The following is a 72,089-nucleotide window of genomic DNA, read 5'->3' as shown; positions in this document are numbered from 1 at the left end:
TAACTAAATTCATGACTATTCAACACAGCATTTTGCAAAATACTTTGTAAGAAGATTAATGCTCCTGTTTAAAAATGAACACCTGTATTTTTTTTTAACCTTATATTTGCAATAATTTATTTAGACTTTAAGATTTCCAGTGAAACATCCCAAATCTAGGTAAGTTTTCACTCTAAACTTTACAGACAGATCACTTTGTACCATGCTGGACTTAGACATATCCATGTAAAAGGAATAAATATGTTGTCTGGGTCAATGAATATTTGCAGCGTCAAGAAAGGTGTTTGGGAGATTGCTTTCTCCTGAACGTGATGTCCTGAGCTTTGTGTTCCTTAGAGTATATTTTGTTGAACTAGGTCCCTCTCAGAAATTGGTATGGAAACCATACTGAGTGGTCATAAAGGAAAAGCACATAGTTATTGATGCAGCTTCTCAGTCTTGGACAGATTGGTGTCACGATTTACTTTTAAATGCAAAAGATCTTGAGTGTTTTTTTTTCTGATGTTCTCTAGAGACTACATCAAGCGTTAGAGTTAGATGTGTGATGGATGCTCTTCTCTAAGCTAAATGTACAGCAGTTTTAAATTCTGCTGTTTATGTTAAATTTGGTTTAAAGTTCTTGATCAAATGCCTCAAAGGTAATGATAGTATGGAACACGTTTCTTTGCTCTCTCCACTGAATATTCTTTTCTCATTCAGGCAGTCATCACACTTGTATTTGTGTGTGTGTGAAAGGGTATGATATATATGTGTATGGGATGACATCTGTGCAAAGGCAGGAGCATAAAGCCTGACAATATTGGTAAGAGACAAGCAAGAGGCTTCTCAAAGCACTTTTGAATACCTCAAGACACAATGGCAAGCCTTCTCTGCTATTTCAACTCTTGGGATAATAGGGCCATGCTAAATCACTGCAGTGTGACAGATTCATTGGTAGCAGACTGAAAAGTGGGTGGATACTCACTGGAGATGTGGTTTGTGGTGCAGGATTATCTTACTCAGAAGTGCAGCAGTGTTTGAACCCCCACTGTCTGTTCTTGGCCCTGCTGGCATCAGTGAGACTTTGTAGACTTCAGCAGAACTAGGGTTTCACCTCAGGTCTCCAGATGTGAAAGGTTAATGCATTAACCCAGTGCAGCATTTAGCTGCCTGGGCTTGATACCTATTTCAATATACTTTAGTGCAAGTCAGTAAATATGACATTCAGAGGTGGGTCCCAAGAGAACAGGGTACATCAGAAATGGTGCTAGCCTGAATAATGCATATCAGAAGGATTTGTGAGACTGTCAAAAGGGAGATGGGACTTACCAAGAGCTTGTGTTTGAGGCGATACCCTAGGAATCATAGATTGACAGAGCCTTTGCAAATTTCTATATGCATAAATATATTTGTATGATGGTGGTATCCAGACTCCCAAGTAGATTATCTGGCTCCCATTGTGCCAGGCGCTACATGAATACACAGAGCCTTTCTCCACAGAACTTATGATGTAAGCATGCAAGATGTATAAAGTGTTGCATAACTAAGTGTTGTTATTTTTACTTTACAAAATGGGAACAGGGGCATAGAAAGGTTAAGTGATTTGCCCAGAAGCACATAGGATGTCTGTGGTAGAGCTATAGTTTGAATCCAGATTATAAACTTCCTCAATCCAAATTCCTTAATAAGTGCTTAATAAAGCATAATCAAAGCTGTCCTTACTTAAAACCCTACACAGATACCACAAAGAAAAATAAACCCGACGGTTCTTCCAACAGCATCATGAGATTTAACACATCCAAGTGTCAGGTTCTGCACATCGGCCACAACAACCCCATGCAGTGCTACAGGCTGGGGTCAGAGTGGCTGGAGAGCAGCCAGGCAGAGAGGGACCTGGGGGTGCTGGTCAATGGTAAGCTGAACATGAGCCTGCAGTGTGCCCAGGCAGCCAAGACGGCAAATGGCATCCTGGCCTGCATCAAGAACAGTGTGGCCAGCAGAAGCAGGGAGGTCATTCTGCCCCTGTATACTGCACTGGTTAGGCTGCACCTCGAGTACTGTGTCCAGTTCTGGGCCCCTCAGTTTAGGAAGGATGTTGTCTTGCTGGAATGAGTCCAGAGAAGGGCAATGAAGTCGGTGAGTGGTTTGGAACACAAGCCCTATGAGGAGAGACTGAGGGAGCTGGGGTTGCTTAACCTGGAGAAGAGGAGACTCAGGGGTGACCTTATCACTCTCTACAACTACCTGAAGGGAGATTGTAGACAGGCAGATATTGGTCTCTTCTCCCAGGCAGCCAGCACCAGAACAAGAGGACACAGTCTCAGGCTGTGCCAGGGGAGGTTCAGGTTGGATGTTAGGAAGAAGTTCTATACAGAGAGAGTGATTGCCCATTGGAATGGGCTGCCCGGGGAGGTGGTGGAGTCGCCGTCATTGGAGGTGTTCAGGAGGAGACTTGATGGGGTGCTTGGTGCCATGGGTTAGCTGTTTAGGTGGGTTGGATTGGTTGATGTGTTGGATGCGATGATCTTGAAGGTCTCTTCCAACCTGGTTTATTCTATGTAATCCTATGTAATCATGATTATCCCTTCCAAGTGTTGATACATCTGCAATATGTAGCAATAAACTTGCCCTAATTTTGTAGCTTTAAGTTCTTCCAGGAAAAAAAATAAAATTAGTTTGTTTATTTCTTTTTTCCATGAAGTTGAACAGAAAGTTATAATGCTCACAGATTCATTGACTGGTTAGCCTACAAATATTGATGTTTTATAGGACACAAAGATGCATGTAAATGTAGCAAGAAGGTGTAAATTGTGTGTGTTAAGCAAGACATGTCTCCCATAACATCCTCATAGGTAAAATCAAGAGCAGTGAGTTAGATGATCGGCCTGTGAGCTGGGTTGGTAACTGGCTCAACAGCAGGGTCCAGAGAGTTGTGATCAGTGGTGCAGAGCACAGCTGGTAGCTTGTGGCCAGTGGTGCTCCCCAGGGCTCAGTACTGGGTCCAGTTTTGTTGAGTATTCTTCATCAATGACCTGGATGAGGGGATTGAGTGTACCCTCAGCAAGTCCACTGGTGTGAAACCAGGGCAGTGGCTGACACCCCATCAGGCTGTGCTGCCATCCAGTGAGATCTGGACATGCTGAGGGCCGGGTGAAGGAGAACCTCCTGAAGTTCAGTAAGGACAAATGCAGAGTCCTGCATCTGGGGAAGGGTAACACGAGACACCAGCACAGACTAGAGGCTGTCCTTCTGGAAAGCAGCTCTGTGGAGAAGGACCTTGGAATCCTGGTGGACAGCAATACATGGGACAGCCATGTGTCTTTGTGGCCAACACAGTCAATGACATTCTGGGGTGCAAAAATCAAAGTGTATCCAGCAGGTCAAGGGAGGTTCTCTTCCCTCTCTACTCTGCCCTGGTGAGATAACTGGAATACTGTGTCCAGCTGTGGGCTCCCCAATTCAAGAGAGACAGGGACCTACTGGAGAGAGCTGTGGGGGTGATCGCAGGACTTGAACATCTCTCCTATGAAGAAAGACTGAGAGACTTGGGGCTGTTTAGTCTGAAGAGAAAGCCAAGAGGGAATTTGATCAATCTATAAATATCTGAGGGGTGGGTGTCAGGATGAAGGTGCCAGTGATAGGACAAAGAACAACAAGCTAGAACAAAGGAGGTTCCACCTCAACACAAGAAGACACTTCTTTACTGTGAAGGTGATGGAGCAGGGTGCCCAGAAAGGCTGTGGAATCTCCTTTTCTGGAGATTTTCAAAACCTAGCTGGGTGTGTTCCTCTGAGGCCTGTCCAGGGTCATCCTTCCTTTGCAGGGGGTTGAACTCGATAATATCTTGAGGTGCCTTCCAAGCCCTAACATTCTGTGATTCTCTGCTTTTTATGTGGTCAAGTGCATATTCTTTGAACATCATCTTGTGATCCTATGATCATCTGTTTCTGTGGCCCAGGAGCCACTGAATGTCACTCATTTTCAGAGCCTGAGGAATTGCAGTGATTCAAGGCTAGAACTTTTCAAGGATGTTAAAACCTGGGATCTAGTTTGTAACTTCACCAGGGTCCTGTTTCTCCCTATTTTCCAAGGTGCAGGAATAAAAAATCAAGGAATTACTAACCTGCCACTGCCTTCTGTCAGTGTAAGTTGTGGAAACAGGTGCACGTTTGCTCTTACTCACCTTGCATACCTACTGTCAAGATGACAAAAAATTATATTTTCCTGTGAAATTTTTATTATCCATTATTGTTTCAATAACATCAGAAGTTTCTAGGGAGGTCTTTGAAGCCAGGAGAATGTGAATTTGTTTCTTACATCATTGACTTTGCTTACTTTAAAGCTTTTTCTATTTCCAAATAATTTCACTTCCAACTTTCCTTCTTTCTTTTTCTTTTTTCCCCTGTGAAAAAGGCCATATGAAGGAAGAACTTTTGAAAATAGGAAAAAGTTGGCTGTGAAATTATGCAGAGCACCTGGGCCCTCTTTAAAGTCTGCAACTACTTCTTTTTTCTCCATGTTTCACTGAACTGTCTAGATCTCGGATTGGCAAGTCTCTGCGAAAGTATCACTGACAGCTGCTTGTTGCTAGAGAAATAACTAAACCCAGTGAAAGCTGAGAGGCTGAACACATTGTGCTAGCTCTCACATCACAACATTCAGAACAGGTAACAAAAAAATAGAAACAAGTTTAAAGCTTTTTCAGACTTTTCCATTTGCTTTTAACCTCACCCCAGCAAAGCTAATGACTTATGACTAATATCACAGTATCACCAAGGTTGGAAGAGACCTCAAAGATCGAGTCCAACCTGTCACCACAGACCACATGACTAGACCATGGCACCAAGTGCCACGTCCAATCTCCTCTTGAACATCTCCAGGGATGGTGACTCCTCCACCTCCCCGGGCAGCACATTCCAATGACAAATGACTCGCTCGGTGAAGAACTTTCTCCTCACCTCGAGTCTAAACTTCCCCTGGCACAGCTTGAGACTGTGTCCCCTTGTTCTGGTGCTGGTTGCCTGGGAGCAGAGACTAATGGAAAGCCAGAAAAAGGCAATTGGCATTCCAATAGTGGAACAGCAACTAAAAAGAGAGCTTTAAAATACACTTAAAAGTCAGAGTAGGCATTTAAATGCTTTAAGAAGTTCAAAAGCTAGGAATACAACATACTGCATCTTTGCTAACCTGCTAAGTGTGGTTGGAAAAGCTCTTATTTTAATCACTTCCAACGTAGCTGGTTGTGTGATGGTAATGTTGAAGGAAGAACTTTGACTTTCAAGTGACTATAAAAACTGTTTTATAAATTTCAGTATGAAACTGATATAAAAACAATATGAAATTATTGATAATAAACTTAATATGCAATTAAGTGTATAATCATATAACTTTTTGTAGCCAGGAAGGGACTGGTCTCTTCTTCCAGGCAACCAGCACCAGAACAAGGGGACACAGTCTCAAGCTGCTCCAGGGAAGGTTTAGACTCAAGGTGAGGAGAAAGTTTTTCACCGAGCAAGTCGTTCGTCATTGGAATGGGCTGCCCAGGGACGTGGTGGAGTCACCATCCCTGGAGGTGTTCAAGAGGAGATGGGATGTGGCACTTGGAGCCATGGTCTAGTCATGAGGTCTGTGGTGACAGGTTGGACTCAATCCTTGAGGTCACTTCCAACCTTAGTTATACTGTGATACTGTGATCATGCCAGAATTTCAGCATCACAACTGTGAAAACCCTTTCCCCCCATAAAATTATGATGTTGCAAAGCTCAATTCATGTACTTAAAGACCACTTTAATAGTGTCTTGTGAAGGTATCTCACACATCAAACTTCCAACTTTCACCTGCCACCCTCTTTGTTCACTAGACAAAGACACAAAAGGCTCAGACATATAAGCAGTACTGGCTTGAAAAATCAAATCATTCTGCAAATTACATTCTCTTGCACCAGAAACCTGATTGCTCCATAGATAGCTATACCTGAGTTCGGTGAACAAACCAATTCCTGCTACCTTTTAATCCTGCTCACCCTGCAAAGGCATGACAGTGATTCAAAAGGGAGTTCATGCTTTCTGTGTCATCTGTGCAACAGTTCTCTCTGTCCATGCCATCCATGGGTGACAATAACATTATTGAGAGGGTAATTATGGCCTCATTCGGCTTCTTAAATACCAACTCGTAGTAGCAATAAAAAGAAATCACAAACATTCAGGGAAGTCTGCAGGACATTTTCTACTGGGGAGGCAAGTGCTTTAAAATGGTAATGAGACAGTGCACTGGGATGCTGCAATGTCGATTTTACAGAAGTGGGAGCAGAGCTCTGCTTTGTGAGCAGTTCAGAGAGAGGAAATATCTGGTAGTCCTGTCTCCAGCCATCCACTGAGGTAACTTTTAAGCTGTAGTTCCCAAATTGTACTTCTGTACTGAAGGGGGAGATTGGATCTTTACAGGGTGTCATTATTCGGTTCTCACAGAAAGGGCTGTGCCTGAATGTCTGTGTTCCTAAATGTCTTACTGAAGGCTTTCAGCTGCAGCTTCTTTCCAAATCCAACAAAGAAATTGTGGTAATTTGTTTCTCTTGCTTTGAGCCCAAGGTATGAATCATGCTTCAAGGAGTTCCTCGTGAGTGTTCAAATGAAAATGTGTATTAGTGATTCTGGATAGGAATTTGTTTTGAGGAATTTGCTGAGATGCTTTGCAAAATCCAGGTAGACAATTCAGGCTGAAACTTTTTCTCCATAAATAGTGAATCACACCTCTGAAAATGTGACACAAGGCCAAAGCAGAAGGAAGCCTTTTTTAGCCAGCTTACAGTTGCATAATGCATTATAGTTCTTTGACTTACTGCCTTGGAACTTGTAACTGTCTTAAGTGCAAAGCTGGTATTTAGTAATTAGGAAATCCAAGAGATAGCAGCACAGTTTGAAAATGATGTTCACAGTGCATTTACTACTGAACTACCAAAAATCCAAATGCATGGTTCTCTTCTCTCAGATGAAAAGAAAGTGCCTGGTTCTGTGCTGCCCGTGGAGGACTGTAGTTCTGCTGTGTGGTAATCACTGCTTTCAGAACCTGCTTTCAGAACCTGCTTTCTATCACCAGCAAGTCCCAAGTCTGCTGCAGTCTCTATCCCAGATATATACCATGGAGGGTCAATTGGAGCATTGCATAACACAAAATGGAAGTTAAACCAAGCTCTGAAAATACAGATGATTTACCAAACACTATTAGTCTTCTACTCTGTGAGAAAACTATCTCATTCTGAGAACTAAAGTGTTGAGACTGCCCCCAACTTGAAGTCATTAGACTCTGTTTTAGAATAGAATAGAATTAACCAGGTTGGAAGAGACCTTTGAGATCATCAAGTCCAACCTGTCATCCAACTCTATCTAATCAACAAAACCATGGCACCAAGCACCCCATCCATTCTCTTCCTAAACACCTCCAGTGATGGTGACTCCACCACCTCCCTGGGCAGCCCATTCCAATGGGTAATCACTCTTTCTGTGAAGAACTTTTTCCTAACATCCAGCCTACTAATACAGCCTATGTGATTCTGATCTCTATCACTTGTTTTCCTTAACTTACGTGCATGAAAGCCTTGCCCAGAGGCTTGGGGACATGTAGAGATTGCTTTCAAAAGTACAGAACATCAGTGCCTACCAATGAATGAAATACTTCACAGGAGCAGAGTTCATTCTTCACCTTAAATGGGCAACTGAAGTCTTCAAAGCATGTGATGGAAGCCACTCTCCAAATGCTATAAATGAGCTGGCAAAGAAGAAAGCGAGGTAGTAATGACTCTGAGGACTATGAACGAGGGAAGTGCCTGGGAAAGCCATTTAAAAATGTGAGGGAAATAGTGTAGTAATTAACAAATGAGGCACATATATATTTTCCTCTTTTCCTAAACAGATGTGCAGATTGGGGGTCTGAGGCAAAATTCAGTTATGGCCAGACATGTTCTAACACATCAGCTAACCTACTGTGGACCAATCTGTCCAGTTGCTCTAACTCTGCTGTGATGACAAGACCACACAAATTACTAAAAACTAAACCATATTATCTTGCAGCTGAGGTGGACACAGTGATTACACCTGACTTGCTACTGTAGGTCAGCTGCTGTTACCTGTTCCACTACTGCCACTTAGTCAAGCCCTAGGGGACAAATTGAGACAGAACTCATTGGGATGGATGAGAAAACCCATTCAGGAAATGAAGACTGGTTTTTCAGGTTTTCCTCTTCCTACATGGTTAATGCTGCTCATGGTTCTAATATTGCAAACTCCATTACAAATCTGAATCCTTCCTAGGCTAACATGCCTTATTCTGTGTTGTGTTACAAGTGTATTCTGTTTGTGCAACCTCCCTGTTTCTACTTCCCATTAGTAGTTGTTCTGCACAAACTGTTTGGGGCTGGGCTGGAGGGCAGCATTCTGGCTGGGAGTATTTTGCTCATCATGCCAGCATGCATGCTGGCAGCAGCCAACCAGTGTATCTAACAACAATATGACTAACCTAAGTATTTCAGTTCTCTCTTTTGGATAACTTTGGATTTTAGGGAGTGCTTAAGATTTGACAAATTTTGGCAACAGCTATAAATTGACTTTATTTAATACCCAGTATTTCCCTGCAGCATTTCTTTTCAAAGGCTCTTAGGCTCCTTTCTGTGCTCTTGGTAGGTTTCCAGCTTTTATGTCCTTGCAATAAAATGGAAATAACACAGTTGGGTCCATATAAATGGCCATATAATAATAACACATCAATAGAAACTTTGCTAGGAAAAGGACTCTGTAAAATGTAGTTGTAACAGTGTTCTCAGGCAGAATGTAGCAGACAGAAGAAACAACTAGACCAAGAGGATTCTTCATTTCAGATGTGAACATTGGCAACTGGATCCAGTCTACTTCTTCACAAACCAACTGAAGCAGATAAAAATTGTATACCCACAGCCCACATATCAAGGTAAACTCTGATGTATAGTATACTGTAGGTTAGAAAGACAGAGTGACTTATATGGCAGGAGGGAAGTGGAAATGCAGTAACACTAAAATATTTGATGTTTCCAGGAAGAATCTGAGGCTGGCTGTAGCAGGTAGTAAGTTGATTACCAGGCATCAGAGTACTGGCAGATGGCAATCCAAATCTCTTTGAACCAGTAGGTTTGCCTTTATAATCATAAGAAGAGTTCAGGTAAAACAAAATAGTAGATTCAGCACTCTCCCTTTTTTGGGATTTGAGTTAGTTAATTCTGAATTAAGAGGGCATTAGACAAGTATGAACACACTATAATTGATTCAGGTGTTTCCAATTGCCTTTGTCAGGAGCTTAAATATAAGTATACAGTTACCTTCAGGAAACATTGGTGGTGCTTCACCATAAATAAAATGCAGCAGCTTTTCACAGGATCCCAGAATGGTGGGTTTGGAATGGGCCTCTGGAGACCGAGTCCAACCCCACTGACAAAGCAGGTTGCACAAGAACATATATCCAGGAAGGTTTTGAATACCTTCCAAGAAGCTCTCCAAGCAGGCTGTTCCAGTGTACTGTCAGTCTCATAGCAAAGAAGTTTTCCATTTTTCTCTAACTCAAGTGTGAGAAAAAACAATCACTAACAGACACTTTTCTAGCACCTGATTAAAAAAAAAAAAATACTGACAGATGGTTTCCATTTACAAAATAATTCAAATACTAAATAACTGGATGGGTTTTGTTCCTAATCTAAACTGGAATTTATAATCACTGTAAGACTTTTGGACTGAATAAGGTAAGTGTCTCTGTGCATCAGCTTGTTTGCCTGGTTTAAGATGAATCATTGAGACTGAATTTTAGGGCAAAAATTCTTGTACATATGCTTTCAGATGGTATCTGTCTCACACAATTCCTTTTTCTGTAACTATTTTCACTGAAGGTAGAAAGCAGACTCCAATAATTCCTATGTAAGGTCATTTGAAGAACCAGCAGCAACTGCTCAGTACTGTCCCTGGTCACAGCCAGTTTAAAACTAATTTCCATTTAAACTGTAAGGATATCAGTTTTCTCAGACTAATTTTTGGGATAATTAATGTGCTGCCCAAATTACAGCAACAGATATCTTCAAAGGGCTTTTCTTACCATCAGTGTGATACATTCCTTCTGGCAATGGTTGGGAAGGAAACAAAACCTTTAGCTTCCTACAGTTCCTCTCCAAGAAGCGGATTTGAGCTAACAATGCATTTGCAAAATGAGTCTGCAGCATGATGGGGCATTTGTGTCCTCCTGGCACTGCAAGACATGGTGTGGAGTTAGACTGCACTCCGTTGTCCTGCTGTTTTCTCTAGGATGAATGTATGTAGGAAGGAAATGATACACACCACCTAGTCTTTGCGTGTGTCCCAGTACTGATTTTAAATGAGCCCGAGAAGGTATAGAATAGAATAGAATAAACCAGGTTGGAAGAGACCTTCAAGATCATCGCGTCCAACCTATCATCCAACACCACCCAATCAACTAACCCATGTAACCAAGCACCCTGTCAAGTCTCCTCCTGAACACCTCCAGTGACGGCGACTCCACCACCTCCCCAGGCAGTCCATTCCAATGGGCAATCACTCTTTCCGTGTAAAACTTCCTCCTGACCTCCAGCCTGAACTTCCCCTGGCGCAGCCTGAGACTGTGTCCTCTTGTTCTGGTGCTGGCTGCCTGGGAGAAGAGACCAACCTCTGCCTGTTTACAACCTCCCTTCAGGTAGTTGTAGAGAGCAATAAGGTCACCCCTGAGTCTCCTCCTCTCCAGGCTAAGCAGCCCCAGCTCCCTCAGTCTCTCCTCATAGGGCTTGTGTTCCAAGCCCCTCACTAACTTCGTTGCCCTTCTCTGGACTCGCTCCAGCAAGTCAACATCCTTCCTAAACTGAGGGGCCCAGAACTGGACACAGTACTCGAGGTGTGGCCTAACCAGTGCAGTGTACAGGGGCAGAATGACCTCCCTGCTCCTGCTGGCCACACTGTTCTTAATGCAGGCCAGGATGCCATTGGCCCTCTTGGCTGCCTGGGCACACTGCAGGCTCATGTTCATCCTACCATCAACCAGCACCCCCAGGTCCCTCTCTGCCTGGCTGGTTATGGGACTCACTTAAATATAGCAGTGTTTGTCTTCCCAGGGAGGTACATTCGGCTCTCTTGATGAGATAGTGTAATTGTGATATCCTGGGTTTCATCCAAAGCTTCATGGCCAGCAGGTTGAGGGAGAGTATTCTGCCACACTGTTCTATGTTGGTGAGATAGTAATTGGAGTACTGTGCTCAGCCCTGAAGCCCTCTGGCACAGGAAAGACACGGAACAGTTGAAGTGGGTCCAGAGGAGGCCACAAAAATGCACAGAAGGATGGTGCACCTCTGCTATGAGGAAAGGCTGAAAGAGTCAGGATTGCTCAGTCTGGAGATGACAAGGCTCTGGGGGGGAACCTTATTGAGGGATTTCAATGCTTAAAGGAAGCTTATAAGACTTTTTAGTAGGGTCTGTAGCAATAGGATGAGGTTAGTGGTTTAAAACTGAAAAAGGGTAGATTCAGATTAATAAAAGGAAGAAATTTGACATGATGAGGGTGGGAAGGTTTAGGTTGGACATGAGGAAAAATTTCTTCACCAAAAGAATTGTTGAGCATTGGAACAGGCTGCCTGAGGAAGTGGTGCAGTGGCCATTCCTCTAGGTATCTAAAACCCGTGCAGGTGTGGTGCTTGGGAACATATTTGGTGGACTTGGCAGTTAAGTTTAAGGTTGAACTCAAAAAAATAGTTCAGGTTTGGAAAAAGCTTAGCGGTTTCATGATTCTGATTCCTTATGTCAAATTATGGAAAATTATGATCTTGGTCTCTGACTTCTCTTCTACAGTTGTGGGGAAAAGGCAACTGAGACAGTAATTTTGGTCCTTCCCTGAGGCATGAATTAACTGAGATCTAAAGAATGACTTCTACATAAATCTTCAGGATAAAAGATGTTTGACCAAGACTTGGGAGATTTTTCTAATCCAAATAATTTCTGCTTTTGGAATTTCATGCTTGAGGTTCACCTATAGCCAAAATTACTGGCATCCTATCCTGCCCTCTCCCTTTGGCAATGGCAACCCTGGATGTAACTATCACAGTATCACAGTATAACTAAGGTTGGAAGAGACCTCATGGATCATCGAGTCCAACCTATAAACACAGACCCCATGACTAGACCATGGCACCAAGTGCCACGTCCAATCTCCTCTTGAACACCTCCAGGGACGGTGACTCCACCACCTCCCTGGGCAGCACATTCCAATGACAAACGACTCGCTTGGTGAAGAACTTTCTCCTCACCTGGAGTCTAAACCTCCCCTGGTGCAGCTTGAGACTGTGTCCTCTTGTTCTGGTGCTGGTTGCCTGGGAGAAGAGACCAACCCCTTCCTGGCTACAACCACCTTTCAGGTAGTTGTAGAGGGCAATGAGGTCACCCCTGAGCCTCCTCTTCTCCAGACTAAACAATCCCAGCTCCCTCAGCCTCTCCTCATAGGGCTTGTGTTCAAGGCCTCTCACCAGCCTTGTTGCCCTTCTCTGGACATGTTCAAGTGTTTCGATGTCCTTCTTAAACTGAGGGGCCCAGAACTGGACACAGTCTTTGAGCACCTTGGCTATGCTAACTATGCAGTGCCTCAGTTATTCGTTCTGCGCAGTGCAGCGTTCACTGTGGAAGGACAAAGTCACAAATGAAATTTGAATATGTTCCTACAAATACATCATCATAATGCTTTGCTGTCAAGGCTAAAAGCCAACTGATTTCATCATTTCCAGATGCAGTGACTTGAGGAGTGTTACATCAATGTTTGTGCAAGCAGAGCCTATCAACTTTGATTGTTAATTATTTTTTTTTAAAGCCAGATTCTTAGCACATTCTAAAATGAAATTCTGAAGAATAAAATAATCAGTGCATGTCTGCATTCTTTTGGTGCTTTAAATGGCAAGTCAAAAAATCATTAAAGCAGGTGTCCTTACTTAACAAGCCCATAAGTGCTTGTATTTTAATCCTATTTCTCTTGGAACTTAAAATCAAGGCTGGTTTTGTGGTTGCGTTTGTAACTTTTACTTTTCAGTTACTTCAACTGTTCCCATGACTAGGCCACTGGGTTTGGTGGGGTTTGGGGGGGGTTTTTTTGGCTGTTTGGTTTTGGCTTTGTTATTTATTTCTTGTACAATTCACTAAAGGCCTCCTTCACTAAAACGTACATATTATTCAAGCAATATCTGACAAATGCTGCACAAGTGTGGAATATATTTGGATGTGTCCAATTATGGTTTGTAGTTCATTTGACCACAGTTCACAGAATCACAGAATGGTAGGGGTTGGAAGGGACCATTGGGCATCAAGTCCACCTCCCATGCCAAGACAGGTTCATCTAAGGAAGGTCACACAGAAACACATCCTGACAGGTTTTGAATGCCTCCAGAGATGGAGACTCCACCACCACTCTGGCCAGCTTCTTCCAGTGCTCTGTCATCCTTGAAGAAGTTTCTCCTTATGGAACTTAGGCTGGATGTTGGGAAGAAGTTCTTCACAGAAAGAGTGATTCGCCATTGGAATGGGCTGCCCAGGAAGGTGGTGGAGTCACCATCACTGGAGGTGTTTATAAAGAGACTGAATGAGGCACTTTGGTGCCATAGTTTAGTTGATTAGATGGTATTGGGTGATGGGTTGGACTTGATGATCTCAAAGGTCTTTTTCCAACCTGGTTAATTCTATCATCTTCTATTTTATGTTCAAGTTTGTGCCTGTTACCCTTGTCCTGGGGGGGGGGGAAGGAAAAAAAAAAAGATTGTTCTCATCCTCCTGACACCCACCCTTTAAGTACTGACAAGCATTTATGAGATATCCACCCCCCCCCCAAGTCATCTTTCTTCCAGACTGAAAAGACCTAATTCTCTCAGTCTTTCCTCATAAGAGAGATGTTCTAGTCCCCTAATCATCTTTGAAGTTCCTTTAAGTAGAAGTGAGAAGCTCTTGGCTATTCAGAGAACGTATAATTCTAGTAGGAATCTGATAGAAAGAGGCACTGAAGTTCCAGACAGGCACACTTGATAAACAGTAAAGAGCTGCTTTTTTCTGCAAACTGAAAACCTAGCCTGGGAATAAACTGCACATAAGCAAATAGTATCATAGTATCATTCAGGGTTGGAAGGGACCACAAGGATCATCTAGTTCCAACCCCCCTGCCATGGGCAGGGACACCTCACACTAGATCAGGCTGGACAGAGCCTCATCCAGCCTGGGCTTAAACACCTCCAGGGATGGGGCCTCGACCACCTCCCTGGACAACCCATTCCAGGGTTTCACCACACTCATGGTGAAGAACCTCCTCCTCCCATCTAGCCTGAATCTCCCCACCTCCAGCTTCATTCCATTCCCCCTAGTCCTATCACTACCTGAGATCCTGAGAAGTCCTATAACTATATATAAACCTATAAATAACTATATAACCTATATATAACCTATAAATTATATAACCTATAAATAACTATATATATATAAACCTATAAATAACAAGATTCATTCATTAATTTTATTCAGCAACTGAAATAAAATCTATTACATTTGTCCTGATCTCACTTCAGCATGCTCTAGATGCTTTGGAAGAAATTAAAAGTTGACATAATGCCCCTCCAATTCCATAAGTCTGCTATATGCTGAGGAGGAACTCTGCCATTACAAGCAACCCCTGCAAGCAGTTGTGTGTCATGCTAAACCAGTGTAGGTAAACTAATTCAGTCTGTGAACATTGATATTCTCTTACATGGTGCAAGTCAGGGGGAATTGCACTGAAATAATCTTGTGCTAGTACAATTTCAATCAAGGTGGCATTGAGAATAATTAATTCCAGGATGAAAAAGATGTGAGAGCTGTTGGAACATTTAATAGAAAACGTGACTGATACTGCTCCTACCCTGTCCATGTCTGGATATAAGGCCTTAAAGTAACCCTTGTAAGAGCATAGGTTTTCCTCAGACTTGCTTATATGGTATCTGAAACTTGTCCATTTGATTCAGAGCCACCTCTAATTTAAGCACACAAAAGAATGATGGCTGCAGGTGTGAGATGCACAGAACCCACAAGGTCAGGGAGAATTCTTCACTCCTGTGCATCCTGGGGAGTAAAATACATTCCACCCACAGAAAGAAACCTTGGTCACATGTAATATTTGGCAATAATACGTTGCCAATAGTAAACTGTCTTCTTTAAATCATTAAAAATTTGTTTAACTTATGAGCTGTACCTTGGGTAAATTCTCTTGTATCTTAAAAGTTTTTCTTATTGAGTATGGCTAATGTCACATGTTAGCTCCATTCTCAGGCAACTGAAGTGGATTGTCTCCTCTTCATTAAAAATGCTTTGAGTTGAAGCTTCATGTCTCTAAATCATAGTCTTACAATGTTTAAATTCTGTATAAAAAAGCCTATTTTTGGATAAGAATTTGGCAGTCTTTAGATGCTAAGTGACACTGATGTAATCTAGGTGGTTCTGGTGTCGGCACATTTAAAATGAAAGACTGGAAAGAGCAGAGAGGACACAAAAATGAAGAAGAACAAAAGGAGAAAATATGCTGTGGTGAGGGAATTAAAAAGCTCTAGTTTACTGAAAGTAACACAGATGCCATTGAATTACAATGTTCAATGTCTTCATGGGGAAGAGAGTGATGGAGAGTAAAAGGGCTTCTCAATGTAGTAGAGAACTAGGACAAGAAATTATGTCCTTCTAGTTAAAAATAAACTGCAAAGGTTTGAGTGAGAATAATTAGCTTAAGAACCAAAACCCCATCATCCCTAGGAAAGAAGTCAAGTTTCTTCTACATTCTATATATTTAGGATGAAATACATGTATAGAACAAATCTTGTATTTAAATATGGACTTTTGACTGACACTTAATTTGCTTTTCTTGTATCTGCAGAAAGTGTGAGGGGAAAGAAAAAAAGTTTCCTAGGTCCTAAATGTTTTGTTGTTTGCTTTTTGTTTGTTTTGTTTTGTTTTGTTTAATTCATTAAATAAAGTTAACTACCAGGGTAAGTCTTAGCTGCATAATGGGTTTCAAGCTACCCCTAATACACCTTTTTTTTTGGGGGGGAGGGCTTCCTGGATCACATTACAATAATCTTGAGTAGTTTCAAAGGTTCTCCAAACTGTTCAAATAATTCATATTATCTCTTGATGTTGGCTATAGGTCCTGTTTTTTTAGAGTTACAATATAGCAGATGCCAGCTTTTTCTGTTCCATATTTCATGCAGAAAGAGATGATTAGGTGAAAAAGCAACAATAAAACCAAAACAAACAACAACAAAAACAACACCCAACCCTCTAATCTTAAACTAATAGATTCTTTAATTTGTCCTGAAATTACAGATTTTCCAATCTCTAGTGCTGTTCTCCCAGTCTGCCCAAAAGGCAGATGTAGATTAGGTGCATAGCTAACCAGAACTAGTGCTGAAATTGAGTGTTTTTGGCTGCCTTATGGCAGACTTTCCTCCTCTGAGCTGCTTTTGCTTACGCCTCACTGATTTCAGTGTGGTGTATCACCAGCAAAATCAGAGTATATCTGTACTTTTTTGCACTGTCTTTCCTAGACAGGGAGCCCAAAGCAGCACACAGGCTCATGTTAATAGTAGCTGTGATATGTCCTATCCTTACAGTACATAAGCCAGTATATTGGCACCAAAACTGTGTTATGATCCTAATGAACTGTTTGGATAACAGGAGAGCTGGAGCTGTGCATCATGCAAAGGAGAGCGGTCATTGGCTTGCATGTGTCTATGTCTTTGTAATCACTCCTGTCCCTGTAAGGGAAAGAATATCTGTCAGACTCTAATTTTTCCACACAACGTGATGCTGGGAGGAATTATCTGGCTTGTTTAAATCAGAAGATAAGATACAGCACTACTTTCTGGTTTTGTGGAGGTTATAGTTTACTCAACAGGGCTAATAACACAAATACAGGATGAGCTCTGGGGTCTAAAAGGGAGTGCTTCCTCCTTTATCTCCTCTTCTCCTTTTTCCCCAGCTGTTTGAGATCTGCTACTACAGTACAATCTCCACCTTGAACAAGATGACCAAGGTGAATGTGTCCCTTTTATGTTGTTTTCCTATTTTGCTGGAGTAGAGGATGGGAGAGAAGTTGTGTGTTCTGATTCCATAACTTTCCAACCTGCCTTACTAGAGCAAATGGCCAAGCAGAGGTACGAGCTTGCTAAGAGGCCAGGCAGGGTTTAGACAGGAAAATGCGAGCTTAGTGACTGAGGAAGAGGCACAGCAGGGAAAGGCTGGGCTGCACCAGCCACTACTGTAGACCTGGTCAGTAGTTATCGTGTCCTTTTGGCTTGTGTGTTTAGAAACTCAGTAATAACAATATCAGATAAAAAGCAAAGCAGCCAACAAACTGGGTCTCAGCAAAGTCTCTCTGCTATATAAGGACCTGCTTCCCTCAGTACATGAAAGATACTGAGGTGCTGGAGCAGGTACAGAGAAGTGTAATGAAGCTGGTGAAGGGTCTGGAGAACAGGTCTGGTGAGAAGAGGCTGAGGGAACTGGAGTTGTTCAGCCTGGAGAAAAAGAGGCTTAGAGGAGACATCCCTGCTCTCCACAACTGCCTGAAAGGAGGTTGGCACCAGCTGGGTGTTGGTCTCCTTGCCCAAGTAAGAAGTGATAGGAGGAGGGGAAACAGCCTCAAGCTCCCCCAGGGGAGGTTTAGGTTGGACATTAGAAGAAACTTCTTGACTGAAAGGATTCTCAGAGACGGGAATAGGCTCCCCAGGGAGCAGGTTGAATCCCCATCCCTAGAGGTGTTTCAAAGAGGCAGAGATGTAGTGCTGAGGGACATTGTTTAGTACCAGACTTGGGAGAGGTGGAGAACGGTTGAACTCAATGATTTTAAAGGTCTTTTCCAACCTAAAAACATTTTATGATTTTATCCAGTCCTGCTGTATCTGGCTACAGAATTCCTTTAGGGAATGTTGCAGTGTGAAGTATATACGAGAATAGGCTTAGACTGAGAAACAAGTGAAGCAAGAGTCATTGCAGCCTGAGAAAACAAAGGCTTTTCGAGGTTTGGGTGGCTTGTGTCACACTAGAAGCCCAGGTTTTCTTCTTCTTTTGGCCCAATTACTCTTCTTTACAAGTATGAGGCATATTGTCAGGGCTGTGTGTCAGCAATTAGTCTGTACATCTGTACTTACATTTTGGGAAAGTCTAGGGAATTGTAAAATTCTTTTTCACCTTTGCTTTCTTAACCTTGTAAAATTAATAGAAAACAATATTTTATACCATGTTTTTCTGCTGTGTGTGATAGAATAGAATAGAATTAACCAGGTTGGAAAAGACCTTTGAGATCATCGAGTCCAACCTATCATCCAACACTATCCAATCAACTAAACCACGGCACCAAGTGCCCCATCCAACCTCCTCTTAAACACCTCCAGTGATGGTGACTCCACCACCTCCCTGGGCAGCACATTCCAATGGCCAATCACTCTTTCTGGGAAGAACTTCTTCCTAATATCCAGCCTAAACCTCCCCTGGTGCAGCTTGAGACTGTGTCCTCTTGTTCTGGTGCTGGTTGCCTGGGAGAAGCGACCAACCTCCACCTGGTTACAACCTCCCTTCAGGTAGTTGTAGAGAGCAATAAGGTCTCCTCTGATCCTCCTCTTCTCCAGGCTAAGCAACCCCAGTTCCCTCAGCCTCTCCTCAAAGGGCTTGTGCTCCAAACCCCTCACCAGGTCTGTTGCCCTTCTCTGGGCACGTTCCAGCAAGTCAACATCTTTCCTAAACATCTTTCCTGTGAAGATAGTACTCGTGGTGTAACATTTGAGATGTTGCACTTTTTTTTACTTATTGAAATTTTTCAAAATGTGCAGTTATTGTATCAAGATTTTTTCTGTAAAAGACTAATTTTATATATATATATATTTGTTTTCTCTGAGGTTTAGTTTGAATCAAAATTTTTGGATCCAAATTTATGCAGAACTAATTACCTGCCCAAATGACACACCTTGCAGTCTGCATTTTGTGACAACGTTGTGCTTTTAACAAGCATCTTCAGGATTAAAATTGTTCTTGCACAAGTTCCATGAAGGGGGGGGGGGGGGGGGGGGGGGGGGGGCGGAAATCTTCTGAGCAATTTAGGCTCTAATGAAAAGAGCAATACCAATTAGGATACAGAAAAGCATGTACCCTTTTCCAATTATGTTTACATGCTTAGATATTCATTACCTCTTCAAAATGCTTGCAAAAAAAAATGCTCTGGCTGTTGCAATAGCCCTAGACTACTAACAACACTATTGATTAGTACAATTGCTGCAGCATAAAATCGGTCAGCAGTTGTGGGGGTTTTATTAAAAGGAGAGAAACCCACGTGTATAACTATATCTATCCATATCTGAGTTCAAGGTTGAATTCAATTTTTCCTGTTTGACTCATTAATCACTACTGAAAGCATACTGCACGCAGTCTCTGCTGCCACATAGATGCAAGACTGGTTGCCATTGGCACTGGGGACCGGAGGTAGAATGGGGGAGAGAGAGGGGCAAAGAATTACAATGCCTCATCTGCTCGGGTTATTCTGTGCCTTGCAGGTTTAATCAGGCTTTCTTCATCCTCCATTACACTCATTAGGTCCTGTTAGGATAGTGCTCAATGTTGATCTGTATCTTGGTCAAGACGATTGTTGCTGATTAACTATAATTACCAGTAATGGTCCCAACCTGCTTTCAAGCAGGCTGCTGCTGTCATCTTGTCCAGGCTTCTGCTCTGTGATGAGCAGTCCAAATCTGCTAACCGTTTGCTTTCTTGATGTTTGAAGCAACAAGTTGCTTCTTGTGTGGGCTCATTCTCTCACCCCTGTACTTGCCATCAATAAACATCCAAACTCTGCTTGAGGTATGTAAAAATGTAAAGGTAAAGAAAACAGGAATGACCGGTATGAGGAGGGGGAGGAAACAGCAGAAGCAAAGAATCAAAAATAAAAGCCAAAATAAGACAAATAACTAAAGCTTACAAAGGCTGGGAAGCTCAATACTAACAAAGAAATCTAATACTCTGCGCTTTGCAATCCAAAGTAACAAATGGCAAACTAGGGCTCAATCTCAAAATGTGTCCTTGTGTTAATAATCTTTGTTTTAGCCGACTGCTCTTTGTATTTCCATCAGATTATTTTGGGAATAGCCGTCCTTAGGATCAGAGGATCCGACCTTTTATATTGTGAATGTTGCTTCAGGCAATTTTAACTTGTGGATGGTTTTCTGGTTAGCTTTATGAAAGCCTCTATGTGCTTACCCTTCACAACAGACCATAAATAATCATGAGCAGAGTCAGAATTTATAGCTAATTGTTGTACGAATGCTAGGGTCGTGTAAATGTTTATGTTCTCAATTCATAGTTACATATGATTGCTGCTAAATTTCCAACTGACTTTAACTACAAATTATTTGGGGAATGAAACTGAAGCCTAGTTATTTATGCACCCCCTTTTTTTTTTTTTTTGGCATCAAAAGAATTATCTTAATTATACTAATGACAACAACAAGCATTAGCCAAGTTTGGACATAAGACTAGCGAGAAATGCTACCCAAAGCAGTGAGCATAATGGGTAAACTTTCAGAACTCTGACCGTGTAGCTCATAAAGCCCAGACTTTCAGCAGGCTCCTGATATTGCAGTTTGGAGGGCACATTCAGTAATTATACCTAGAGGGCAAATTCTCACACAGAATCCTTTGGGCTAACACTCTCTTATGTATTTGTAAACAAACATGTAATTGCACCTTCTGGTAGCAGTTCTGGAGATGAGTAGCGTGGAAAATATAACAGTGAGCTCCCTCAGCTGCTGCTTTAAGCTACAAACCACCTCCAGACTCAAAGCTGTAGTTAACATAGACTTGTGCTTGAAGCGGGTAACTTCAGAAAGCCCCGGGGTAGTGGTAGCACAAGCTAATGTGGTCATGTAAGTCCAGGGCCGAATGAAGCCTGTTCCCTTCCTGCCAGTGCAGTGTGAAGGCGGAATATGAGTGCATTAGCACGTGACAGCAGAGTATGAGTGCACTAGCCTATTACCCGGTGAATCTGACATAGACAAGAACTGGTGATACTGGATCAAAGCAGCTCCAATGTGTACTTTAAAATTATACTCAGGACTGTGGACTTAGTGATCTTCAAAAGAATAATTTAAGGCAATAAATCGATGAGGCAGGAGGATACAGTGAAGCAGTCCCAATATTTACATATTTAATCACTGTGTATCCTGGAAAAAAATTTTCCCTGATAATGAAAGAAAGACATTTTTGTTGTAAGGTGGAATGTTTTAGCATTGCATGTGTTCACTGACTCACAGATTCATTTGGGGTGGAAAGGACCTTTAAAATCAAGTCCAACCACCTAACTCTACCTTGTCCCTCATCTCTATGTATTCTAACACCTCCAGGGATGGGGATTCAAACAGCTCCCTGGAAAGCCCATTCCAGGCTTTGAGAACCCTTGCAGTCAAGAAGTTTCTTCTAATATCCAATCTAAACCTCCCCTGGTGCAACTGGAGATACTAGGGAGAAGACATCAACATCCTCCTAGTTCCAACCTCCTGTCAGGTAGTTGTGGAAAGCTAGAAGGTCCTTAACCTGCCCTTCTCCAGACTTAACAACTCCAAGGAGACCTTATTGTGGCCTTCCAGTATTTAAGGGGGGCTACAAGAAAACTGGTGAGGGACTTTTTAGGATGTCAGGTAGTGATAGGACTAAGGGGAATAGAGTCAAACTAGAAATGGGTAGATTCATATTGCATGTTAGGAAGATGTTCTTCACCATGAGGGTGGTGAGACACAGGAACAGGGTGGTGAGACACAGGGAGGTGGTAGAAGCCCCATCCCTGGAGGTTCTTAAGGCCAGGCTAGGTGTGGCTCTAGGCAACCTGATCTAGTGTGAGGTGTCCCTGTCCACGGCAGAGGGGTTGGAAGTAGGTGATCCTTGAGGTCCCTTCCAACCCTGCCAATTCTGTGATTAATTGCTTTAGTAGGTGGTCTCACTCAAAGCACTGAATAAGGCAAGGCAAATTAATATTTTTATGTAATTAAAGACTATATAGTAGTTTATATATATGAAAAATACTTCTTTAGTCGCTTCATAGTATATTTTATTTAGTAGTTTTATACATATATAAAGGATTAGAAGTAGGACTGGGAGTTCTAAATGTGACACTTACTCCAACTACTCGATTTTTATATTCCAAGTAATGATTTTGTAACGTATTCCTGCTACTTTCAAAGAAAGGAGAAAATAACCTCTCTCTGCTGCTTTAGCAGACCTAACAATGGGTACACTTTGAAGTTTCTAAGCTACCTGTGATTGTTACCACCATGCAACCAGAGGAGCTGCCATTTTTAAACATAACTCTGCTCCTGCCATGAGAATGCCTCTTGTATATTTCTTCTTTATGTGGCAAGATGTAAGAAGAATCAATGGTGGGTTTACAGCTGCTTTATGTCTCTGCAAGAGATGTGCGTCTTTCAATGCAGCAAAATGCAAGAAGTTTGTTTCCTTTTAAATAAACATCTGAGGAAAAAAAAATATCATTTTCCTTTAGCACATAGATGTATGCAATGGGTCTGACAAATTGGAACAGTGCCCATTTTCTGCTCAGTTCTTGGAGGATCTAGATGACTTTCCTCTATATAGATTTCTCCGAATCACATGCGTTGCAAAGTTCATCATAAAAACATCTTTTATACCACACTGAAGAACTTTCAATGTATAGCACACACATGGGTTACCCATATTTATGCATTGCAGTCACGTGTGTATAAACAAATGTAGTCTGCATAAGTGTATGTGTTCCCCTTCCAGGAGTATTTATGGTCCTAACGCATGTGGCCTTTCAGAATCCATGCACTTATACACACAGACAATTGGTATGATGGAGGTATGTTTTATAGATGTAGATATAAAATGTCCTACATAGTCTGTGTAGTTAATTTTTCTGTCAAGTGCCTTAATTCCTCATTTAAGGGAATGTTTGGCCTGTAAAATTAAGTCAGTTCCTACGCAAGAAACCATGACATTTTAGTACAAAGAAATTTAATGGACACAATAAATAGTGACATTGTGACTGTCAAATTACAGTTCATCAGGACTGGCCTGTATTTTGTAAACATTGGCTCTGTGTGTGTGTATATAAAAGATTTTAATTTTTTAATCCAAAAATCACTAAGTCTTTTTGCAGTTTATGGAAGGAAATGGAAACTGTTGGCCAGGAAATCACAACCCAGAAAGATCACGTTCGTGTGACAATTTATCATGGAACAAGCCGTGGCTTTCAATTGAGATGTAAAGCTGTGGTCTCACAGTTTGTGGTCAATGAAGATGCTTGGGGATTTTTTTGCTATCTCTTGCAAGAAAAGGGTTATTAGCCCCTGAAGTCTTGGTTACATTCCAGTTTTAATAACTGTATTTTGCCTACATAATTCCCACTGTAGCTTCAGGTGGATTGTGGAATTTTCTTCACTTCCTGCCATAAAATATTCTGTGATGTTGCTGTGGACTGTGTAACAGCAGCTGTGCTCCTCCTGCTACTGTTCAGTGCTTCTCCCCAAACTTCTGACCCTCTTTATTTAATCTTACATCATCTTTTTGTGGCGTTTGGACCAGTATTTTGAAGAGCACATGCTACAAATCATTACCAAATGGGAGTTAAGACAAAATTTTAATGTACTGTTTTCCAGTTACATCTTATATAGCTGCTTGACACACTACACTGGCCTATCAAGTACAGATTTTAGAACTCCTCATTTCCTCTGAGTCTCATCCATTAATGATAGATGGGGATGAAACAGCAATTAAAGCAATTTCAGACAAGGCTGCACTCATGTAGTGTCGTTAGCACTCTTCAACATGGAGCCTGTAAGACTCTTGCAGAGAAAGCTGTGGCAAAAGGGCAAGAAGAGGGTTTTAGCTGATAATTTTCTTATTGTGTGTGTTTGTTTGTTTTCTCCCTTCCTGCTTACCAAAGTAATTTTTCACTGGAAGTTTGATCAAAGGAGATTTAGAATTTTTGCTCTTTTCTAGTTTTGGAGACCTTGTTGAGAGACAATATGCTTAGTGTTCATTAGATGTACATTGTTTAATATTATTTATATTGCTCCAACAATTTAACTTTCTTGACCTGGGTTTTATACTTTTTGCAGTCTACTTTGCCTGATCTTTTTAGTTCCTATATGTTCCGCTAGAGCAATATCTTTTTCTGTTTAGGGTTGATTGACAGTGGAATATTCTGGCTAAGAGCTACAGAGTCAAACCACAGACTGAGACACTGAACAGACTGTACATCCTCAGAGTCTGCCAGCAGACCATTCCTTGCAAAATATTACCAAGTCTAACTAAGAATTCTGGAATAACACTTTCTTGGCTATTTGTAAAGGCAGTGTGGACCAGAGCTCAAAGGTTTACGTTTCTTGCCAGAAAACCACAATACAACGCTTCCATCAATGCATGAAAAACTTTTTGTGAAGATTAATTGTTAGCAGTTGTTGTGCATGTTAGAAGTGCTTGTTTTCATTCATCAGCACGCTCTGTGCTTGTACATCCTTTGGGTGTGCTTGTTCTCAGTTTGTCAAAGTAGAGAGGAAATCATGGTGCCTTCTAGCAATGTTTTCCTAACAGTGGCAGTGTAGGGGTGATGCTTTCTGGATGTTCACCTTCTTGGGGGTCCATCCCTTCTAAGAGGACCTGTGTGAGCCATACCTGCATGAGATTGGATTCCCATGATGATACTCTCGTGGACGGGCAATACTCTTGACATACCAAGTAGTCAAAAATTGGACTAAACCAAATTACAAACAAAAAGTACACATTCTGTACTTGAATTACTTGTTAAAAGCCCCAGTTCTCTGTTATTAACACAGAATCACAGAATGTTAGGAGTTGAAAGGGACCTCCAAAGATCTAGTTCAACCCCTGTGCTTAAAGCAGGGTCACCCAGAACAGGTTGCCCAGGATGACAATGTCAAGGTGGGTTTTGAAGGTTTCCAGAGATGACTCCACAACCTCTCTAGGCAGCCTGATCCAATATTCCAGCACCCTTAAAGGAAAAAAGTTTTCTTTGTGTTTCAATGAAACCTTCTGTGTTCCAGTTTGTACTTATTGCCCCTTGCCCTATCACTGAGCACCACAGAAAAGAGTCCAGTCCAATCCTCTTGACCCTCACCCTCTAGATATTGATAAGCATTGAGAAGATGTTCTCTCAGTCTGCTCCAGAGAAAAATTTATCCCTAAATAAGAACTAGAGACTTTAAAAAAAAAAAGGCTAAAAGCCATTAATTTGAAGGATTTATCACTGCTGCCATTAAACACTGTGCCTCAGTTGTAAATAAGTAATTTGCCTTTTAAAGAGAAAAGAACAAGACCAATATTACGCATACACAAACCCCACAACAACAAAACAAACCAAACAAATCAGCACCCCTTTTTGTATAAAGCAAAAATGCACAAAAGAAACACTGTGCAAAATGTATTGCTCCACCTCTTTGAACTCCAATCCTGCTGCTACTGAGGTCAATCCAAAAAAAAAAAAAGAAATACAATCCCATCTTCTTCCTAGGCAGTAGGCTATACTTAAATATTTATCTGCTTCTGCAATGGCAGAATGGCAATGGGCGTTAATTCTGTCAATTTCACTGTGGTGATTTGGTTTCCATTCTGAGCCCCACTATGTTTGGGGGTTGGAGTGTGCATGTGTGGCATTTTATTTTCATATTTTTAGTGTACCCCCAGGTATACTTGAGGACGTTGTTACCTGAGGACGTTGTTACCACCTCGCTTGGCTCTCAGCTTTATGTGCTGGAGATGAAGTTTACAACTTGTTTCTGCAGCCCTAGGAGTGCCCTGCCCGCGGCGGGCGCCATTTTCCCGCATTCCGCAAGCGGGTGCTGCCATCTAGTGCCATGCACGGGGCTGCGCCCCGCGGGCGACTGCGTTCTGCGGGCGACGGCGGTGAATCGCCGCCCGTACTGGGGCCGAGCGGGGATATTTAGGGAGCGGTGCGGCCTTCCGTGCCGGTGCACGACCGTCCGTAGATACACCCTAGGGAGACGGCAGACGCGCAGCTGGGGGCTGGCGGGATCCGAGGTGGATTTGCCCCACGCATACGACCCTTGACCGGGGCCAATAATGGTTTCCCGAGTCCCTCTGCTGCCCGCCCGCAGAAAAGTCTTCTCCGAGCGATTTACGACAGGGGAAACCGGCGTTTCGTCCGCCGCTTCAGCCGTGCGGTAGCAACGGCGAAGCTCGGTCACGGCAAGGGCTTGCTCGGGGCTGCCTGGGCGAGGAGCGTTGTCGTTCCGGAGCTGCCGGAAAGTACCCGGTAGAGGCTTGCTCTGTGCGGAGGGCGATGCCCCAAGGGTCTCTTAGTTATATTTGTGTTTTGGTATCGTGGTGTTGGTTTTGTCAGCGGGTTAGATTTTCATACTGCAGGGTGCTTTTGACTGTTAAAGCTTTTTGTCGAGTAGTGTCAGTATGATACTCGGGTGGTTTTGATAACGTAAAGGGCTTTGGGAAACGTGGCTGAAATAGACACGTTTTGTAATTTACCTTTTTTTAGGGCAGGGAAGTGGGGATTTAGTTTTAATTCGTTTTAGACACTTTGCTGCGTGTTTCTCAAGGCAAATCCCGAACCAGGATATTTTCAGCAATGACAATTGTAAACTTTAATCACAGAATTACAGAATCGTTTTGGTTGGAAAAGGATTTTCAAATCGTTAATCACAAAGAGAAATGTTTTCCCCATGGTCAAAGTGAATGATGCACAGGAAGGTAACTGCAAAAACTTAAGTAACATTAGCATTAGTTTAGTGTAACTTCAGAACGTGATCCTTAATGCATGAAATAAATACCTCACGCAGGTCTTTACACACATAAAATTAACATCATACTATCCACTGATGAAGCTACAAGCATGCTTAAGTTTGAGGTGTTGCATCTTAATCTTGCCTTAACACTTCTGTCTGGCTAAGGGCCTCTGATTGCCATGGACAGGCTTGGGGGCAGGAGGCGGAGGGGGGGGGAAGTATTTTCCTAGTTCTGTGCAGTACCGATTTTCTCTAGTATCTTGCTCTCCTGGATCTCCAATAGGAACAGAGAAGAATTTTGCCCCTGATATTTAAAGCAAAAAAACCCAAACCAAACCAACAACAACAACAAAAAATCCCAAGATTCTTTCCATCATAAACACTGAAGTACATTTTCTCCTTTTTATAAAATTGTATTTTGCAGGAGGGAAATACGTGACACTTTGTACCATGGCTTTTTGGGGGTTAAGAAAACAGTTTTGAGAGGCTTTTTTAAAGTATTCCTCTTTAAGTTTGAAATCTAGTGTGGGATGTTTTTGTGATATTTCAGGGACTATACTCTGATCTCGTTTTGATCTCTCCTTTTTCAGATCTTGTACTGGGGAGTGGATAGACAGAAAGCCAGTGAAAGGTCAAGGAGGAAGATTTTGGAGAGAAGCGGCATCACCTGGGGTAAGTGAGGGGCAATAGTGGGGGAAAGATGAAGTGAGTCAGCATGATACAGATGTGTCCACTTGGAAACCACAGCAAGATGTTCCCACTGCACTGTGTGAGCCTCTTAAAAGCAAAATCCAGACAGAGTCTGTCTCTCTATAAATCTTTTCCCTCTTTCCATTACTAGTTGGGTATTGTTGGCTCTAAGCCATCTGATTTTACTATGATTTATTAACTGCTATGCATTATATATGAGATTCAGGTTTACTGAAGAGTTACCCTTATGGTCAATGTTGCATACAAATCAGCTACTGTTAGAGAGGTTTATTGCATCTTTTTATGCGGCTAGGAGTTTTGTTAGGTAGTGTTAGAATTTTTGACTTGTAAAAGAATACCTGAAAAAAAAAAAATAATAATGCAATCCTCCTCTGTATTTCATGTGGTGCATATTATGTGGAGTGCATCATATAGCCCTGTGTGGGTTATGAGCATTACTGAAAACCAGAGTAATTGGGGGCTGGGGACTAGGATGGTCTGGTTTTTCACAAAGTTGCTAATAACCATATGAAGTTCGATAAATTAGCATTTTGTGTCAAAAGAGAAATGTGTGAATGCATGAAATAAGCAGTAAAAATGTTCTTTTATGTGGAAATACGACCTGCGAGAGCATCTGTGATTTAAGTGATAACATGACGCACTTGAGAGGTGCTGCTGCCTGAAAAAGTTACGCTGTTGTGCGTTACTTACCGCTGCTCTTTGCCACCTCAGTTGGGAGAAGCTCTGCAGGAGGGTTTTGCTTTTGGTCTTACCCTCATCTTTAATTATTACAGTGATGACCAGTGACTCTGTTTCAACACTGAGTATTGCTTTATGGCATCGTTGCTTTTCATTTTCTACAGGCAGATTAGATGTGCACTAAAGGTGAGTAAAGAAGTTTAGGGAGAGAAAAAAAAGAAGTTTCTTTTCGACACACTATAAAAATAGTTTTAAAGTGTGACCGTTTCCCAACAGCTTGGGAATTTTGTGCAAAGGATGAGGGGAAGGACAGAAAGTAAAGAGAGGTTATGCCTGTTGAAATAAAATAACGCAGCCAGTTAAAGAGGCAGGAATGACTGTAGGGATGTCAGAAGTACATGGGGAGGATAAAAGGTGGAATACAGGGGTTTGCCACGTCTGAAACGTTGCTGTTCTGTTCAAACCACAAGCATTGCAATCTGTTTCGTACCGGCATGTTATGAAGCATTTGTGAAGAAAGGAGTTATTGTTAGGCAAAAGCATTATATACTAAACTAGAGTTAAGCAAATATTTCTTACTGTGTTTCCTTGCGAAAGATGTTCCCAACAAATGACAGAAATGTTTATAGACATCATCCTTTTGTGGAAGTTTTCCTTATATTGTATTATTTTAAATGTAGTAGTAGTTATTATTTTAAATGTAGTAGTATTTTAATGTAGTAGTATTATTTTAAATGTAGTAGTGGGGGGGAAAAAAAAGGGAAGAATTAGTGACTTAACTTTTACCAAATTTTGTTGCAAATTGAAGCAGAGTTCCTAGAAGGTATTTATAGAGAGCCATGTTGCAAGTGTACAAAAGACAGGAAAATGATTTTTGCTTCTCAGCATACGAATATAGAATCATTTCCAGATATGGATAGCCTGAAAGCTTCAGGCGATGTACAACTGACTCTCCCACCGCTGTTTACTCAGCATTACACTGTCTCATTTTGGTTTGTTCATCTTCTTTCCAAGAAGTCTGTTGGAAGGGAAAACTTTGTGAGGGTTCTGCAGTGTTTGTTGTCCTGTTAAAGATATACTTAACCAGACAGAGATCACCCAGAAAATATTTCAGATTATCTTTCCAAACTTGCTTTGAGTTGTTTTATTTAGGATGTTGCATAGATACTACAAACTTTTACATTTGCAATACATTTGAGCATCTATCACCAGCAGAATTATTTTATATACAGATGAAAAAGAAGAGATTAAAGAAAAAAAAAAGGAGAGACAGATTGAGTTTGTCTAAATGCAGGGCTAAATTTGAAACTAATTTTGTTTCTCTCTCATTGACACTTGGAACTGGCCCAAAGTCCTCTATCCTTGGCAAAGCAGACACTGTTCTTCAGACAAAAAGCTAATTAAACTGAGTGCTACCTGTGGCAAGGACACTTAGAAATTCACAGAGTTCAAGCAACCAAAACAAAGCATTGGTTTTCAGCTTTCAGATCTGTTCTTGATAACTTGCTGCATAGGGTTTTTTGTCTGATGATGGTGGGGGGAAGGCGATTGTAATTTTTTTGGGGGGGGTGGGGGGGGTTCTTTTTTTTTTTTTTTAAGAACTGTTGTCTTAGAAGAAGCCAAAAGTGAGGCAGCCTTCAATGGTAGCAAATATCCCCATTATGTGTCGCTGTCTTTGTTTCTTTTCCAAGTGTCATGCAAATTAATACACTCTCCTGAGGGAAAATTGGTGCAGAAAAATCAGATAAACAAAACCGAAACGTTTATCAGATGACTAGAACGATGTTATTAGCTACTGGAATGATATGGCTTGGTGAAATCATAGCACTGAGGCAATGTTTTGACTGACTTTTTCAGTTTCCTGTGTGAGTGACACAGCAAAAATTTCATGGCTTCTTACGCTGGCATTTCAAACACTCCTTGTCAAAGTTAGCAGAAACACAACATTCTCTTGTGCCCTTGCCATCTGAGTATACAAATCAAAGCAACTGACTAGTTCATCTCTAATCTGCTTGCAATCCTCATCAACTCATTTGTATGTTTTTCTACTTTCTCAGTGCCAAAGAATAGAAAATGATCCCTACTGAAGTCTACCAAAAAGAATATTTTGAGGGCAGCTCTAACGTTACAAGAAACGTCCTAGCTGTGCTGTGAGGATTGAAATGTATATCTGTATTTCTTGAATGCATTTTACAGTTATTAGTGTGCTATTGACTGAAAAGGATGGGGGGAAAAAAAAGAAGGGGTGGGGGGGGAAAGGAATGAGTGAATATCATGCTACTGATGTGTATCTGATTGTACTTATATTGATGGTACAGTTTTCAGCTCAGAACATAATTGCTAAGTGTTCCAAGATAATGTGAAGACATGATGGCTTTTGTTAAGGTAAAGATACTGGTATCTGATATGGTGATCTTGGGCCATGTTGTCATGAGAGAGGTTACTATGTAGCAACAGTTCAATATCATCCTTTGGACTTTCCTGATAGACCACTTAACTATCTCAGCTTTTCCAGTGATCATCTCATTTATCTAGGATTATTGCAGTGAATTTACTGTTTGGTTTTCTTCCAGAACTGAAATGTCAAGTCCAGTGTCATGTATGCAGTAGCTTTGTGCTGTGAGAGCTCAACAGATCCACCAAAAGCTGCTAGTAGTTGATCTTTGGATAGAGCTAGAAATAAATAAATCCTCTTTAGCAGATCAATATTCATCCCATTTAATGCTTGATGTGAAACTTGTGGATTTGAAGTAGTAATGCTGATGTACAGCTAATCGTTGAAATGGGCATTAGGGCTTTTATAGCATGGCAACATGTTGTCAGACAGGAAGGAGGAAAGTGAGTGCATCCTAAAGGGAGGGGGGAAACTCTGTAACAATATGTAATTTGACACACATTTGTAATCCACACAGGCTCCTACATCACAGTGATTTGCTAGGTTACAGGCTAATACTGTACATCCAGTGTTTATTCCAGGGTTTTACTTAGTAAAGCAGATGATTCCCCCTTCAGTGGGTCTTTCAGAGTCTACATATAACAACCCAGTCAGATTTCAAGACATTATTTTCCTCTTGAGTGCTTTACTCTCAACTAGTTGCTCATCTATCCAGCTGTACAGCAAGTACATGGATGGTGTGCTTCACAAGACATAGAATATCTACGTATGTGTATCTAGTACTGAACAAGTGTATCCATTTCTGTTGGTGTGTATTGCCTGCTTATGACATTGCTGTCTACAATTTGTATTGTACATATAAAAAACCAAACAACAGAAGGAGAATTTCCACAGAAAAGATAAAATATGAGTAAGTTAGTTCTGGGACAGTTTAAGAGCACATTTAGAAAACCTTTCTGTGTGTCTTTTTAGGTTTTTGTTTTCTTTAGGATGTGATTTAAGGATTATTTTTATCTCTTCAGTCTGCTGTAAGAATTAAATACTTAAGGTAATTTTTTTTTCCTCCTTAAAATGAATGATTGAAATCTGTTAAGTGAATAAATATACTAGACCAGATAAAGATAGCATTTGGAAAACATGAAGAAAATTCAGGGATTAATTTATTTTCTGTGCTAAAGCTATGCTCAGATCTTTATTGTTGTAGCATCACTGTAAACAACTTTGTCATATTTTGCTACAGTGGGCTCTGGCTTTCAAGTTCAGCTGCAAAGTTCCCAGATGCTATACAAAACAGCATATACCTTAGTGGACTATTAGTGTTAGGTGATGCAAGCAAAATGAGTCTCTGGCAGTCCTTGGGCAATTTCAGGAAATATCCCATTTCTTTTTCATCAGGCAGAAAGACCTCAGTAAAATTGAAAAGTCTCATTATCTTTCAAGGTAAAGTAAAACCCACACTTGTGTCATACCTCATGTAAGAGATACTGGTGTGAAGCACACATTTATGCCTACTATGTAACAACACAATGCATCTGTATCATACTCTTGCTATTATCATTAACTCTTTTGCTAAGGAGTACTTTAATCTTAAAACTAGAAGAATCATATAGAAAAATACCTGCTCACGCAATGTCTAGTGAACTTCTACCCCTATGAAGACGAAGTAAGGGGCAGTAGAGCTGCTGTCTTCCTTAATAGTAACAAATCTATATTCATTTAGTAAGTCTCTCCTGCATGACTTTAGTGTGTAGTGGGTCCAGGTTTTTGCATTAAAGGATGTGGGAGATGTGGTGTGGGCAATAGCTCTTTCCTGTAGTGCAAGGACCAAATGCTGATTACATTTTCTCTTGGTCACCAGCTTGTTTTTTTATGCTACCTCCTTGCATTACCTGCAGCCATATTACATGTTCTTAAAAAATTGTAATCAAAACTAGAAGCATTCCCAGTAGACTTGGGGGTATTGATTGACAGACAGCTGTATATGAAACAGCATGGGCCCAAGTAGCCAAGAAGGTCAACAGCATCCTGACCTGGATCAGCAACAGTATGACCAGCAGGACCAGGGAAGTGATCGGTGATCGTACCCCTGTACTCAGCACTGGTGAGGCCACACCTTGAGTACTGAATTCTTGAAAAAAGACATTGAGGTTCTGGAGCAGGTCCAGAGAAGGGCAACAAAGCTGGTAAAGGGTCTGGAGAACAGGTCTGGTGAGGAGCAGCTGAGGGAACTAGGGTTATTTAGTATGAAGAAAAAGAGGATGAGGGGGAGACGTTCCCACTTACTACAACTCCCTGAAAGCAGCTTGAAGCAAAGTGCGTGTCAGTATCTTCTTCCTAGTAACAAGTTACAATGCAATAAGAAATGGCCTCAAGGTGCCCTAGCAGGGGAGGTTCAGGGTTAGAGTTAGACTAACAGGGTTCTCAAAGACTGGAACAGGCTTCCAAGGAGGTGCTTGAAGGTGTCTAAAAAATGCAGAGAGATGGTGCTGAGGGATGTGGTTTAGCACCAGACTTCGTAGAGTCAAGTAATGGTTTGACTCCATGATCTTAAAGGTCTTTTCCAACTAAATCAGGTCTATGATTATATAAATATTTCTGTAAGCTTAAAAAACTTTAGAGCATGACAAGAATAACTGTTTTGCTCCCTATCATGAAAAACAAAACAGGTCAAGCAAACTTACAGCTTCTTTTTCCAAAGAATAGTGAAGGAAGAGCTTTATCACCATGGGAGCTCAACAGAGTGTTCCAGGTTTCAAAAGTCCCATTTAGGAAGCAGAGGTATATCTTGGCATAGTATTCTAAACAAAACAAACCCCATAATAATAATAATAACTATTATTACTATTGTTATTGTCCCTAAACAAACAGAAGTACCCCACTTTTATTGTTGACCCACAATGTATTGATATAAACAGAAGATACACAACTTAATACTGGTTGTTTCTGGACATGTATGGTCTCTTCAATGTCCTACTGCCATGTTTCCTTTCTGTACCAGGAGTGAAGAGCTTATATTGATGTCCCATGGGCATTAATGATTCGTGAGACACTGTGGTGCTTTTATTAGGAGTGGGAAGAAAGTCATGTTGCAGCAAGGCTTGCCAGAGCAGTGGCACGATTAGATCATAAATTCACAGGAAAAGGAAGATCTGCTGGCCTCTCTATCATAAGGGAGAGCTTTTGGGAGTGCTCCAAAAGTGACATTCATCTGATGGTTTCTCTGTAAAGCCTGCTTACTGAAACACAGTTTGTTGTGACCTATGGGGTAATAATCTGCTGAACACCTTGAGGACTTTGCATTTGTCAGTTACCACAGAATGAAGTTAAAACAGAGGATCAGGTAAAAGTCTAGGTTCACACATCCTTATTCTGCTGCCCTTGTGCACAGATGGTGAGTCCTCTAAATCAGCTGGAATGCACAAATATGAAGTCTTCCATTTAGTGTAAGGGGTGGTCATTCTGGTCCTAGCTCTGGAGTTGTTCTTAATTAGGTGTGTTCTTGCTAAATGCGGTATTCAAATCTGTTAGTCACTACTTCTATATTTAAATTGTGAAGGGTCATGTTTTCAAAATAACTTTAGGATGGATTTAACTGAGAAATAATTTATTTTTTCAGTGGATTTTTAAATCAGCTTTTGTGCATAAGGAAAAATACACCCCCAACTTTGCTTCAGGGGAGCTCTTTTAGCTCTGATGATGCAAACCCTTCAGTTTCTTCCCAAGTTTGTGGGGAGGTTGGATTTTCCCCACTATGAAGGGCTCAAACTTGATCCTAGAAGAGACCCTTATGCTGTATGATGAAGCCAAGGAATAACCAGGATTCTGCACTGTTGTGGGGTTTTGTTTTGTAATAGATTCTTTGAAGTCCAACCTGCATAGCAAATGTTTTGGGGTTTGTATTTTACTTTTTTTAAATGGCTCTTTGCCAAATTTTGAGTTCTTTTCATTCAGCTTCCAGAGCGCATAGGCGGGTTCGGGCAGGAAGTGCAGCCTGAAAGGCTAGGCCAAATCCAGAGGGATTAGCTGCAGCAAAAGGCTGCTCTGTGATCCTGAGGTACTTTCTTAGTAGTATGGCAGGAAAAGAAAACACACACATTCTTCCATGTGTCCAGATCTTTATGCAAAACAAATCCAGCAGGCAGGTGGAAAAGAAAACCACCCTGATAAGGCATTTAGGAACATTCTTGTCAATGCCGAGATGGAGTTGTCCTTGTCTTTGGGGTTTTAAAAAGCAGGTGATTTGTATGAAACAAAGTCAAAGTCTCTATAAGCCAATGACAGCAGAGCAATACTTTTTTTTTCCTGATACAGCTTTTGGAAAAGCTTTATGCTTAAAGGGGAAATCAGGGCTTTTTGCTTAAGGTAGAAGTTCAAGGGTAAGTTTTCATCTACTTGAAGGTGTGTTGAAAATAATAGGACATACTGCTCTCTGCTTTGTTTGTTTGGTTTTGTTCACTTGGGGGTTTTCTTTGGTTTGGGGTTTGGTTGTTTTTTCCTTTTCCTTTTTATTCATTTTGCCTAACAGCCAGTGAAAGAAATTTGTTGTAATTACAAAGACCTTAAACTTTTCTATCCAGCTACTTATGTGAAAAGAGGAAGTCCTGACCCTTTCTTCACATTGACACTGTTTATTTAGTGTTTTGTATCTCCTTGTAATGAGTGTAGAGAAGTCTTTCACATTAACTTTATATAACTCCCTATATGGACTAAAGATTTAGAAAGATTGTACATTGAATGTATTACATGCAGGTGTTTCCCACATAATTTATCTGAAACTTTATGAATAGAAGTACCAAGGAAAGACAAAAAATTTTAGAAAGAAGCTTTATTTAGATGGCTGCCTTCAAGCAGAAGTAGGGAAAAAGCTTTGGTTGTTTTGTTTTTTGGGGTGAGCAGGGGGAGGAAGTATTGCTGCTGATATGGTGGAGATTTTTTCCATTGCTAAAAAATAGAGGAGCGTTTATTTGTTTTGGTCTTTCAGCGTGAGTTGTGGCATCTTGGTACTATGCAAGATGTGGAGGTGTGAAATGAGCACACAGAGAGGTTTCACAATGACCATTGACTGTAAAACTTTTCATGTCAAGGTTCCTGAATTAAGCTGCTCAAGTGTCATTCCTAGTAATACCTGTAGGAATGGTTTGAAAACACCAGCTCAGATGCTGGCATATCAGCTAACTGCCATTTTCTATTAATGAAGATCTCCTTTTAACCTCTTTTAGTGTAGCCATGTAATTTTATGTCATTTTTTCACAACCGTGACAATGTCTGCTATGTAAATACTTGTATATAAAATATATATCGTTGTCTTAAAGACTGAGTTGGCACAGAGAAGAATAAAAGAGAATTTGTGGTGTACTGGAAGCATACCGAAAGCCTCTCTCCCTTCCTTCTCAAAAAGGTAAATGACAACGGAGTGCATATTCCGTCCCTTTTCTAGGTCTCAAAACCGAAAGAACAGCAGAGGGAGCCCCTGCCTGGCTTAAATCTTTGGGCTTAGCGAAAACGGAGCTAGCGCTTGCACAGGGTGACAAATCTTTGCCGCCCTCTCTTGAACCTTTGGCGTAAAGCAGCAGATGTTGAAGGCACCTTCGGGAGTGACCATCACAACACCTCCCTTCTCTGCACGCAGAAGCTTCAGGGTTGGGGCGTGCTGCTGCTGGCAGTCGGCAGGGACACCCAGCAGTGGGATTGCCGTGTAGGGCTCGATGTTACCTGCAAAGTGCCCTTTATGGATTACTAGTCTATTTGTTTAATTAGTCTTCTAATTAGATTTGAGTGTGTGGTATACTAAGCAAGCATTTAGCACACAGATGGATATATTCATATACATAATGTGTTAAGAAAATATTTACCCTGTGTCTCTCTGTACATAGAATCCTGTCTTTTAGGCATCTGTCTTCTCTCTGCATTATTTGCAGTCACTGATTATTTCCCACCAATTTTTAAACCCAAATATGCTGTTAGCTTCACCTTTGGATGATTTTTGTAAGCATCTGATCGAACATGACAGAGAGGTCTAATGCCAACCCGAGAAACAGAGCAGGAACCAAAATATCCCAAAGTTTCAGTCTTTAAAGATGTGCTGGAAGAGCCTTAAGGCTTTTAAGCTAGTTCTTAGACAGAAAAAAAGTGTGCTGTTCAAGAGACTACAACACACTCTACTTGTAGCTGGCCAAATATCGGTTGACAAACCTTTTCTACTGCAGAATTGACTCGTCAATCTGTACATTCTCATCTGATTTGTTTGTTTGTTTGTTTTGAGATGGTTCATAATGGCCTTCTGCTCAGAATTAGAAACCTGGCACCAATAAATTACCTGGAGAGGTTCCCATTTATTTATAAGAGAAAATCCAAGTGTGCCAACCAATACTACTGGACTATTAGTTTGGTTTTCATTCTTTTCTCCTTCTAAAATGCTTGAAATGTTTATGCTTTGGGGGAAATTGGTACAGTATGAAAAACTGGCTAAAATGGGAAAGGTACTGGTTCTCCCAGTGAACATATGGTCACATGAAATGGTTTCACACACCCTGCTAAAGCAGAGGCACCCAGAACAGGCTGCCTAGGATCACATCCAGGCAGGTTGTATATCTCTCCAGAAAAGGACTCTGGGCAGCCTGGTCCAGTGCTCTGTCTGGCTGGAGCACTTTCTCAAAGGAAAGAAATTTTTCCTTATGATGAGGTGGAAATTCCTGTGTTGCAGTTTGTGACCATTGCCCCTTGTCCTGTCATTGTGCACCACTGAGAAAGGTCTGGTCCCATCCTCTTGACAATCCACCCTTTAGATTTTGACAAGCATTGAGAAAATACCCTCTCAGCCTGCTGTTCTCCAGGCTAAGTAGGCGTAGGTCTCTCAGCCTCTCCTTGTAATGCAGCTGTTCCTGTCCTCTTTATCATCTTGTAGTCTCCCTGCTAGACTGCCTCCAGTAGTTTCTTGTCTCTCTTGATCTGGGGAACCCAGAACTGGACACGATACTGCAGATGTGATCTCACCAGGGCAGAACAGAGGGAGAGAAGACCCTTTCTCTACCTGCTGGCCACATTTTTCTTTATGCATTCCAAGATATCATTGACTCCTTGGCCACAAGAGCACACTGCTAGCTCATGCTTAACTTGCTTACCAGTGCTCTAAGGTCCTTTCTCTGCAGAGCTGCTTTCCAGTAGGTGAGTGCCCTACCTCTACTGGTGCAGAGGGTTATTCCTCCCCAGGTGCAAGATACTACACTTCCCCTTGTTGAACTGCTTGAGGTTCACCTCTGCCCAACTCTCCAGGCTGTCCAGGTCTTGCTGAATGGCAGCACAGCCTGCTGGGGTGTCAGCCCCTCATCCTAGTTTTGTATCATCAGAGACTGCTGAAGGTCCACTCTGTGCCATCTTCCAGGTCATTGATTAACATGTTGTACAAAACTGGGCCTAGTCTTGACCTCTGGGTAGCACTAGCTACAGTCCTCCAGCTAGGCTCTCTGCTGCTGATCACAACCCTCCGTGCTCTGTCATTCAGCCAGTTCTCAATCCACATCACTGTCCATCAGCTAACCTATGCATCCTAAGCTTTCCTATGAGGATGTTATGGGAGACAGCGTCAAAAGCCCTGCTGAAATCGAGGTGGACAACATCCACTGCTCTCTCTTCATCTACCCATCCAGTAATGCCATCATAGAAGGCTGTCAGATTGATCAAGCATGGTTTCCCAATGATGATGACAAATCCTAGGCAACCAGCCATCTTATTACCTCCCTGTTTATCAGAGTGAACGTCCTGGGGGTCTCAAAGGCCATGAAAGAGCTGGGATCAGAGCATGATGCAGTTTGAACCTACATTTAGTACTTCCTTGGACAGAAACACAGGAGAAAGTTTTATGTGTACAGATAAGCTTGTTATTTATGCAGAGGTCTACATCTGCAGATCAACCTCCGGGCTGTTCCCTGCAGGCAGGTGGATTCCTCCACCAAGCCCCACAAGCATTGCTATATCTTTCCATTTGACAATTTTCATTGCTGTGTGAGCATGGGATTTGCCGGGATCAGAGGTTACTAGCACACTGCCTTTGCTGCTGTTTCACTGTGGCCTGTATGAGTGAGCTAGTCTTGAAATCTGTCTTATTTCTCCTTTGTGTTGTTGGTGGTGGGAGATTTATTTCTATCCTGTTCCTGCTCTTGTTAGTTGGTTGTGTTTTCATGTCCAGCCTCAGGTCAGTGTAACTCTTGTGGCTCTAAATCCTCCATACTTCAAGTGTAAGTGTTCATCTCTATGTCTGTCCTGAACCTGTAATTACATCAGACAAACTGTGTAATAAAGTGGTAAGTAGCAGTAGTTAGAGCTGTTTCTTCTGCTCACTGTAATTTTCTTGTAACATTACCAGCTTAATTTCCATGTTCTTCTCACCACTTTTAACTTTTCTTCTGTGAGGATCCAAAATTTCCTGCTAGGCATTACCTTTATGTGAGTCATTTGTCTGGTTTTCCTTCTAAACTTGCACATCTGATTTGTGTAAGGCATCTCATTTTGTTAATTTTGGCACCTCAGATATGTATCCAATTTTTGTCTCAGAATTTCTACTTTTCATTAAATAATGCAAATGGGATGCTGTAAATTGTTACATTTGTGATGTATTGAGAGTTGATTCCCAAGTGGTCTGTTTTGGAGTCTCATTTAATGTAAAGATGTGTACCTTCAGCAGATTTTGGAATGAACCAATCTCAGCTTGTTGCTGTGCTGTATAGGCACTTGGCAGGTCAAGGCAGTGTAACTCTCAACTCCACCACCTAAATTAGTCTCTGTGTTTCACTGCACCACACAGTGGTATCATAGAACCATAGAATCATCTTGGTTGGAAAAAGCTTTTAAGATCATTGAGTCTAACCATTCTCCAACTCTACCAAATCCCTTAGCACCACATCTCTGCCACAGTATCACAGTATCACTAAGGTTGGAAGAGACCTCTAAGATCATTGACCTCGTGGAGAGCCTATTCCAGTGTTTAATAACTGGAAGTGAAGAAGTTTCTTCTAATATCCAATCTAAACCTCCCTTTGTGCACCTTGAGGCCATTTCCTCTTCTCCCATCACTTCTTACTAGGGAAAGAGACCAACCTCCACCTTGCTCCCACCTACTTGTAGGGAGCTGTAGAGACTGAGGTCTCTTTTCTTCTCCAGTCTAAACAACACCATTTCACTCAGACAATCCTCACAAGGCCTGCTTTTCAGACTCTTCAGCAGCTTCATTGCCCTTTTCTGGACCTACTCCAGCCCCTCAATGTCTTGCTTGTAATGAAGGCCCCAAAACTGAACCCAGTATTCAAGGTGTGGCCTCAGCAGTGCTGAGTACAGGGGGACAGTCACTTCCCCTGGTCCTTCTGTTCGAAAATATTCCTGATACAGAAGCACAGAATGCAGTACAAGCCAGGACACCTTTGGCCTTGACCACCACAATACACTGCTGCCTTATCATCAGCCAGAACCCAAAAGCCTTCTCTGCTGGGCAGCTTTCCAGCCACTCTATCCCAAGCTTGGAGTGTTCTTGGGGTTGTTGTGACCCAAGTACAAAACCTGGCATTTGGTCCTGTTGAATCTCATACAATTGGTTTCAACTTATTGGTCCAGCCTGTCCAGGTACCACTGCAGAGCCTTATATGTCATGTAGAGAGTAAAAATAAAAGGTTTCTGTATGATAATAGTTTATTATCCAGTTCTGGTTCAGGTCTTGGATGCTTTTATTCATGCTAAATTTTTACTCTAATGAGCTATGTTTCCTCCTTCACTGAATACAGCATCAACTGGGAGCAAACCCACACAAAGATTTTGGGCTGGTTTTATGCAAGTGCAAGGTGATAGGGATTTGTGTGTGTGAATAGCTTTTGAGATATGAGTAGTCCCACTGAAGCCAGTGGAACTGTTCATGTGTTTAACTCTAAATATGTTTGAAAGATCAGATCCCTGGTGGCCAATTCTGTTCCCAGTGAACAAGCAGAAATAAAACCCACCCTCCACAGCAGGACTGCAGGACTAGTTAGAAGAAAAGGGAATAAATGTCTTTTTTCTCTCACTGGAGTAGGAGGTTTATGCACATGAGGTTTATCAGTAGGATTAAGTTAATTGCAGACTTAGTAGTAGAAATAATAGAGTTGCAAACTCTGAAAGAAACTTCTCAACCATCCATTGTAATTTCTTTGTCAGTCAACTCAATTCTGTCTTTGCAAGCAGTGAGGAGGCTAGGAAAACAAATAAACACACAAACAAAAATCAACCAGGAATTCATCAAATACATTTTCCACTTTCATAAGAGAGAAGTATAAGTTAATTTCCAGAAGTGCAATTCCTTACAGTCCCTTCCTTTTTGTTTGGTAAATTTTGATTACACTTTAGATGCACTTCATGGTGCTGAATGCCCTTGATTTCCTGGTGTCATTTGTTTAGAATCTCCAATTCAGTTTCTGTGTGAATCTGGCTCCCATCATCGATTCTTTGAACTTATTTGTAATATGTATATAGGAAGATCTCCTGCAAACTGTTGCATCCCTTCCAAATGTCATTTATAAGACTTGTCTCTTTCAGCAGCAGCTTCTCAGAAGGCACATTCAGACTTCACAATGACAATTGTGTAGGTTTGCAAGAGAAGCATATGAACTTTTAATACATTGTCACCTTCAGATTTCTTCTTTGTAGAGTTCCTAATACTTCTCACTTATTTTTCTGATGGGGAGAAAAAAAACAACCAACCAAAACCCCAAGGTTTTCTACCACAGTTTATATAGTATTGGGCAGGTTTATACTAACCCTCAGTTGAAAAAATATTTGCTGTTTGTCATTTCTCCTTGAACTGTGAGAAATTGTGCTCAGAATGCAGGAAAGTCAAGTGTTTGGATGTTATCTTGTCTTTGCTATTTGGTGCAGAATGGTGCAATGCAATGCACTGTGTACCATAAAACATCTCCAATGTTAAACCCAACATTTCTTTATTTCCTTAATTGGAAGCATTAGAATTTGCACATCTGTTTCATCTGACCGTGGAGACTAAGTGTACAAAATGCCAACACCTTAGCTCAAGGGTGACATGGAAATTGTTCGGTTACTGACCTGTTAGAGCATCCTGGGCTGCATCCAAAGCACTGGGGCCAGCAGATCAAGGGAGGTTGTTCTGCCACTCGACTCCACTCTGGTGAGACCTCCCCTGCAGTGCTGTGTCCAGCTCTGGAATCCTCAACACAGGAAAGCCATGGAACTGTTAGAGTGGGTCCAGAGGAGAGCCACAGATGATCAGAGGGATGGAGCACCTGAAGAAAGACTGAAGGAGTTGGAGTTGTTCAGTCTAGGAAGAACTTACTGAGGCCTTTCAATACTTGAAGATATCCTAGAGGATCCCCTAGAGGTGGGGATCTGGACAGGCTGAGGCCAGTTGTGTGAGGTTCAATAATGCAAAATGTCTTGTCCTGCACTTGCATCACAACATCATTATGAATGCTTGTGGAAATTTGTCTGTCAGAAAAAGACACTGCAGTGTTAGCTGACTGCAGCATCCTGATCTGTGTCAGGAAGAGCATGACCAGCAGGACCAGGGAAGTAATTGTTCCTCAGTCTTGGCAGTGGTGAGGCTGCACCTTGAATACTGTGTTCAGTTTCCGGATCCTTTCTACAAGAAAGACATTGAGGTGCTGGTTCAGAGAACAAGGAAGCTGGTGAAAGTTCTGGAGAACAGGTCTTGTGAAGAATGGCTGAGTGAACTGGGGTTGTTTAGTCTGGAGAAAAGAAGGCTGAGGGGACATCCTCTCATTCTCCAAAACCACCTGAAAGGAGGTTCTAGTGAGGTGGGTGTCAGTCTCTTCTTCCAAGTATCAAGTGATAGGGCAAGATGAAATGGCATCAAGTTGTACCAGGTGAGATTTTGATTGGTTATTAGGAAAAATTTTCTCACCAGAAAGGTTGTTATGCATTGGAACAGGCTGCCCAGGGGAGTGGTTGAATCATCATCCCTGGAAGTATTAAAAAAGATGTGTAGGTGTGGTGCTTAGGGTCATGGTTTAGGGTGAACTGGTCTAGGTTAACAGTCGGACTCGATGGTCTTAAAGATCTTTTTCCATCTATGTGATTCTATAATTAGATCTGTAGGGCATCACAATCATTGCAAAATAATTTCCAGTGATGAGATAAGGCAAACCAGCAGAAACTATCTGATTTATTCCTTCCATGCGCATAACAGAGTAGTTTTATTTGGTGTAGTTTGTCAAGCCAGACTATAACTCAAGCTCCAAAGTCTGTTTTACTTAGATATTGCCTTTTGCATTACTGGCTGCTGTAGCAGCATGTATCATCACCCCACTCTCCCTGCATGGCCAAGCTACTTGGACAGCGTAGCAAGGTGTCTATTGGCCTGAATCTGCATTTGCTTTGCCTCTTTGTATGCTGACAATGAAATACCCCTCTCTGAGTGGAGTTTATTCCCTTCTAAGTACATGCTGCTTCTTTGCAGGGTTGGTTGGTTGGTTTTTTTTTTCCATTGAAATGATTCTGTCCCTAATTCCTCACTGTAGGTGACATGCTTTCATTCAAATTCTTTAAGGTTTTAAAGTTTCCAGACTATATCTGCAGACTTGCAGTTGTCTTTTATAAAGCCACCCTTAGGGCAAGGGTGTGTTGTAGGCTTATTTTTCTCTCTTGAAGAAATGTTTCAAACATTTAGAACAGAAAGAGGACTTCATCCTCTAGAGTGGTGAAGCACTTTGCTTTGAGCTTCACACCACTACTGCTAACAGCAGCAAACTGAGTAATCTTTCCAGGCATGCACACTAGGAAAAATGAAGAATGTCTCATTTTGGTGTAATCCATTGGAGAAGTCAGTCATGCAAGAACAATTTCTGTCCAGAAGATCAGTAGAAAAAACAGACCTGAGGTTTTATTTATTCTTTAATGATTTTTTTTTTCCTTCTTATTTTAATCACTGTATTTAATGGAATTACCACCTCATTTGTATTCCCAGAAAGAGTGATGTTTATTGCTGCTCTCAATCTCAGTGAAGAAAATCCTGTTTTAAATCAAATACTTGTTTATATGATCTAATAGAAAACACCAGGCTGTATATCAAATTCAAATGGAAAACAGATGTATTAAATTGACAGTAAGAATAAATTTGTCACAGCTATATATGCTTATTGAGATATATGTTTATATACATATGTGCATGTAGATATATAATTTCCCTTATTTTTTTTTTCCCCCAGAGTTGGAGGAGAGGACAAGAACAGAACCTTGCTTTAGAGAACACCACTAAAGGGATAGTTGCTTCAGATTTATAATGATCTCTTAAGAGATTCTGAAAACAGAGGCCAGGCTAGTTTTAATTTAAGGGTTTGAAGATTTAATTTCAGGGTTGGAATTTTTTTTAGTTCTTGTAGTTTAAGTAGTCCAAAATGTGTTTTGAAAAGTCTCCCAAACTACAAAAAATGTGATTAAACCCAAAGTACTCAGGAAAAGGATTTCATTAAACTGACACAGGACATTCCAGTTTGGGGAAAGGGGAATCTCTGCAGTGCTTCTTACACAGCTGTCAGTTAGCCAGTTTTCAGTTTGTCGTGGCCTCAGACTTGTGATGAAAGGACTTGCAAGTCCTCATTTCTACACACACCTTTCCTTTGTGAACACACCCTGTATAGATCCCTCCTTCTGCCCTTCAAGGGCTGGGAAGATCCTTCTGACCCTCAAGCAAACACTCCCATCCAACTTGTTGTCATCTGCAAACCCACCAAAGGTGCATCAATTCCCTTGTCCAGACATTGATGAAGATATTAAAGAGGACTGGCCCCAGCCTTAGGGAACACCACTTGTGACTCCATTCACCGCCACCCTTTGGGCCTGGCCATCCAGCCAGTTCTCTTTTTCAGTGAAGCATCCACCTATCCAAGCTATGAGAAGCCAGGTTCTCTAGGAGGCTGATGTTAGTGAATGCTGTTAATATCCAGGTAGACAATCTCCACAGCCTTTCTCTTATCTGCTAGGTGGGTCAGCTTGTTATAGAAGGGTATCAGGTGCATCAAACATGACTTTTATAAACATATGCTGCCTGGGCCTGATCACCTGGGTGTCCTGTACATGCTGCATGATGACACTCAAGATGATCTGCTCCATGACCTTCATCAGCACTGGGGTCAGAGTAATAGGCCTATAGTTCCTTGGATCTTCCTTGCAGCACTTCTTGTACATGAGCATCACATTTGCTAATCTCCCATCAACTGGGACCACCACAGTTAGCCAGGACTGCTGATAAATTATGGAAAGTGGTGGCTGAGCACTTCCACCACTTCTGTATCTTTAAGTGGATCCCATCCAGCCCTTTAGACTTGTGTATTTCTAAGTGGTGTAACAGGGCACTAACCATTTCTCCTTGGACTGTGGGAGCTTAATTCTGATCCCCATTCTTCCGGAGTGAGCAGAGTGAGCCTTTTCCCCTTGTTTCTTAATGGAGTTGAGCTAAGAGAGAGAGTACTTCACACTGAAGCAACCTTGAATGTGCTGGGGGTGTGGGGTGTGTTCAGAAGTTGTTCCTTCTGAAATGGGAATTAATAGTCCTAAATCTGAATGCTGCATACTGCTGTTGTAATGTATCTCTTATAAGGAAATGAAGGCATGTACAATGATGTGCCCAAGGATACAGACAGGGTCATGAAGGAAGTGCAGGAGACTGATTCCTGACCCTTCATGTTAAAACACAAGTAGCAGACAATGAATTATAAACACATGAGCAACTGCACAATATCCTTTCAGGTTGATATTTAAAATAATAATGCAAAAGGAAAATTCCAGACATTTTTTTTTGTCTGCTGATTGTATTCCTTCACTTCCTCCAATTCCTAGCACTCTCTTCTTGTTTTTATTTCAGTGCCTGCTATCTATTTCTCTAACTTGATCTTTTTTCTTGATTGGTTTTCTCTGCCTTTTCTCCATTAGCTTCAGTGCCCTACATCCTTTTACAGATATCTCACTTCTTTCTTTCATAGTCCCAATTATGCTGGGCTGTCAGTGATCCTTTGGCATATTCAAAACCTTTACATCTTATGGCCTAGGTGATTGAGTGGGAACCAAGGAGATGAGATATCAGAAACTTGAGGATCTTGTAATAAATCTCATTATCTAACAATATAAACTAGCTAACAGATTATTGTTAGTCTTGACTTTGTTTTCCCACCTGTTTTTTCCGTATTGTTCTGTTATTGTGAATTGAGATTTTCCCCTCTGTATCTGCTCCAGGTTTTAGACCTCCACTGCACTTACTTGTAATTATTAAATAACACTAATTACTCAGAAATAATACCAATACTTCATAGTGAAGATGTAGTGAGCACCTGCAGATGGTTCAGGAACATAGTCTGTGTACCTCTCTTGTTTTGTACCCTGGTTATTATCCTCAGTTAGAAACAAGCAGAAGAAGAAGAAGAAGCAACACAAATCCAGATGTGCACAAAGAGGACATCTGTCTCAAGCATGCATACCATGCACGCCCTTATTCAAGAGCAGTTGACCACTTAGGCTTTCTGTCTGTGACTTATCTTTTGTTAATGGTACTTCTATAGATTTTGCAGGGAACAAGCCTCTTCAAAGAACAGAAATTTCATGTAGGAGGGGAGGCATCCACAGCAAACAAAAATAAACTAATAAACTTGAGCAAATGAGGGAGATCTTTCTGCAGCTGAACAAAAGTATGATTGTGACTTGGGATTGGAGCTTGTTTTAAGAGGAATATCTCACATACTGTGTCAGTCCTAGTCTGTGCAGTCTCTGAGCCAAGACAGACCTTCTGAAAAATGTTCTGAAAACAAAAGGGAAATTCTGTCTGCCAGCCTTGTTGTCTGTGTGGACAGTTATTATTTATAAACATTAGCTTTAAGCTGTGTGGGAGCTAATAATAGTAATAATACTGTTATCAGAGCACAACTTTTCTCTTATTTATTGTACTGTACCAGGTGTAGTATTTGCTGTAGTTGTTGTTTTAAATTTTATTACTCGTTTATCTATTATGTTGGAAAACAGAGGCATGTTGCTGCTAAAGACAAATTTCTTTCCCCCTGCACACCACACTAATTAGGCCACACCTTGAGTCCTGTGTCCAGTTCTGGGCCCCTCAGTTTAGGAAAGATGTTGAGTTGCTGGAATGTGTCCAGAGAAGGGCAACAAAGTTGGTGAGGGGTTTGGAGCACAAGCCCTATGAGGAGAGGCTGAGGGAGCTGGGGTTGCTTAGCCTGGAGGAGAGGAGGCTCAAGGGAGACCTTCGTGCTGTCTACAACTACCTGAAGGGAGGTTGTAGACAGGTGGATGTTGGTCTCTTCTCCCAGGCAACCAGCACCAGAACAAGAGGACACAGTCTCAAGCCGCACTGGGGAGGTTTAGGCTGGATGTTAGGAAGAAATTCTTCATAGAGAGAGTGATTGGCCATTGGAATGGGCTGCCCAGGGAGGTGGTGGAGTCGCCATCACTGGAGGTGTTTAGGAGGAGACTTGATGGGGTGTTTGGTGCCATGGTTTAGGTGTTTAGATGATGGGTTGGGTTGGATGATCTCAAAGGTCTCTTCCAACCTGGTCTGGTCTCGTCTCGACTCACCTCTTCTCATGAGTAATACTGATGCAATGGAAGAAACACTACACTAAAAGGTGTAGAAGGTGCAGTCATGATTGTTACCCTCTCTAGCCAAGAGGGAAAAAAACAAAAAGCAAAAAAACCCCAAATACTTTAATTATTAAGATATGTTTGAAAAAATGCTGAGTTGGTGGATTTGATTATACTATGTAATGGTTAAATTTCCAGAAAACCAGAAATGTTTCTAAAATGTTCACTATGAGGCACTTTTATCTTTTGATTAGGTGTTTTTAAACAATTTTACAATGTGTTTACAGGATTTGCGTTTTTTGCCCCCTGATAATATACTATAGAGAAACTTACTAAATAATCTCTTTGGACCTCAGACACTCATTACTAAATTTTGAACCAGCTCATTAATTTGGTGATGTATGAATATAGAAGCCTTCTGGCCTGCATCGAGAATAGCATGGCCAGCAGGAGCAGGGAAATCATTGTGCCCCTGTACTCAGCATGGGTTAGGCCACACCTTGAGTCCTGTTTCCAGTTCTGGGCCCCTCAATTTAAGGAGGATATTGAGACACTTGAATGTGTCCAGAGGAGGGCAACGAGGCTCGTGAGAGCATAAGCCCTACAAGCAGAGACTAAGGGAGCTGGGGTTGTTTAGCCTGGAGAAGAGGCGGCTCAGGGGAGACCTTATTGCTGTCTACAACTACCTGAAGGGAGGTTGTAGCTAGGTGGGGGTTGGTCTCTTCTCCCAGGCAATCAGCACCAGAACAAGAGGACACAGTCTCAAGCTGTGCCAGGGGAAGTTTATGCTCGAGGTGAGGAGAAAGTTCTACACAGAGGGAGTGATTGCCCATTGGAATGGTCTGCCCAGGGGAGGTGGTGGAGTCACCATCCCTGCAGGTGTTCAAGAGGGGATCGGATGTGGCACTTGGTGTCATGGTTTAGTAGTCACAAGGTGTTGGGTGACAGGTTGGACTTGATGATCTTTGCGGTATTTTCCAACCCTATTGATTCTATGATTGACAGGAATTAGCCTAATTTTCCCCTGCGCCATTAAATTCAAAACACAGGAAAACCCTGCAGCAAAGACAATAGATGCATTGGTGTGATTTCTTTTGTCATATTTTTAACATGTTGACAGTAAATGAGGCATTTCTAAATTCCAGTGTGTGCTGAATTTGCAGCTTGTAGTTACTGTCTGTGTCTCTTGAGGCATTTTTAGTAGTTGTTACTCAGCAAGAGGAAAAAAAACATTATAGTGGTCGGTCATCTATTTAAAATGAGGTTTGTACTTCATAGTGATCTTGTCATAATCTTTGAGTTGTGCCTATACATTTTGCTTCATCAATCTTCAGTAAAATATGGTATTCATAAAATTAGTATGCTGCAGAGTGCTTGCTTTTTAAAGATCAGAGCTGATTCTTGTTCTTCTCAAAGGCAATTGGAGCGAGAGAGAGACAGATTAATCACAGTGTTTCCATTGTTAAACCTCACTTTCCTTCTTCCACTTCTTTAGCACTAGAGTACTTAGCGCTGCGTATTTCATAGCCAGAAATTGTATTAATTCATGTTTTAAGAAATAAACAGAAGTTTAAAATTAAATCCTCCAGGATCTTCTCTTGTTTTGAAATCTAAAGGGCTCTATAATCCTTTAAACCTGTAAACACTAACAAAGAGACCATTGTCACTAAATCAAACTCCTCTTTGCAGGAGCGTGCTGCAGAGTTCCTTGGGGATGGTAAATGCTGTTTAGTGAGCCAGCCCCACCTCTGGTGTAACTGCAGTGCCCTAGTACACCAACCAGTGATCAGCTTGGCTAATATCTTGAAAATTATTAAATGCTTGTGAAACAAACAATGAGTTGAACACCTCCCAGCTCCCTGAGTAAGTTTTTCTTTATCATTTCTGTAGACTGTTGCTTTGTTTAATGTTTAAGGTTACATCAGGTCAATTCTTAATACAATAGTGTATTTGGCAAGAGTAGATGAGGATTAATTAGTTAATGTTTGCAGAAGACGTTGAAAATCTGAAGTGCTATGGGGGCATAAATGAATGTACCTGCTTTTCTCTGATCTGGGGATATGTGGTACTTACAGAATGCTCGCAATTCCCCTGCTTTGCAAACCTTTATTTTCTGTAGATCTTACCACAAGTAAATTCAGAGTTTTAAAGTTAATTGGTTGTACTTTTAATCAGTGATTCGTAACTATTCTGAGGCTATTTTTAAATAGACTCCAGAAAGCGTTCAGATAAGTAGTTGATGCACAGCAAGTTACGCATGTGAAATTCATAAAGGGCTCAAAAGCTGGTGGAAATGTGTTAGAGGTAGTGAAATAAAGATCTGGGAATCCACTGGATATATTTATAACAGGGAATTTGGCATTTTTCAGAGAACATGCAGGTCTTCAGAAGTATCTGATTATTTATGAAGCTGATTTTATGCAATTTATGAGTTTTCTCACACTGGCTTGCAAATGTTACTTCTTCCCTGCAGTGTAGGCTCCCTGCTGTTTCTTCCTCTGCACCAGTTTTGTTGTGAGACATAACCAGCTGAGGTGTGTGCTGGTAGGCTAGGGGTGAGTGCCAGAACTGACTTCCAAGTGAGCTTTAGAAAAGTCTTCCAAACATAATCATCTCTAGTACTTTAAGTGAACTAGATTTAAACTGTGGTTTCAAGGTGAAAGGTCGTTGTGCCCAACTCCGTCTCCAAGAGACACATTGATCCCCCCCCCTTTTGCCTTTTCCAAGATTTAGAATATACACTGATATTTTCAGTGGTACTCCCCTGGACAAGATAGTAAGTCTTCACATGTAAACATTTCTAAAAAAGGCAAATGATGTATTGCACAGTGGACATTTTCCCATCTTCCTCTCACTCTAGCTTCAATAATTCTGCTGGCTTGTAATTCTTGGAGATGAGATACAAGACTTCAACTGATGACAGCAACAGACAAAAATTTAGGGGCAGCACAATTCCTTCAAACAGATGTTTCCCAGACAGACTGATAACACTTCAATTTTCAAGTGACACCTCTTCTTAAAAATCTCTCTGAGGGGAAAAAAGGTATAGTGTCATCCAGTGTCAGGTGTGAAGTAAAACATGATTCATCTTTAGCTTTTGATTATTTCCCATTTGCAGCCTGTGTTTTAACAAATAGTATTTTTTCCAACCTCTTTGATTTGACAAAAGGTATGGATGTCTCATCTGTCTTCCTTTTTTACTTCTTTCTTTGCTCATCCAACCATTTGCTGGCAACTGGTTTTTCTCTCCCAACATCTCTTGGCACTAAATGTTCTTTACTGTTTTCTAACTTTTTGGAAGTAAGCAATCTCCTATTTGGGGGCTTCAGCACCACTAAAATTTGCAGGTGGGGCTCTCTTATGAAGGAATGAGGTACCTTTTTATTCATGAGAATCCAGTGTTAGCGGTTGGGCACTTCACCCACTTGGTATTTCACAGTAAAAAACAAAGAAACAAACAAACCCAAAAATAAAGCAACAATTGACAAAATAAAATCTTAATTAATAAAAAAAAGGGCATAGAGCTGAACTAGAAAAGTGTGACTTCTAACCATTTATGGATATCCCAGGGCAAGGGATTCTTGATCTACATTTGTTGTTGCAGGCAAGAAACATCCTGTTAGTGGTAAAGGGGCTGATTTGATGTTTCCTTGCTCTTTGCTTTCTCGCTTCATTCTAGAATCAGGAAATCTGGCAGTGCTTTGTGGCAGTGTATGAAGAGTACAATATTGTTCATTGCCCCTCACCTGTAATGCAAACTCTTTAGAACCCACAAATATTTTTCTCTGAGGTCAGTAATGGAAGTATGAACAATGGCAAGGACCAGTCAAACCATATATGTTCAGGGGGGAGAATCTTTCCATAAACATTAAAGAAATTAAAGCAGAGGCTCAGAAGTGCCACTGCTCCATACAACTGCTTAATAACATCACACAAATCTAGAAAAGCATAGCAGTGCATGGCTAGACCTGGTTCCCTGTTGTTCAATGTGATTGCCTCTTTCTGTCCTTGAGAAACTGCAAGGGAATTTTCTTCCATTTGTTTACAGCCTTCTATCTGAAGTTAAACAGAATATTTAGCCATTATGTGAATTCTCTCTTTTTAAATTGTAACCCCCCACAGCTGTACTAAAAGTTCCACAGGAATTCCCCTGGTATTTGTTGGGTTTACCTACTTAGGTTTCGTATATAGAAGCTTGATTTAAATTTGACAGATGTTATACCCTTGAAAATTTTGGGGAGAGGTTCCTAGAAATATTGCTCTGTAGGAGTTATGGCAAATTCTACATATTATTGAACATATTTTTAAGACATTGTTTTTCTTTGAGGTCCAATTTGTGCTGCTCTAGAATTGATTAATTCTAGATTGAATACTGAAGTTCATGTCAGGCATGAGCATTAGCCCTGCTTAATGACTTATCCCAGGGGTTTAGGGAGGAGGAAGCAACAAAAAGTATTCCCAGTTATCTTTCTCAGCTTTATAAGCCCAGTATCAATTTTTGTTCAGATTAGACACCAGTATTATTATTAACATAAAGCTAATCCTGCCTTAATCCTTCCTGTAGTTTATGTTCTCCTCTGTTCCAAAGTTTCAGACTATTTTGTGCCATTCTAGGTCAACTTTTTTTCTTGAATTCAGGCTTTCCTGAGTACCAGTTAGAATGGCTGAATTGAACCCCAGTCATTTCCTTATCTCTTCCTATACTTGTTGCTAAGCTCATACTTTGGCTTCCTTTAGATTCTAAGCTGCAATGTGTTCATGCTAATTTTGGTGTAAGGAGGATAACCTTTTCCAGTCCCCTTGGAGGACAGATGTTAATTGCACATTTTCACTGGCAAAGGGAAAAGCCTAAGAAGGCAATCCAACTTTCACAATGCTACTACTTCTGTAGACTCTTCCCTATAGCCATGTTATATCCACAGTCTATTTCTACTTCCTTGGAATGTTACCCTGGAGAGATACTTCTTTGTTACCAGTTAAAGCAAATCTTTACTCAGCTATACATTGGCAGTTTTAAGAGAAAGTTGTTCATCAGAAAAAACGTCTATAGATTTTGTTTGTTTGCTTTTGTCTTTACTATCTCTGGTTCTTTTCTGAAAGTTAGGAGGATCAGTGTTTAGATTATTTCCAGAGAGGGGACAGCCCTTTCTGCAATGACTGGAAAATGTCAAGGGGTCATCTGAGAGTGTATCCACTGTTGGAGCCTAGCTGGAATGTGTTGGGGATTTTTGTTGTTGTTGTTGTTGGCTTTTGGTTTTGTTTTTTTAAACTTCACTAGGCTCATCACAACCTGTGAAAAAACACTTAAGTATTATGAAATGAGCAAGAAAGTTTATGAACCTTAGTAGTAGACCGTGCATGAGCTACTACACTTGAGTCACAAACTGAAATGCCCGCAAGGCCCAGTAGGAAGCTTGTCCAAATTGCAATCATAATTTTCTTTTACTGGAAAACAAACAAGCAAGCAAGAAAACAAACAAACAAAAAAATCCACAGACAAACAAAACACCAAAAGAAAAGAATAAACTTACTGAGGAGGGAAAGAATAAACCCACACATGAATCTGAAATTTCCTTTTTCAGTGCTCCTTTCTGCTTTTTCCATGGTAGAGGAGTTGTGTGTACTTCTGCATGTGGACTTCTAAGGGAAGCTTAAATTAATTTGTTTTGCTGTGACAACTGTGGCAGAGCCAATGCATTATAAAGAAGAATTCAATCCCTTTTGCTCTGATTGCTACGGCAAAGCAACTCTTTTAACCAGTCATAGCTGTGTAATGAAACATGAGTGCACTGACTTAGCCTGCTTGTAGCCTTACCCTCTTGATTTCACATAATGGTACTTCCAGTTTTATAAGTATACTCTTTGACCTGAAATCACATAAAGAAGTGCTTTTGAAAGAAGAAAGGAGCACAAAACTTTTTAAGCAAAGACAACAAATGGTGGGTCCTGATGGCTTTGAGTCAAGGATGGCTGACATAAGGACATGAGGTTTGGTGTACTCTCTTCTTGCTTGCAGAAATGGAAACTTGCTGCTATAAGCTTGTATAACTCCACTGAGTAGTATTGTATGGTGTACCTAGCTGGAGTCTGATCTCATGCAGACAGTGTGTGTGATACCAAGACCCCATGTAGGCACTTACTCATGAGAGGTTTGGAGCTTTGGCTTTGTGTGCATGAACTTCACCGTATGAAATTAACATGGATACCTGAATTTGCAGTCTAATGGCATTAACTATGTATGAGTTGCACCCTTCCTGTTTTATATCTGATACAACAGTGGAGACTTCAGGTTGTTTTTTGAATGGCATTACCTACAAACTTGTCTCCTTTTTTTATCCTCCTCATTCTAATGGCACTCTGGAATTACTATTATTCATTTCTAGCCTGACTAGTGTTGCAAAAGAATGAGAAAATAAGGTTCATAACAATAGCTGCAGTTGTTTCCTTCCAAGAAGAGAGCAGAGGAAGAAAGGCTGTGGACCTGACTGATGCACTTTCTGCCTCTATGCCTCCTAATCTGGGTGAGCCAGTATTTTCTGCCTAGTCTTAGATCCCTGAAACAGAAGAGTTATCTTCTGAGGTTTGCTCAGTAAATAAAGAGGACATCTCAAAAGCTGAGAGACATGAAGCCAACCAACTGCAAAGGCAGAAATGGCATCTTCTGTCCAGCTTCCTGGTACGCCCTGGAAGTTTCACAGTACTCCAGTTTAGTAAGATGTGTTGATTGAAATTGAAAGCCTGAATGTAACTGTGCTCCTTCCTCTTCATAAAAGCCTTTGAATACACAAACATGCACACACAGAGCTTGAATCTCCCAAAAGATTAAAAAGCCAGTAGTGAAGGCCATAGTATATGGACCCAGGTTGTAGAAATTGGTGCAGCTTCATTGTTTTTTATATTTTAATGTTGATTTCGAAAGGGATGGTTTCATACTAGCTGGGAATTTGATCAGAAATCACTATTATGAGAGCCCTGACAGGGCCACTTCCATATTTTAACTTATGTAAGAGAAACAGTACAATATCTCTTGTTTACAAAAGGTACAGTATACCTTGTTTACAAAGTAAAACCGAGATCTATTCTAGCTTACACTTTACACAGTCCTGCTGAAAGTTGTGAGAATACAGGTCATGTGAAAAAATGTTGTCTATAGAAAAATCTATTTTTCGCCAGTTTTGGTTTGGTTTTTTTTTTTTCCTCTCTAGCCAGCAGCAATTTTTCTAAATGAAAAGCTGTACAGGAGATTCCAGGAACCAAATTACATAGCCCTGTTGGAAATAATGATCACAACTACTAGCCGTTAATAACGTGAATTCCCAGGGTGGGATGCCCTGGGAAGTGGATTAAAATTGCCCTAACCATCATCAGGGATAAACAACAGGAAACTTACCCTAGAAGAAGAGAGTGCCATCAGCTTAATATAAACTCTCATAAAGAGCTTCAGGCAAGACCTACTCTTAAACAATATCCCAATATTAAATCTGAGGAACTCTTAAGTTTGCTAGTTGCCATGACAAAGTTCTCGGGAACTGGCACTGCTCTAAGGTCCCTCCAGAGAAAGCAAACAGTAGTGGGCTGGAGAAAAACTTTAGATCTGGATTTCATTTCTTGCAAATGAAAGAAATGTGTCTTCTTGAAAGTTTTCTTCTCTTATAACAAATGCCAAAGAAGCTTAACAGTTTTTCAATTAGCCTGGAGATTTTCTTGTTTAGAATAAGGAAATGTTCTCTTCTGTATTTAAGGAGCTTCTTAAAGAAGAGGAGAAAAATTGTACAAGGGAAAAGACTTGGGAAAGAGTGGAGTGACTGGAAAGCTGCCCAGTAGAGAAAGAACTGAGGGGTGTTGATTAACAGCCTGCTGAACATGAGCCAGTGTGTGCCCAGGTGGCCAAGAAGGCCAACAGTATCCTGGACTCTATCAGAACAGTGTGACCAGAAGGACCCAGGGAGGGATTCTTCCCTTGTAGTCAGCACTGGTGAGACCACACCTTGAGTACTGGGTTCCGTTTTGGGGCCCTCACTACAAGAAAGACATTCAGAAGCTGCTGAAGGGTCTGGAGAACAGGTCTAGTGAGGGCTGGCTGAGAGAATTTGGGTTGGTTGATCTGGAGAGAAGGAAGCTAAGGGGAGACCACTTCATTCTCTACAGCTCCCTGACAGGAAGATGTAACAAGATGGGGATTAGTATTTTCTCCCTGGGAATAAGTGATAGGAGGAGTTGAAATGGCCTCAAGTTGCACAAGGGGAGGTTTAGATAAGATCTTGGAAGAAATGTCACTGGAAGGGTTCTCAAAGACTGCACCAGTCTTTCCAGGGAGGTGGTTGAATCCCCATCCCTGGAGAGATGTTTGAAAGAGGCAGAGATATGGTGCTGAGGGATATGGTTTAGTGCCAGGCTTGGTAGAGTTAGGCAATGGTTGGACTCAATGATCTTAAACGTCTTTTTCCAACTGAAATAATTCAGTAATTCTATCATTCATGCTTTGAGAAAGCACAAATCATGTACTGGTAGACAAGTTCATCTTTGCTGTGCTCAGTTTTGGTTGAAGAGCATCAAGGAAGCGTACCTAAATGAGGTGCTGCCTTCTCCTGCAGTGTTGCTTGCCCACACATCTGGTGCATACATTATTATTATGGCATTTATGCCCAAGTTGTATTGTCCATAGAGAAGCAACAATACATATTGAGCATGGGTTTATGACAGTGGCATAGTATTTGTAGGTGGTGAAGCTGCAGGTGGATTGTATAAGGCACGTGCAAGCCAGTGAAAGCTTGCTTTAGACCATAGCATCATGTTTTGTACATCCAGCACAGAAAAAAATATGTTAAGAATGATTTAAAAGTACTAAAGCATTTGGTGACTGTTTTGCATCTCTTTCCATCTTAACTGAGGCATCCTAGCTACTCCAGCTCTGATGTGACAGGGATTGGGGAAAGGGTGCAAACATATTTCAAGGAAGTTTAAATCACTGCTTTGAAACTCCCAATCTTGAGGCATTCAAGAGTTAACAGCAAGTGCTCTGTGTTCAGTTAGGAAGCTCTCACATTCCCGAAGTTTGGTAGCATTTAGGTGTGTATAAATGGAAGCAATTACTGTTTGGTAATTAATTTTGCTCCGCAGTGAATTGCATAAAGGTTGGTTTCAGTTTGATGAAAGGCATTTTAAGTAATCTCTGAGCTCTTTGCTGATCATCCCCATCCCTACCTGTCAGCATGGAATGGCAAGCCATCCCCTTGACAGAAATCCTATGAAAGGACATCTGTGCTATGTGACAATGTCATATGGAAGGATTACTGGTTTAATAGAGTTGAGTTTTGTTCTTGCTGAAGCAGATGCATCTGTCAGTCAGGCTAAAAAAAGGAGCCATATTTTATGGCAATAATTTGCACTTTGCAATTTCCATGCAAATACAAAAATTAAAGGAAAAAGAAGTCTACACACAACTTCTGCCAAATGTATGGTTTGTGTACCTGTTGAAATCCAGACAGTAATTACACCTAAAGTATCACATACAGGACATTAGCATTACAGGGAGAAGTTGGTACAATAGATATAATCTTATTTGGCTCTGTTCTGGACAGCTTCTAAGCACAGCTTGGAAAACAGCATTTAGAAGATCACTTTCCAATATGGCATCTTCTCAATTTTTCCAAGCTTTTCCCCCTTCTTTTTCTATTTTGCTTTCCTGACTTCCAAACCAATTTCCTCTTTGTGTCCTACTTCTTTTTGATCTTTATATATGTGTGTGTGTTTGTACACCATTTTTTCCCCAACAAACTCTATTAAGAATAAACTTTTAACACCATTAGTACTAATGAATTGTGTGACTTCAGAGTTTATCTATGATAAATTTTTCACTTCAATGTTTACAATATCTGTGTGTCCAGAGGGGAGAATGTGATGTTTGTCTCATGCATATCATAGACTTAGAGAATGGTTTGAGTTGGGAGGGATACAGAATCACAGAATGATAGAGGTTTAAAGGGACCTCTAGAGATCATCTAGCCCAAACACTCTGTCCAAGCAGGTTCACCTAGATCATCTAGTTCCAACCCCGTTGCCATGGCCAGGTTGTCAAAGGTTCAACCTGGCTTTGAACACTTGAAGGGTTGGAGCCTTCAGAATTTCTCTGGGTAACCTGTTCCAGCGCTTCACCACCCTCATGGGGAAGAATTTCTTCCTATGAAGTCCTTGTGTGCAGGAAGAGGCTGGTTTGTAGTCAGGTCTTTTGCTTAAGTAAGCTTATCAAAGACCATAATATCAAGGAGCTGGATCCTTAGAAACATTCGTATAAACACAGGGATAGTGGAAAACAGATGCCTCAGCATCTACTGCAGCTGAGAATGTTCTTTTCTCTTCATTTTTTTCCTTTGTGTTGTTTTTTTGGTTTGGGTGTTTTTTGTTGTTGTTGTGGGTTTTTTTTTGGGGGGGGGAGTTGAGTTTGGATTTTTTGGTTTTTGGATGAGAAAGAAAGTTTCCATGGTTTTGAGATAGGCATTTTTTTTTGGTGAAGTATAAAAAAGTTTGCCTCCAATAATCTGTAGCTGTTATTTATATCTGCCAAGGAGAGCTATAAATTCAGCCTTGACATGGTTTCAATAGTGTGAACCTCCAGATCTGCTCTAATCCCAAGATTAGATACTGAAGTGCTGCTTCAATTGTGCAGTATTATCACGTACTATCACTTGGCCCTGTTTCAAACTCTGTAGCTTTATTGACAAGACTTTCAAAGCTCTTGCTAAGTTGTGAGCACTCTGCTTTATCTACTACTGCTTTTGCAACTCCAGTAGGTATACTTTCTTGCAGGAAGCACTATGCTAATAATAATCACTATACAAAATTATGATCTGTGTTTAACCTTTTTTTTTTTCTTCTTCATACAGAAGTCTTTGTTCTACTCAGACTTTTTTGCATCCTTAATAATTTAAATGTTTCTCCCCCCCACTCCCTCCTGTTACTCTCATTTCTCCCCAGACAGTTCTTCAAAGCAATCCTAAAAAGCTGTGTGTTTATTTCATAGGACTGGCTGGTCTAAGTTTAACTCGTGTTGCTGAGTGGTTGTCCTTCCTTTTACAAATGTCATGACTCATTGCTACCTCCAGTCATAAGACTTTTACATGCAGTGTGGTTGAACAGGTCTGTCTCAACTCCCATGAGGTGTGTAAGGATTACATCCAAAATACAGATGAAGAAAATTGCAGATACATCCACTAACCAGGGCGACCAGGCAGCAGACTAAGTTCTTTATGCTTGCCTATCACAAAAGAAGGGCACAGGCTGACAAATTCCTGTGCTACCTATAGAGAAACACAATTTGTTGGATCATTTGGGATACAAAGGGTGTAAACTAAACGTTTAGAACCTGCCTGAAAAAGACACTGTAAGGAAGCAACTGCTCATTCTGATGTCCAGTGTGAATGGCTTCCAACAGAAAGCTTCTGACAGAGCTGTGTTTATTTTGGGAAGGTCTGCTAGCTGTTCTGCTGCCAGTGTGCTGAATAGGTTACAGGGAAAGCCAGTGCTGTCCATTGTGGGGGATATGACACAGATGATCAGAATAGAGATGTGACTGTAAAACTGCTCCTTTGAAGGCTTGGTGGCAATTCTAATTCTTTCTCTGTCACATACCTAAGCAGTTAACCTGGAGGAGGTTAGCAATTACTTCTGCTTCAGTTTACTCTCCTACGTTTTTTCCTTTCTTCTATATCTGGTCTAAAAGACTTCAGGGTAGGGACTGTTGTCCCTGTGTTTCATTTGCACAGACTAATGCTATTGGGACTGTGTTCTACGCAAACTGTGAATAAACAGCAGGAAAATAGAAATTAACACTGGGAATCTTGAACCATCATTGTTGTTCTTATACTTCATTGGCAGGATTGGGATATTCCCCCTTGGACAACAACAACAAAATTCCACTGAAATGAAGAGTACTGACCCTGCACTTTCTTCTGTCAAAAACTTTATCTTGATGTCTCCTGCAGCTTAGAGAAGTAAATACTCTTTCAGTAAGGCATGACATATACACCTGCATGGTTTTAAAAGCCAGGAGTCTTAAAACATACATTCTTATCTGTTCCATTCAAAGTCAGATTGCATAATGTGATGTTCTTCTATAACAAGTTTTTGTTGCCAATAAATGGTTAGTAACTCAACTTTCGGAACGGTTTCACTCTAGGTTAGTGTTCATTGTCATACATGGTATTGTTTTAAGAGTCTCTGAGCAAGAAGTTTTTCTCCATAGACACAATAGCTGCAAGTATTCCTTTTTAATAAAAGCTGAAAAACCCTCAGGAGCAACTGAGAAGTCTGTAATGTTCCCATGCTTGTTGTCTGTACTCTCCTACCCATTGGGAATATTGTCAATAAGCATAACCTCATATGGTACACACTGGATTGATTGGTATACTCCAGACAAAACCAATTTTACGTAGCTGATTTTCCTTCTCTTGTGAATAATGAAATTTCTCATATATCTTGGTGAACTTTTCTGTATCCTTGAGTTTACAGTCTTATTGCTATGCTACTGCATCAGAAAAACAATGTAGTGCACTATCTTACCAAAGCTTTCCAGAGCAATTGATTCTGTGCAGACAGAGTCTGGTCTGTATTTTCTATAAAGTTTACAATGAAACCAAGTAACACAAAGAAAGATATGTAAAACTGAGTGACTTATCAGTGAAAAATAGTCCTTTGCATATACAGTTTCTGTAGTATAAATTCTGTGAACAGCTGTTTATACTTTTACACCCAAATATATGTAGAAAAGCCTTAACCTTAAGTCTTAAACAGCCTGGTTTTATACATATCAAAGTGCTGTTTATCTCATGGGAAACATGGATCACAGCCAATGGCACAGCTTTGCTTTGTCTGATGGCTAGAGAATGCAGTTATATTGCCTCATACACCCTGGGAGAACCGTGTATGAAGAATGAGGATGTTCTGAACAAACATCCTGAATTTCATGAGGAGAATTGTTTCCTTTCAGGCCTGAGAGTTAACAATCTAGGAGGTATATAGGGAGATACATAAACATAATTAATTTTCAAGCATGCCTCCATATGTGTCTTTTTTTAATACACATGTTTAATCATACCTTTCAAATAGACCTTTTGGGCTCCTTCCTTACACTGAGGTGCACATTTACAAGGCTTTCTGTGGGCTGTACAAGATTGCCAGCTCTGATGTTGATCTGGTTTACAAGCTTGAATTACAGGACTTGAGTGTCTAAGGATGCCATGCCATGTAAAACAAATCATTGGATTTTGTTAGTTGTTGGAAAGACAACCAAGGGAGACAGCTGTGTGAGTGATAGCTGTGGTGCAAGGACGTCAGGTTCACAAATAATCCTGGAACTCTGGACCATATGAAAGAGGTAAAGGTGCAACCAAATGTACCATTTTGGGTTTTGACATCGAAGAGCACTGTCTGATGAGAAAAAGTTTTCTCTGTGTTCTGCAGAATGCTTCTGCTGTAGTCTGATTTGGGTGTGGAAAAGCTGTAAACAAAAGGAATATTTTCACAGGCAGAACAGATGGGCTGTGACTGTCCAGGAGATGGTCTGTGCCTAATCATAATGGCCTATACGATGATAGGGCAGTTGTAGATGATTGCAGTTACCTCAAAAAAGATTGTAACTTTATCTCTGCTTTCCTGTAGTACAACAAGCATCTACAGACTACATCGTTTGCGATTCCATTAACTTATACTGTGTGTAGTGTCTCCACACATCTGGTACTTAGTCCAGAATAATATTTTTTTTTTAAAGTAAAAAGGGACTAAAACATATATCTAAACCTAATTCCCTTCCTAAATATTTTTAATCTTTTTCCTTTATTTCTTTTTAACTGAATTACTGAGTTGCTTTGTATGTGTCATTGGATTCTGGTGGGGGTTTTGCTGTTGCGAGAGCTCACTCTGCACTGCCTGGTTATATGTGTCTGAACTGGGGTAGAGGTAGAAAAGTTGCATGCAGGGAGCAAAGCAGCTGGAGAACTCATGAGAAATTATCTTAAATACTTGTCTATGTAATGGTAAAGAAAGATGGCATTGCTTATTAAATAAAATAAGACTTGAGGGTCTTTCAGCAAAACCTGATGTTACTGCATCAAATGCAAACCACAGGTTCACATCAGAGAACCAAGTGGAAAACAGGAACATTTGGCTCTGTACTGGCCTTTTGCTACAGAGGAAAAAGAGAGGACTGAAATCAGGCTTGCAATAGCATGTTTTCCTGAGAGACTTGGGGAAGTGGCCTGAAGTGGGGATTATGAGCCAAAGCTGAGACAGAGATAAGAAAAGGATAAAAGAGTGTGTGTGTGCATGAAGCACAGAGGATTGGAAAGAGAACTGAGCATAAATTTCCTGCTTAGAGTCCCTGGCTGGAACTTCCAGAGCAGGTAGGAAGAAGTTTTGTTTTGAGAAAACCCAGTAAAAAGGTACTAGCAGAGGAAAAAAGTTGTAAAAACGCTAAACGTGTGTAGAGAGCAAGCAATTGCTGAAATAAACTTCACCTTTATCAGTTGGAGTCACTGAAAAATCCCAAGGGTTTTTGTGTTTGGATGTAGTGTGGAGAACTTAAAGTAGAGCCCATACTACTGAATTTCATAAAATAACATAGATATCAAAAGCACTATCTAGTATAAGGACTTGCTAACAAAAAGTCCTTGGTTTTAATGGCATATTTGGATAAGAAATATGCTGGAAATGTCAAGTTATACCATGAAATAATAGGTTATTGTAAGGTGATGAATTAATAGGAACATGGGATTCAGAGAAGGGAAGTAATGAGCTTCACTCTAATTCCACTGAAGCTCCAAGAAGCATGTGAGCATTGTAGATTATGCAGCCACCTCTGTAGGATTGCTCTTAATTGGCAGAGTAGATCTGCAGACTCTCTTCCAGCCAGCTCAGTGTATCCATAATGAGCACAACTTAGTAAAATAAGGACCTGATCCTGTGAACACTTGTTTCCCTGACACAACAATGAATGTTGCACTTAGTAGATCCCCAAATGAAAACCTCAACATCATCCCATCATCGTTCAAAACATTAGAAGCCTTTTCTTAGGTATTCCTTAGTTATAAATTATTACATAGAAGGAAAGCAAATATTTGCAAGATACTTCAAAACTTGTAGCAATAAATTTACAACACAATAGCCTTAGAGGGATGGATCTGTATGATTTGAATAGCAATATTAGCTAAAGCAGTCATTAGATATGTCATGAAGCTAAGAATAGCTCTATAATCATCATTCTGTCAGCCTGTGAATGGATAGGATTTCACAGGGTCACACAACAACTTCAAGCTGGCAAGAAAAGCAATGCAGGAAGCTTCTGGGGCAAGATTTCTGCTTTCAGGGGTAATCTCTTTCTGTTTTATTGTTCTAGTCCATCATTAATGTAACAATATAAATTTAGTAGTTACCCCAAGCCTCTGCTGCAGGGTTGTCTACACAAAGGGTGCTTTGTTGACTCATGAAAGACAACCTTAGATGACATCCTTGTAGTGCACAGCTCCTCTACATGCCACCTCCCCCATCTGCCATTTGACCTGTTCTCAAGGACAGCCCTGACATGATACAGATGTGTTGTTTTGGTTCCCTGGTATTACACATACAGTGTCTGCACGTTCAAATGCCTGTATATGCTGCAGGCATGGGAATCCTGGCCTGCAGGCATATGATAAAATCAGTTTGGGGAGAGACTGAGCATTTGGCATGTGGCAATTTTAGATTTATGACCAAGATTTTATATGAAACTGAAGAAATTACTGATATGAAATTGTAGGGGTTTTTTAACTCTTGGCGCATCATTTGCCAAATCTCCCAGCAGCCACATTCTTCCTTCTTCTCATCCCCTCTCAGTAAAGAAGGTACTCAAGTGGAAAAGGATCCAAGCTGCTTTACTTTGGCTTGTGCCTTCCCTCAGTTGAAAGGGAACTTTCTAGTTTACCTTTCCTCCTGTTCAGGAATACAAAGGTAGTTACTTTGCACTCATTCCTGCCCATGAGCAGCTTGGGAACTGAAAGTGAGCTCCTGCTTGTTAAATGGGAGTAATTATGAAGCCCTGCATGAGTGGAAAAGGTGGCGGTTTTTTGAGGTGTTTTGGTTTTTAGAATGTATTCTATCAGTAAAAACAGTAAACTAAAACAACTTTGATGAAGTGGAACATATTTTTAAGTATGCTATAACCATGCTACCTTGGTTTCCGGCAGTTCTAAAACTATGATAAAGCTTTCTAGCACTAAAATAGTTAACCTTCATGATATACATCCAGGTTTTATGACATTTTATGATGTTTCTTCCTCCTGAATAGAATTATGTAATGATACCTCTTCTGTTTAACTTCTCAAAGTCTCCTTCAGGACTACATGGCTTTTTAGGCTTTGCTCTATATTTCCAGCTCAGAAATTACAAATTGATTAAGAGACTCCAGCGTCCATCTGTGTATTTTTAAGTGTTGTACTAGCTGAAGTCTGAGTGCTGTAAAGCGATAAGTAACCTACTTACCCTTTAACTTTATTACTTTAAAAAATGGCTAGTGCTCCAGTTTGTGGGATGTTGCATAACACGAGACTCCCATGTATGATTTATAATACTGACATCACAGGCTGTGCTGGTTAATGTCAGTCCTGGGCTGCTGCTTTATATCAGCAACTATCAAGCTTATTCGTTATCAATAAGAAATGCCAAATAGTTTCATTTAGCTTTCTTGGAAAGTGTATTTTTTTTCCTTTAAATTTTTAAGTTATAGATATCAATATAATTACCTGATTATATTTACCAGGCAAGGAAGTAAAACAAAGGAAGTGCTCAGTTTTAACAGAGTTTATTCTTATTGGCAAGCTCACTTTTGCCTTTCTGCCCCCACATACCTTTGTTTGAGGCTGAATTCATTCTACCCAGATGGTAGGATTCATCAATGGTGGCTTATATTTTTCAGTTCTCCTCCTCCTGAAACCAACTTTGCATCTGTAGACATGCCCTAAGCAATTTTGAGGACAAGCATTGTGGTCTTATGCTGGATATCACAACATGATGAATTCAACTGCAGTTACAGCAGAGGTGCAAGATGGGCTATGCAAAAATGAGCTCCTCTTAGCCCAGCCATGGTGGTGACTCCAGGGTAGCATTGTCTTATACAGTATCTGCACAAGTTCATGCAAGCACTTGTCTATACTATGCAAGTTGCTACTCCAATGTCAGCAGGATTCTTCTCGTAACAGTTTCACGGACTGGCTCTTTGCTTGTCTGTTACCTGTCTGTGTGTTTGTCCAAAGCCTTGCCAAACTGGGAGGTGGGAAATCACTTTAGGACCAAAGGAAAAAAGCATCTTGTACAAATGAAAAAACGTGTTTGGGCTTCTTCAAGATCTCATAAGGATTGGTTTTATATGAAACAAATTACATTTATTTCTTTAAATGATACTGCATGTTTTCAACGCTTCCCGTGGTACTGTCCCCATTTCCAGCATGAAATGGTTTGCTACCATAATTTTACTCTATAAATGACATGGTAATCCTGGTGTCAATTCAGTTATTATTCTAATTTGGACTAAGACCATTATGTTGGGCTATGGACAAGTGTCCTCTTCTAGATCCAGTTAAATCCTAAATCCAGTTAAAACCTAATGTTGTCCTTTTTCCCTTTAAGTTCTCTGAATGAGCATCTCTCTGAGGATTCTTTCTGACCAACTTCTCATTTGTTCAAACAAAAGCTTTTGGTCCATCAAAGATAATCCAGTTGTGAAACAAGGAAATTAAACCTGCTACTGTAAGTGGGAGATGCCGGTCAAGCTTTGCAGTACAAGAGAGGTTATCTCCACACCTCACAGTGTCTGATGAGGTTTTTTCCTTGAATTCATGCTACCCAGTTTATAAATGCAGCTTTTCCACTGAATTCCACTGAAATTACATGGTGAAAGGTAACACCTTTTTTCACTCTCCTAGGTCTAGTGAGCTGTAATGCAAAACACAGGACTTGAAAGGATTTGGGCACAAAAGTTAGACCACTGAATATACACAAATTTCCATCTATTTCAACTGCATTGTAAGGCCATTTTCCACAATTGTGTTGCAAGTCTCCTTAAATCTTTTTATTTATCTAAGACTTGACAGTCTAAATGTGAAAAAGTGGAATTGTAGTTTCCAGGGTATTTTTAGTGAGGTGCTTCTGTGGTTTGAATGTGATTTCAGTTCTCCACTGGAATGTGGTTTAAAGTTTCATAATGAGAGAAGAGAAATCAAAAGGACTGAGCAGGGAAAAAGAAAGGAAGGGAGGAAGGGAGGGAGGAAGAGAAGAAGGAAGGAAGGATGGAAGGAAGGACAGCACTTGATTTGTCAGAGGTAGACCTTGAGCTATCTGCTCTGGCTGAGCTTTGGTTTGGAAACTGGACAACAGACCTCCAGAAGTGCTTTCCAGCCTCAGTCATTCTGCTATTCGGTGTCCACTTCTATGTGGTATGAAAGCAGGGTATCGAAACCTGCTAAGTGTTTCCGTTGTGCTTTTGCCTTCTCTCTGTGCATTGGCCACTCACACACTAGCCTTAATGCTCCAAACAGTATTAACAAAACAGATTGGACAAAGGTACATAAATGATTCCTGGAGGGCTATGTCATGTTTCTGATGTGCATTAGTTAACACTACTGTGTTAACACTCTCTGATTTTGCATGTTCCTTGAGATTAATGAGTAGAGAGCTTTCCAGATACTGTAAATAAGCTCTAGTCATCTTCTTACAAATAGGTAATGAGGTCCTTGAATAAAAGACAGAATGAACCTGCCCTGTTATTCACAAGTATTTTCTGTTCATTACTTAAGCAACTTCAGTGTGACAGGTTTTCATAATGTAACAGACTAGATCATAAATTGGATTATAATATAAAGAGCTAGATCAGGAGCATATATTAGACATCTGAATGTATTTATGCAAGTCCATGGGTCTATTAATGTGAACTCAGTTACTTGCAAAAGCCTTTGCAAAACATAGTGATGATGACAGACACCCTCCTGGTTTGGAGTCTTGTAATTTATTCAGTTAATAAAGCAAAGACACACAGCTTGCTAACAAAGAGATTGTGTGAGTAAAACACATAAAACTTCAAGGGGTTGAAGCCTACAGATTAGCAGTGAAAAACAGGAATTGAATTCAAATAAGAAAGGTAGAGGCTGAAGATTTTCTATGTTGTCTTCTGTGGTTTTGCATTTTCTCTGTGTAGGGAAGTTGCCCTATAGTTAACTGTGAATGTACGGAGTGTCAGCTATGGTGTGTTAGTTTCCCCACGTGCACACATAATGGTATTAGTTCCAGTAGGAGGGAACTGTCCCACTTTCAAAACAGAGCAAAAAGTGCTGCAGCGAGCTGCTCACACAGGAAACATGTATTGGCAGTATGGGAGAGTCACACTGAATTCCTCTAGAATGAGTTCCCCATGGAGACAAAGGCTTAAAGCATAGGGTTTTTTTGCAGCAAAACCCATTTTTCCCCATGCAGTGTTGGTGACAGCAGCAAAGTTGTGCATACCCTTTTCCTTTCACGCTACCTAAATTATGCTACTGTAATTTTTGCCATGAATATACAACTAATGTATTTCACAGACACGTCGGGTGTAAAACAATTTCATTCAGAAGCCTGTCACAGTGCAAGATTATTGGAGTTGACTGTGAGATTAGAGCATTACCTACAAATGTGTGCTTTACTGTCACTGGTTATAATATGCAAGCATGGCTTAAAACTGGAAGCAAACACACTGAAATTATCCAGTAGATACAGACTAAAGCCAGTTACTCAAGTTGCTCTTCATTTGTTTGTATAAAAAAAGATTTCATAAAGCTTCAGTTTTCAGCAGTAAAGAAGGGGAATAAATGTGTGTGTGTGTGAGTCTGGGAATACTTATTTTAAGAGCATATATTTCAGTCTTACGTAACTCTGTATAGCTTTCTTGTGTCTGTAAACCTTGTGTCTGTATAACCATATATATATGTGTCATAGAATTATAGAACTGTTTTGGTCAGAAAGACCTTTAAGATCGAGTCCAGCCATTGCCTAACTCTACCATGTCCCTCAGCACCACTTCTCTGTCTTTTGAACACCTCCAGGAATGAGTATTTAAGCACTTTCCTGGGGAGACTGTTCAAGCCTTTGAGAACCTTTTCAGTCAAGAAGTTCCTTCTTAGATCCAACCTAAACCTCCCCTAAGCAACTTGAAGCCTTTTCCTCTTGTCCTGTCAGTCCTTACTAGGGAGAAGAGAGCAAACTCTGCCCACTCCAACCTCGTTTCACAGAGTTGTAGAGAGCAAGGTCTCCCCTCAGCCCCCTTTTCTCCCCAAATTCCTTCAGCTGCTCCTTAGTAGACCTGTTCTCCAGATCCCTCACCATCTTTGTTGCCCTTCTCTGCATTCTCTTCAGCACCTCATTGTCTTTCTTGTAGTGAGAGCCCCAACACTGCACCTCGTACTCAATGCGTGGCCTCGCCAGTGCTGAGTACAGGGGATGTGATCACTTCCCTGGTCTTGCTGATCACAATATTCCTGATACTGATACAGGTCAGATATGGTATGATATTATGTGATACGATATAATAAATCAGTGCAAAATCCTGTCTAATTTGACAGCATTTCATACTGGGTTTGTAGTGATATCTGTGACTAGGAAATGGTGCAAAGCAGTGCAGAATCAGACTTCTTGGTAGGATTTTATTCAGCGCTGGTTGTTAGTCCTTTTATAGTACTTCTTGTCATTACGGTTGTCATTTGCAGTTTCCACCTTCAAAGCACAGGTCATTTAGACTGGTTGTATCTTGTTGTCAAAAAACAAAGTCCTAATTATAACCCCCCACCCCACCCCAGTCTCTTTTTCTGAGGAGTGTAAAATACTAGTCTACAGATTTCACCAAATGTATTTGATTCATGGGGGGCTGTGACCTGGCAGTGCAATGTTTGACAAAGACCATAATTCATGCAAGGGCCCATGTAGCTTTTATTTAGAAATGCTTGGGTTTGAAAGGAATTTAAAGGAGCAGCCTTCCTAAATCATTTCTGGATTTCTAATCTGGTGCACTACTTTTTTAACACTCGGAAAAACCGTCATTTTTGTTTGCATGATTACTTGATTAGTTTATCCAGAAAAAGTCGGGGTGCTTCCACAAATTTGATTCATCAGCTACCTCAAACCCAAATGACAATTAACTCACTTTTTTTTCAGCCCAAACCGAAGTGTAATAATTTGTTTGTATTCTACATTTACCAGATTTTGGTTTTATTTTTTTTTTAAATAGTATATTTCAATTTAGCCATTGGCAGAGCTTGTTTTTGTGAGATACTCAGTTCATGACAGATGAGCAATTTTCCTTATCTGGATACTTTGTGAAGATGGCCAGACTCTCAGAGTGCAGTCAGCAAAAATGAAAAGTCTACACAAAGATAGTGTTATCACACATATGGTATTTTAATAGACATGTAAATCTGTGAAGTAAAAAAAACCCAAAAAAAAACTATGCCCAGAAATAAATTCATTCATCTTAAGAAATTCATTGTGAAAAACTGAGAATGAGAGAGAGAGATTGTGCATCACCTCATTAAAAGCAATGTAGCTTGCTTAGCTCAGGTTTTGATTGCATTACAAATGATTCTGTTGCCGGAAAGCTGAGTAAAAATATGGCACAATTAAATTAATTGGCAGGTCCGAATCAGTTGATCTTTTATATTTGCAGACATTTCACAGTAGTGTTTCACAGCAGCTCTTTTTCAAAAGGGAACAAAAGGCTGTGCAGAGGAAGGATAACCTTTTTTATCTTTGTAGTCAAAAAGCTCATAGATTTCCTTTTAGACATGATGCATGTAGTAAAATGGCCAACAATTTTCCCCAGGTGCCAGGTTGTGAGTGGTTCTGAGGCAGCAGGAAGAATTTTGTTAAAGGAAATATTGTGGCAAATGCATGAAACACTTTACTAAAATAAAGATGAGGGGGAGGGTGAAGGGAGGAGATAGAGCAATGTACAGCTAAATGTCTTCTGTCTCCTAAACACTCACAGAAGTGCTGTTTGAAATTGAGCAGAAATGGGCAAGCCCCACATTCCTCCTGTGGTCATAGAGCTTCCCACTCTTCTAATGCACTCCAGTAGGCTTGCAGAGTTCAGCTGCCACTGCAGAGCTCACATCTGGTTTAGAGAGCATGCTTTAATAATCCTAGAAATAATTTAGAAATGCCTACTCATCTTGAGAGCAGTTCTCTTCCGAGATGGGGGCCACGGTGCCCTGTAGCAAGGCCCTGGAGTCCTCCGTGATCGATTTTCAGTGCACAAGTGCTATGTCAGACCAGTTGCAGCTACTGTGCATCCCCTGGGCACTTTGGGAGGGGGGAGTTCTGAATTCCAGGTCTTAAACCTGCAGGTTTCCAAGCAGGATTGTCTCCAGAGTCATGCATTTGTACAGAAAGCTGATTTGCAGTCAACCCAGTCTCCACCTATCGTGTTCAGTGACCTGCATGCCCATGTGTTCATATGCTAATTTGGGGGTGCATATGCAGCACGTCTAATTTATGCTTACCTGTTGAGGTCAGTAATGTTCTTTTGCCTTTCTAACCTCTCACTGAGGTCAGTGAGGGTCCGATTCTGCCAATTTGTAATGCTGAAGAAACTCTGGATTAGCATAAAACCATGTGGGGAGGTGTCATTTCTAGGAGGGAAAGTAGAACCATGTGCTATTTAAGCGCTTCTGAGTTCCTCTGTCACCAGCTGGGGCCTGGAAGTCTGCAAATCAAAATTACTAGCATTTTTATGTTTGTTTTTCTGGTTTATATATTTAAGGTGAAGCTGAAATGGTGAATAAAGATATTCATCCCATACCCAGCTGAGAGCTTGGAAGGGACCTCTGAAGGTCACCTAGTCCAACACGCCTGCTAGAGCAGGATCACCCACAGTAAATCATTACATTACATTAACTATTACATCTATTTTCTTTTTATTATTATTATTCCCTACTCAAGCCACAAAACACCTGATCTGGAGCTAGATTCAAGTTTTGCTGGCTTCAGATCTGGAGTGGTTTTTGAGTTATAGGTTTTGTGTCAGTTTGTTCTTGCCTGTGATAAAAGTGCAGATTATGGTAGGCAACCAAAGTCAATAAATAACCAAGAGTTTTAGCAGAAGAGCAGTGTATCATGCAAATTAGAATGAAGAAGAACAAACTGATTCTTAACTTCCCAAATCAGAATTCTTAATATAATGTCAGATTTTGCAAATAGAAACAGAAAAAAAAGAAAAAAAATCCCAAACCACAGGACTGCCCTTTTAAGATTTGATATATAATTTCCAGTTACTCAAACCCCCATTTGTTTCAAAGAGCTGCTGACAGGCTTATGATGCTTATGATGAAAACAAAGTCTTGCAAGGCCCAGAAGGCAGGGTGGCAAATCTTTACAGGATTAGGCCCTAAAGTAAAATGGTTTCACATTTAAGAAAGAATCCATCTGGTAGGCAGAAACAAAAAGTGTATCTATGTTTGCCCAGGAGGACATGAACTGAGCTTAAGATGTTGTAAGTCCAGTGATGGAGAGCTTGGATGTATGAAGCTTTGACTTTTCTTTATACTTAGCATAAGACAGTTCAGAATGGACTGCTGGATCAAACTAATGAAAAGTATGCACTCAAATCTGTGTGCCAAGAGGAGCACAGGATCCTTGCACTGGGGGGAGGAAGGAATTTGGATGGCTGACTTGCTGAACAACAGGGCCGTAGCTGCACCTGTGGGACACTTTGAGTGGGGGTGTGAGAATGGCTGTGGTATGTACATCACAGCTCAGGACACATGGCAAGAGCACACTGAAAGGATGGCTTGCACTTGTTTAGTGAAATTAGACCTGTCTCAAGCTGTCTGAGAGTAATTTAGAAGAAATGCCCATCCTTCAGAACCTGTGCATTTGGATTTCAACTGGAATCTTGTCTGGTAAAGATTTGAACTTGATAAAGAGCCAGAGCACAATCCTTAAACTTTTCTCTTTCTCCAGATCAGTGTGGAGACTTGGATTTGATACATACAAAGGTCATTTTCCTACTGGTAATGTGCAGCAATGTGAGAACTGCTCAGAGTGATCATTGTCCATTGGACAGCCTTTGCTAGGTAGAATTTTCCTCCAAATTGGTGTTACAGAAAAATAGATAATGCCTCTCCAAAAGCTCACTCTGTTTCTCTATTATTAATAAGTCACCTGTAATTAAGAAACTTGGGCTTGTTGTTGTAAATGGCCTGGAGAGGTTTGTTAGAGAAAGGGTCAGAGAGGACTGATAAATTGATGTTATCTATAAGCAATTTTACTGTTATGTGTGCTTACTGTTCTTATCAATTCCAAACACTTATTAATATTTCATGATAACTTGGAGCTGCTTAGTGAAAAGATGAACTGAGCTGCATGTGAGTTTTCCATTAAAGCTTCTGCTTTCCAGTCATTTTGATGAGAAATTTGGGTTCATATGTAGGTAGGTTGGTTGGGTTTTGTTTTCTGCATCTTGACTGAAAAATGAATTGTCTTAGCAGGTCTTCAGAATACCTCTAAAACGCTTTAGCCTCCTTCAGACTAAACTGAATAAAATCAGAATTTCACTGAGATGTGTAAAAAACCTGAGATGAGATGTGTAAAAAACCTGAAAGATGTGGGGGTTTGCACACCTTTTGTCCACTGGTACTGGTTGAGAAACAATTACCCTACAGTTGCAGCCTTTTCTTTATCTATTACCAGTAAATCTATGACCTATACCTCTAGAGGACTATGGGGACTCTTACTTTATTGTGTTGCATCAGATCACAATGATCTAAACCCTCAATGTGAATCTCATGTGCCTGTACAACTTCAATAAGAACTGATTGCCAAACAACCCCAAAATTTTTTGCT

The 72,089-nt window shown here is 40.8% G+C and overlaps 1 long non-coding RNA gene across 1 annotated transcript; it reads left to right on the top strand.

Annotated features, from left to right (window-relative positions):
• Positions 1 to 26,354: 26,354 nt before the first annotated feature.
• On the top strand, positions 26,355 to 59,173 carry LOC137440814 (uncharacterized). The gene is made up of 3 exons (XR_010987246.1): positions 26,355 to 26,795; positions 27,421 to 27,502; positions 59,079 to 59,173. It is a non-coding gene; the product is annotated as an uncharacterized lncRNA (long non-coding RNA).
• The last annotated feature ends 12,916 nt before the right edge of the window (positions 59,174 to 72,089 follow it).

Source organism: Melanerpes formicivorus, unplaced genomic scaffold (genome assembly GCF_026170545.1).
Source record: "Melanerpes formicivorus ecotype bairdi unplaced genomic scaffold, bMelFor1.0.p_v2 SCAF_4, whole genome shotgun sequence".
In the NCBI taxonomy this organism is placed as follows: Eukaryota; Metazoa; Chordata; class Aves; order Piciformes; family Picidae; genus Melanerpes; species Melanerpes formicivorus.
Note: the sequence above shows the minus strand (reverse complement) of the source record. Positions and strands in the feature narration are given on the sequence as shown.